Here is a 72,089-nt window from a genome sequence, read left to right as displayed (position 1 = left end):
TTTTCCAACTCAAGGTACATGTATGTCTATTGTTTTGAAGAAGATTTTAAGAATACTTACAGCTATGAAGGCTTTCATGAAGCATGAAGGGAAAAGGTTATCTCTGTCACTAGTTAACAGTTCAAATAACAGTGACCTGTGCACTAATGAAGGTGAAGGTTTTGGTTTCGGGATAGCAGCTTATGAATGCTCAAATATTACAATGATATGTAAGGCAGTGAGGGAAGGACAATTTTATGCAAAGAAATCCAAAAAAAAGGCTTAAAGATAAAGGCAAAGAATGTTCAAAATGTTGAAAAAACCCAGTCTAAAGATCAGAGGCCAGTATAATGGTAAACAGTCATGGTAGTATATAAAGAATGATGTATAGAATTTTGCCACTAGCAGAGATAGAGTCCAATAAACATAATAAAGGTAAGGATAGAGTGTACAGGCTTTAACTGTTATCACAGTTCCAGACCATCAAATGGTTTTGCTTTTGTTACCTTCAATTGTAAAAGAGATGCTAAAAATGCAATTCATATTACTAATGGAGCCAAAGACGGAAAGAGACCAATTGTTGTTGACTGAGCTATTTCAAAAGAGGAGCATGAAACTGTTCTTAGTTCAAGAGCTGCAATTTCGGAAGGTTATGTTTCTAGCAGTGAAACGTCTGACCTAGATGTTATGATTACTGATGATACAGCTAGTGAGGATGAACTGGGAAGGCATGTCCTGCCTCCATCATATAAATACACGATAATTATGCTGATGAACAGAGGCCTAGCACTAATATTGCATCTATCAAAGATAATTGGTAAGGCAGGTTCTAGGTCACAGAAATTAAGAAAAGGATACAATCACAACGCAGACCTATTAAAGGAAGACAATCACAGTCAGCTTGTGGATAAGAAGACAGTGGTCTCATGAAGATTGGACAGTCATCACCCCTTACAAGCATGGAATGTATGGCAACAGTAAGACCACTAAGAGTAAAACAAAATTTCAAGGCACAGGGGGTTGAGTGCACAATAACAAAAGATAGCATACATGGTCCTAAAAGCAAGAGCATAGTGTTTTATTTTCCATGAATATGGAAAATGACAGCCCAAGACACATTTTTTATGATGATAGTTTTGAGCAAAAGAATTGACAATCCATAAGAAGAATAACAGTGGTAGGGTTGGCAAGTATGAAGGGATTGTCGAAGAAATGTCAAGAAATAAAGAAGATAAATGATAGTCATAATTAATGGATAGAGCTGCAGAGGTAAAGTAGGACAGTTAAAAGGGGTTGTTGAAGATGAAGTGGGACTTAAGAAGGATTCTTTTCTATGCCCTCAAAGAGACAACTTGTTGACGTGTTTTTTATGACAGCGCCTAACACAGAATAAGGCTGCCTAACGGTCACTTCACTCTCTCTTGATCAAAGTACGATTGTATGCTCAGACTGCAGAAAGTTCAGACAGTCGACTCCAAGGTTCCTATATGCATTGGACGTGACTCAGTTGGCTGATGTGATTTGCTGGTAATCCAAGGGGACTTATGTTTGAATCATTCTTTCACTTCTTCATCATCGGATATAGCAATGTTGCGATGCTTATGCTTCAAACAAACTAAACTGGAATGAACTGAAATTAAAGGGGAAAGGGTTAGAAAGATCTAAATCTACTCCTAAGGGCAATAATATCAATAGATAATGCTTTAATGGACAAATTCCAAATAAACCAAGCTTTGCTTTGCCAAGATTAACTACAACTCTACAAGAACCGATGCAATCTTCTAAGGACGTTGAAGGATTTTCACATTGAGAAAGTGTATTTGAAAACTCAACACGGTGCAATCCAAACGACTATTCACAATTGAACTTAGCACAAATTTGGGGTTCAGACTAGCTTTACATTGCAACTTATAATCAACAATATGCAAAAAGTATGAACCATGGAAATTAATCAAACACCATCACATTCTCCATTGAAATCAAAGCACTACTCTAAGTGAGGAAGGTGAAACCATGCAAGTTTTGAAAAATAACTTAAGTGGACACCATCAGAGAACAATGTTTCACTGTTATTATTTCAATAACTTATTGCAACAATTTCATACAAATCTCCCCCTTTTACAAATGAAGGGGTTGCCCCCTTATATAGGCCTTCCAACCAAGATTTCGTGCAAAAACTTAATTAGGGTTTGTCCCAAAAGATTCCACACACATGATGCAACAAGGTGGGAATAAACATTATTAACCCATCATGCCAATTATCCATTAATTACATTCCTGCCAAAAATGGCATCTATTGTGCATTAAATGCAGCACTACATTCAAAAAGTGTCCATTATGCAATAAATGCATCCTCATGCAAAAGATCACCCAATGTGCAATAAATGCACCATCACCTCCGAATTCGGTTACATGCAAAAGATGCTCCACCACTGCATTAAGTATGACGGCTGCCATGCAATGAATTAGCCGCCACCTTGGTCAAATATTCTAGCAATGAATGTGCCACTAAGCCTTCATGCGTTTAATAGATTATCTTCATCCAAGTGGCCCCATCATCATTTATAATTCTCCTAGTTGTGCTTCATTAATACAAAATATTCTCTTTGTATGTCGCCAACTCATCCTTTACAAGAATCTTTCCATTCTAGGCCCACAAAAGACATTTTGGAAGATTTCCCTATCTTGGAAAAATTTTAACAAATTTGTCCGCTCCTGTAGGAATCCTACATATCTGGAATTCTTAAAGAGAGAAAATTCTTGAAGAGAGAATGTTGTCCTTAAGGAAAATTTATGTGCACACTTCATCCTAAAGAAAGATTTTTCTAACCACTGACTGTTTTCCATGCTTAAGGAATTTTGTCTTGTTCTGAGCTCTGGAGAGAGAAAATCTTCTTACTTAGCCAATTTTCCTTGTGCCTTGAAATTCTTCACCTTGAGCACATTTCTTCCCTGAGAAAGGAATTTCTTCAATCCTTCGCCAATTTCACATTTTCCAAGAATTTTTTCTTGAAGGAAGGAAATTCCAACACTTAGTCAATTTTTCACTTTCCTAGAATTTCGTCTTGAAGGAAGGAATTTCCAACACTCAGTCAATTTTTTCACTTTTTAGAATTTTGTCTCGAAAGAAGGAATTTCCAACACTTCGGCAATTTTTTCACTTTCCTGGAATTTCTTCTTCTTGGGTGCAATTCTTCCTTGAGAGAAATTGTTTTTGAATTTTGAACTTTTCTTCCTGAACCTTGATTTTTACGTCTTCCTTCCAACCTTGGGCACATTTTGGAACTAGAGAAGAAATTTTGGAAATTTGTTCCTTGAGGAAGGAATTTTTGTGCTCTTTGAATTCATTATGTTCACAGGGAGCTTTTTGACCAATTTTTCACATCTCCTATTTTTTAGGAATTATTTCCAAAATTGGGTTCTAGGGTCCAAGAGAGAGAAAATTCTCTCACTTAGCTGATTCTGAAGAATTTTTGAAATTCAGACAAATTTTTAACCTGAAAGAGGATTTTTCAAATTTTTCCTTGGGGGGGTTTTTCTTTTCAATTCATCTTTGACTCCAAATTTCCATGCCATGGAATTTGATTTCTAACATTGAGTGTGGAATTCATCATGAGGAGGAATTTTCCCATTCTTTGCTTTTCCTTGACCCCTTGGAATTGGCGCCCATTCTTGACCTTGGGCGTTGGATGCATACAGTGGAGGAATTTATGGTGTGGAGGAAATTCCTCCACACCCTTGTTTTGGCACCCTGATGCACACTTGGGTGGAATTTCAATTTTGTGGAGGATTTCAATGCCTTGGACAAAATTCCATCACCCCCCATGACTAGCGCTTTGAACTGGCTTTGGGTGCTGGATTGGCCTCATGCAAGAAAAAATGATTTTGTTGACTTTCCTTGACACCTATTGTTTGGCGTCCAACCTCAAGCTTGGGCGCTAATTTCATATAGTCAAGGAATTTGACCTATGGAGGAAAATTCCTCCACAAGGCCAGTTTGGCGCTCCTCTTAGACCTTGGGCGCTAAATTGATGTGGTCAAGGAAAATGGGGGTGGAGGAAAATTCACCATGGAGGAAAATTCCACCATGGCCTCATTTCGGCGCCCACTTGCATTTGGATGCATTTCTCTGCCTAAGGAATTTTTGCTTGGTTTTTCATCTAGACACAGTCATTTTGCCCACTTCCATGTTAAGATGCCATATTTGGATTTGAAGTGGATTTTTGTGCCTTACAGGATTTTTTAGTGCTTTCCACTTCTGGAATGAGTCCCACACTTAGCCATTTTTTCGATTAGTAGCCTACTTCTTCAAACTTTCTGGATTTAGAAATGTTTAGGAATGCTCAGTCTTCGGTGCCAGGAGCCCTGCCTGGAATAGACTTACTATAAATAGTAAGTACTTCAAAATGTTAAGATCATGGCAAAACAGGACGAGACAACACTTACTAAAAATAGAAACTACTAAAATAGTAAGTTTGATATTTGGCAAAATTAGACCAATCTGGGAGGCGGTAGTGAAATCCCTTAAAAATAGGAACTTTCTAAAAATAGAAAGTTGCTTAGAATTCGGTCAGATTTCACTGGTAGGTTCATTGAAGGGTCCTAATTCCAATGCAATCACTTTTCCCAAATCCCTAAGGAAAGGCCTCAAATCTAAGTCTGAAGGGCAAAACCCTAAAATGGACAAAACATGTTCCAAACAACCAAATTTATTCAAACAACTTGCAGACCTGATCAAATTTCATCCCAATCATTTGCAAACTAGGGAGACCGAAGAGACTATTGTGAAAAGACCCAGAGAAACACAACCAAAAGACCAAGAGGGCCTAAAAAGTAGGGGGTTCCCATTTGCAATGGGGTGATGTGTGAAAACATCACAACACAACTCACCTTAAGCTCATGACCTACAAATATGCAATCATGTTGGTGAATAAATAAAGGTTAATAAGGACTAGTTATGCAATAATTATCATGAAAAGGCAACTATGGGAGCTTTTCTTGGAATAGTTCCATGCTTTAAGGATGCATCTCAACCAATGCTATCATGATGCAACCTTTTGAAGTTTTTGTGTAATCAAATAAAAAGGAGACTTTTTGAGTACCAAGTGGAGGTCAACTACTTGGTCAACAAGGTGGAGGTTATTGATTGGTCTTTAAGGCTGTCTTTTTCTTTCTCATATCGGTTGGAGGGAGATATAGAGTACACCTAGGGGCAACTTTTACTCAGTTCTTTCAAATTTTGCTAAGTATTTTAACTTTTAAAAGTTTTTTCCAGTAGAATATTGTATTGTGACTCAAAAAAATCAATCTTAGAGGTTGAAACATGTGTAATCTTTCTTTTTCAAGAAAAGATCAGTCATTTTCAGACTTATATTACTACAAAGAAACCTTTCAGCAATAAATTTTCAGTGATTTTGTCTTCTCCAGTACTACATTGTGTCAAAATAATTATTGATAAATGATATTGTGTTTTCTTATATAAAACCTTCATGTGTCTTGTTTCAACACCTATAGGCAAAAAATGTATACTTGATGCAAGTTGTAAGTTGTGTAATGATTTGCAAACATTTATTCAGTTGTGAAAACATCTCTCCTCCTTCAATAACTGTTGAAAAATCAACCTCCTTGCAAAATATTGGTGTATTTGTGTATGAAAACACTTGAGTTGTGTGAGACTAAGTTGATTATTCATACATTGTGAGTCCAAAACAACAATACAGGTGACAAAAATTATTTGGTGCATCACCCATTAGATCTTAGTTCTTGTTTTAAGTCATTTTCTCTCCATTTTCTCGATGAAAGTAGTAATTTAGGTGAAGTACTATTAGAAATTAGGATCCTAGGATACTAATCATTATAAACAAGATCATAAAGTAAATGAAATGAGAAACATACATGCATAAATGTACACATTACACAAGATATACATGAGAAAAACCCTTTCGAGTAAAAAAACCCCATAAAGCATCATTTAATTAAAACACTTACAAATATAGTCTATCATAAAATAGAGATGAACCTGGGGACACTCCTCCAATACTTCCACATGGCCAATAATACCTCATATGCATAGTGATACAACTCACCATAAAGCTCCAAATTCTCACCACTCCCAAATGAGAGAGAACCTCCTTAAATATAGGAGGAAAGATGGCTTCACTAGTCACACCTTTTCAATAGCCCCCACTCATAAATAATTAATAATCTAATAATTATTAGATTATAATTATTTCAAATGGGATATGCTTATAAAGCATATAATATATAAGATTTTATAACCTTATATTTAAACATTATATATAAATATTATAAGGATGTGATCCCTAATAACATTATGTTCTAACACTCCCCCTTAATGTTAATAGGGGATCACATGTCAATTTCTATAAAAGAAAAAATGAAGTACCCCAGTAATGTAGGTCTTCTTTGACAGTGATAAATAGGGACACAAATATATGCCAACATGAAGATCATGCATTCCGGACTACATGAAAGTCATCTTGTCATAATTTATAAACCCGGTGTTTTAAAAATGATGCTATGAGGTCTTAAAAAATTATATTGGAGCCGCGGTCTCCTCAAATTAGCCTCTCCCCAGGTTCATTACATAGTGCCCGTAGGACTTAATACAATGCTTTCACAAGTGGAAGATTTACAAGGAGAATAATTTACAATATGGCCGTAGGACTTAAGCACAAATGTGCCTATAGGACTTACTAATGCCTACCTGTAGTATTTAAAATATAAAAAGGACTTACATATGCCTATCTGCAGGCTTAAAGGACTTACTAATTCCTATATAGGTCTTATTTCATACCTATTAGGACATATGCCTGCCCGTAGGATTTAAAAACTAGGATTTAGCCACTAGGTGGTGTCATTGACATGCACACTCCCCCTCAATGGCATCACCTAAGGCCAAGAATTATTTGAATTTGGAGCATATAATGTCTAAGGGTCTTATGCCTATTAGGTCTTACATCTAGGATTTAACCACTAGGTGGTGTCATGTACACTCCCCCTTAATGGCATCACCTAAAGCCAATCACTGCATAGAGGATTTCAACGTGATGGCTAAAATTTCAATATATAGCATGTGCCCATGATCTTCAAAGTGTCTTTATCATAGAATGATTTCACTTGAGTGAGGTGTCCATGATCTTCAAGGTGCCTTTATTATAGAATGCTTTCACTTGAGTGAGGTGCCCATGATCTTCAATGTTCATTTTGATCTTTAGAAATGATATTCTCTAGAAAGAGTAAAGTAACTTCAAGTAATATGGTACTTTCATATGTATCCAAATGGAACTCTTCCATAAATCTTCAAGGCCATATTGATTCTTCAAGAGCTACATTCATATTTTGTCCATTTGATTCAAAGACACATAAAAAATACTCTTCTTATTAAAGTATTGCACCATCCATGTAATAGCACTTGTACCATATGTTTTGAAGGCATAACCTCGCCATAGAAGAAACAATATAGTTAGTAACATAGTAATCAACTTCATTTTTGGTGCAAAGAAAGAACACAATATTATTTTTTTTGTCATTTGCCAAAGATCATTTAATAATCCTAATAAATTTAGAATATAATCCAATGCAAGGAAATCAACATATATTTTCATGAGAATAAGCATGAATAATTAGTTGTCCTGTTTAAAAAATAGACATACTACTACATATAGTAATGATCCATAAAAAAATTAGGCAACGGGTGAGCTATCCTTTCTAGGTTTTCTCCCCAGACAGTTTATAAGGGTGATAGTCACCCATTATAAATAGTATGATTGAAAAAAATGGATCAAATATAGAATAGAATAACAAATCACTTGGATCTCCAAAAAAGGATGCTAATGAGAAATTTTTAAATTTACTTATGCATATTTAATAGCTTTTATATTTCATAGGTAAATATTTTATCCTCTATCTATAGATGATCATTGTGATAATTTGATAGTAAATCATCCGTACATCAAACATAGTACAAGTAGGAATATCCTCAATGTTAATATAATGCATATCCTTCATCAAATACTAAAACAAAAATTAAGATGATTCATGATGTTCCTTCCCTTTATTCCTACTAGTTCGTATGTGATATTTTAAATGCAACATAAGTACTAATATAGTTAATAATAAGTAATTTGGAAGGGCCACTTAAAGGGCATGTAATACATTGAAGTAAAGTTAGTTGATTAAAAATTCAAAATTCATTCCATGGGTCTTAAATATATATGAAGACTTGATTTTTTTTTAAAGTATTGAAAGTAAATGGGAAATGTCATAAATAGACAAATTTCATGATAATGTCAATGGATACCAAAAATTACCCTATCAAAATGTAGTTTAAGATATTCTCATAATAATTTCATGCCAATCAAAATGACAAAGAGACCTCAAGTATATGGTTTGCTTCTAGATATTCTCATGCCCATGTATCAAACTTAAAAAAGGTTTAGATTTTAATATATCATTATTTTGATAGACCTAATTCAATATCTTTTATATATATAAAAAAAACTTAAGAAATTTTAGAAGAGACCAAGACATTATTGAAATGAGGTTGAAACTATCATATTTAGAGTTATTAACGAGTTAATCTCATATCAATAAGAATAATGTAGATTATACTCCATAATCTTAAAATCACTACAAAGATATCATCCTTTATGAAGTTAAAAGTGGTTATATAATGATCCGTCATAAAATCTTTAAAAAATCATTATTGATCATTCCTTTTGAAGACTAAAATCCTTTAATTAGATAGTCAGATGTGATGTAGAAAAAAAAAATTAAAAAAATTCTAAGAATTTCACTTAGCATTACACTCAGCTACATTATGATACTTATGATACTTACCTTTGACTCCCATGAAGGGATAAGTCACTTGGAATCAAATACTCCAATAAACTTAAAGACAATGTATATAGGGAAACGTCAAAAGAAAATATGTCTCGCTGCAATTGGGGCAATCAAATTCCAAAAAGTTTAGAACCTGATCTAATCGGGAATGTGATGGAAAGAGAGAAGATTCATGCACCATATAGACTTGATTTTTAAAAAATTCTTATAGATATATATTAAACTTGGTGCAACAATATGCTAATTAACTTTCGCTTTCACCTATATTGATGAAAGATAAAGATTGGATAACAAAATAATATTGTATCTAATACGATCTTAGGGATCATGCAAAGTTAGGATATTACAATCTTAATAATATACATATATATGTATATAGAGATGTGCGGTCTTCCTAAGTTATGATGATGTTAATTATGCAATGATCCTCCCTACGAAGATAGCTATAAATTTAGAATGTTGCTATGTCTGATCCACCAACATGAATATGCAAATTGTAGATATTAGTATCACTCTACAATGATACGTTGTTGTTCCAGATATAAAGTTATGTGCTTGCAACTAAGAGTGTCATCTTTGATATGATCTTTAAATGTATGCAACCAAAAAATGTCAGTAGGCAATCACTCAATAAGGAGAAGATCCACAATGGGATAAATAAAAGAGATATATTCCAAATCAATGATTGATGGAATGTGTTAGATCTTCCTCTTGTACCTTACAAACCGAAAAGATGGCATCCATTTGTGTTCGATAAGTCACATCTCTTCTTAATTGACCTTCTTCATAACAAACAGTTTACTAATCAAATCAGATCGTGTATTTTGGGTTATTTAGGGTTGGCGATTAGTTTGCTTATGTAATCGTTATCTTCCATCGATACTTAGCATTACAAATCGTTGCCTATTATTGATGATTAATATTAATCTTAATTTATCAATTATTATTGTTACTTGTCAAGATGCCTTAGTGGATTTGTGTGTAATCACATTCGATTTGCAAAAAAGACTATATGTCGGGCTCCTTCGATCTGATCAAGCAACCAGATCATTATACTCGTAACTTGTTTAATGTTTGATTACCGACCTTCTATAATTGTCTTGTAGAATTCTATGATCGGTTACTTGTATTCTTTGATTCTTGGATCCCAAACTTGGTAGTGCCGTCTATGCATAATGTTTTACTTCCACGCACTGTTGTGAATGGAACACAAATGACGTCTTCAACACAAAATTCATGTGTTAAGAGTAGTTGAAATATTTGAAACACAATGTGTTATATGTGAAGGGTTGTGACTCATTTTGCCCTCCTTAACCTTTCGTACAAGGACAAGTCTTTCATTTTAAATGAGGAGTATGGAGATAAAAGCAATATGACAATGAAAAGTAGAAGATCTTCTTATGAGACTTATAGGACTATTTTATACAAGTCTATGCATGATATTTAAAATAATGTATAATTTTAAATATTTATTTTATTAATTTCAAGATATTATAAAGAAAATTTTATAAGTTGATGATGTAATTTACTAAAAGGTTTATGAATTACCAATCAACTACTTAATATGAATTTGATTTGAAAAAATTAAAATTAATTTTGAGAATTATTGTTGATTAGTGTGTATTTATCAATACAAATAGAATATTTAAAGTTATTTGATCATAGTTTTTCACTAAAAGGGACATTTTTAGTTATCATTTATTTCAAAAAAAATATCTATCTCAAATTTGTCCTTATTTAATGTAAAATAATATAAATGCTTGTACATGTTTCCAAAATACTAATAGAAGAAAACACATGCTTTTCAAACTAGGCTCAAGGTAGGCTCACAAAGTATACCTACTTGAATGTGGAAGCTTGATTTTATGAGTATTTTGAAATTACTTAATGATATAACATACATGTTGATTGAGCATAAGGAATTTTCCCATCAAGTTCTATAGATCTTCTAGAATAATCTGTAAAAATGATTAGTATAGCCTAATAGGCTCTAATACCATGTTAGAAATTAGGATCTTAGGATACTAATCATTATAAACAAGATCATAAAGTAAATGAAATGAGAAACATAAATGCACAAATGTACACATTACACAAGATATATATGGAGAAAACCCTTTTGGGTAAAAAACCCCATAAAGCATCATATAATTAAAACACTTACAAATATAGTCTATCATAAACATGAACCTGGGGACACTCCTCCAATACTTCCACATGGCCAATAACACCCCATATGCATAGTGATACAACTCACCATAAAGCTCCAAATTCTAACCACTCCCAAATGAGAGAGAACCTCCTTAAATATAGGAGGAAGGGTGGCTTCACTAGTCACACCTTTTCAATAGCCCACACTCATAAATAATTAATAATCTAAGAGTTATTAGATTATAATTATTTCAAATGGGATATGCTTATAAAGCATATAATATATAAGATTTTTTAATCTTATATTAGAACATTATATATAAATATTATAAGGATGTGATCCCTAATAACATTATGTTCTAACAAGTACTAAGAGGAATCAGCCTACTCTGGAGATTCACTCCAACTTACAAGCAACCCGCGGGGCCAGAAATGTTTTCATGTTTCACTGGACGGCTTAATAGAGAATTTAGCTTGGGTGCAATCCAAGTGATAACAGTCTCAAATTGTGCCAAGCACTCCCAAGAGAACACTTTGAAGACAAGACCACTAGAAGGTTGACCGTCATAGTGTTAGCAATGGAAATTGAGATGGAGTTTACCAAATTAGGTTCTACCATTCTACTGACCCATGAGGTTCAAACTATTTTAAAAGATGGTAATGATGATGTAATTGGGCTTTACTGGCATTGCCCATTAGTTGTCACTTTTTTATGCTTGAAGATTGTTGGAATTTTATTAGTAACTGTTGTGTAGTTGACTAAATGGTCATTTAGTGCCTTTCCTGTTTTTAGTTTTTTCAGTTTGTTTTATAAGAGGGTGTTTCGCTGTTTTGGGGGTGATAGTCTGCAATTTTGGATGAGACTTAATACATTTAATATTTTCCTGTGTATCTACGTCAGTTCTGTATTCTAGTGGAACAAATAAATGGTTGATACAGGGAATAAAAATAGAGTATTTATCATCAATGGCTATGGTGGGCTTTTTTGTTGTCTGTTTTGAATCTCCATTGATTATCAGTTAGGATAGGGCTGGTATGGGCAGCTTCGGAGAAAAATCCGCATCACAAATCCCCCTCAAGTAAGCACTAGGAAACTTAGAGAGGACCGATCACATTTGGATAGGCAACGGTTTAGAAGAAGCACTCACCCAGATGTTTGCGAAAGCCACTGCCTATAGTTGTGGTATGATCACTATCGAGTCACTATCTACATTGCCCGAAAACTTAAAATCTATACATTAGCCTATACACTGCTATAGGTTAGTGGTAGATTTAGATGTTTTGCAGTATTTATGATTCTTGTAGATTGTAGAGTGGACTTGTTTGAACTTGAAAGATGAAATTTGTTAACAGTCTTCATAAAGTTGTCTGTGATCACTGATATTAATGTTTAAATTTTGATAATATAATTTGTTGAACTTTTTTAATACAATTCTTTTGACAAGAAATTCAGAAGAAAAATATAAACCGCCTTGAGATTTCCACTGTTACTCTTGGCTCAAAAGACTCAAGACTAGAATGAAATCCCAGAAATGAGAGAAATCTCTGAATTTTTTTGAATAGGGATGGCAGAGAAATTAATTCCAATCAAAGGCAGCAATAGCAAACTTTCTATTTTAAACAGCTGGTGCAATTTTATCTTGCAAAAATATTGGTACTACTGCATCTAATACCTTGCTGAACATGCAATATTGGAAACAATCATTTTTAGGGTGGGATTTTTGTTTCATTTTATTTAGAGAGGAATGCATCATATAAAGGAGTGGGCCTTCGGGACCGCTAGCTGCCAAATAATGGGGTGAATTACAGGATGCCAAGCAACATTTGACAATATGCAGAAATTTAACTTGTCTACTGACTACTGTATTTAGTTTACACAAAAATTAATGAAGAAATTTGTGATGTATTTGAACTTTGCACATCTCCACAAGACATTAATCAACTCAAATACCTTTGAGGATATACTGCATTCCTATGTTCAACTCTTGCGCTTGAGTTGACTATGTTGAACAGTTGAAGCAATTGCAAATTATGCAGAGAAAGTGTACATGACACATGCCTTCTATACCTAACCTATGCTCCAAACATGATTATTTTAATTGATCTTTCGATATGATTACAATTCCTTCGGCCTTGTTATTGATGTATCGGTATTTTTAACAAATGTTATCAATCTATGCAAGAACAGTCTATATGCCTCTTGTTAAGTCATTAGGGATTCTTACTGTAACAAGAATAGAGATTCATGTCTAGTTAGGACACTAATTAGTCTAAAACAGACTATTTAAACTGTTTCCATGGTGCAATTTATATGATTTAAAATGGGGGCTTTTAATTTCTTTTTAGAAGTAAAATTACCGATGAACTAGAATAATCTCAATTTTGAATAAGTCCCTCTTACAATAAAATAGATGTTACACAACTCTTGTATTGATAGGAAATAAGTAGCAGCTTCTAGAAGTGTAACCTGATAAAGGTCAGAGTAATCATTCTGGTATACAGAATAGAATAGTATACTTTTGCTCATTCCCCATACATGAAGAGTCAATGGGATAGAGAAACTATTTTACATGGGACTTTTCTGTAGTTTATGTATAATTTGCATAATTGTTGCAAACAGTTTTCTGTCAATTACATGAAATATATCTCTGCTGGACATAAATTCTCAGTACTTGTTTCCTGAGATATGCAAACTATTGAAATTATCATACTTTACTGTAAAGTGTGTTGTGACATCACTTACAGGTGATGTAGGATCCAGGTAGCTGGACCCTTTTTATAGCTCAAAACATAATAGACACTGGGCTATTTTTAGATGCTTCTGAAGAAGGTGACCATCCTATTAATGTTGAGACTCAATGATTAAAACAATACTCATTTAAAATTTTGTTAAACTTTGGTTTTACTCATCTTCAATGGTTAGATTTTCCTTGTAGCCTTCCATCAGCTTAGTCAACCCCCTTCCAAATCTCTCCAGAATTATATCTTCCCTTTTCCCATCTTTTCCTTCAGAGAAGAACTGCATTCCACCACTTCTTATTAACTTTCTTTCTTCATACGTATCTGTCTTGGCATGTACTACATCTCCACTCTGCATCATCATAGCCATGGGGTGTTTTTTTCGCAAAATGTGAATAAAAATCTGATCCCCCTCTGCATTTTTTGAGTGGTTCACAAGCCTGGTATTGAAAATCTCCTTGCCATCTCTTAAAGTTCTTAATTCTATGCTCACTGAAGTAATCCCTTGCTTGAACCTCACCATAAAGCATAATATAATTCCTGAACATAGTTCATCACTATCGAATGCAATATAGAATAGATTATGCCCATTCAATTCGATCTTGTGTTGTAAGAATTCTGGAAAAATATTTGCAGAAAAGCTGAATATCTCTAGACAATGGGTCTCCTGTAATTCCAACGACAGATTATGGTAATTAGTATACAAGATATTCTCAATATTTAAATTTTTTGATAATCTATCTTGGCAACATGTCAATCAAAATGGAAGTCACAAATTTGCACTTGTGTACATGGTTTAGCCAAAAGAAACAAAGCAAGCTCTTTGGCAACACACTCACCATCCACACTGGATGTCCCAAGATGGATTCTGGAATATCCCATGTTGGATATCATTAAATTTCTGGGTTGTATTTTTAGTGCATGCTCCAAGATGTTAGGGTAACTAGCTCAAATCAGAGAATGTCTTTATAATCAAAGTGTGCTGAGACAATTTTACCCCATGTTTCAGGTGGATATTGTAAAAGACAAGTTGACTAGGAATGCTACTATTAAACTCTAGTGACCTCAATCTTTCTTTTCCTATAATATATGAAAAGTAGTAGCTGAGATATGTAATTATACTATAGATGGTGCTACTATTATATAAGCAGTACAGAGGAAAATGAGAGATACCTTGATTAATTGTTGGTGATTCAACACTGAATTTTTTGATCTAGCCAATCTGCAACCAATAATATGCAACCTTCTTAAGGATTTCAGCCCTTCCACTCCTTGAATATGCTTAACACTCCTACATTCTGATAGAGAGAGCTCTTGCAGTGATTGCAAGGATCCAAAGTCAGGCAATTCAACAAGTTCCCTGCAGTTCTGTATACTCAGAATCTTTAGCCTCATCATACCTGACATGTTTGAGATTTTCCTTAGCCCTGAGCAGTCTTGAATATATACTTCAATGAGTTTTTTTGGAAGATGTGGAAGTTCCAAAATCTCTGTGCAGTGATGTAAGTAGAGTTTGCTTAGCCGCAGAAGTGTGCCAAAAGTTGGTGGCAAAGAGGACATTTTGTATGATTTAAGATGGAGAGTTTCTAATGATAGAAACTCTCCAATATGTTGGGGTAGAGGACAACCACCTTCTTTTAGATGCTTTAAGGATGTAAGTTCAGAAAAGCTAGCTGGAAGAACAGATAGGCTATAGTTTTCGTCCATTTCTAGAGTCCTTAAACAAGAAAGTTTCCCAATGCTCTGTGGAAGTTCACATAGGTTGTAGCATTCATTGAGCAGCAACTCTACTAAATGGACCAGATTTCCCAATTCTTCAGGAAGTCGAAACAAAGAAGTGCAGTGGTTGAGGTTTAGATGTTGCAAGCAATTAAGTTGGCCTATTGATATAGGCAAGCTCCTTATGGCATCACAATTACTTAGAATCAAGCTTTCCATGCAACCAAGGTCCCCCAGCTCTGCTCCCAGGATGATTCTCTTGCAACCAGCCATATCTAACTGGCACAAGCTTTTGAGTTTATAAATTGAATCAGGGAGAGTCTGTAAATTAGAGCAACCGTGTATATCCAGATACTGCAGGCATTTCAATTCACCTATCTGGTAAGGAAGGCTTCTTAAATCATGGCAACAAGGAAGAGACAACATCTCCAAGCAGGACAGCCATCTCAAGGATCTAGGCAAATTCTTCAAAGGTATTCCATCCAATTTGATTTTTTTGAGAACCCGTAGCTCTTCAAATGAGTCAGGTAACTTTCTTATGCTGTGACAATTAGATAGAAAGAGCACCTCCAGAGAACTGAGGTTAGCTACAGTGTCAGGAAGTTGGCTTATCTTGCAGCAGTTTGATAGATCCAGGTACTTAAGCTCTGTTAGGAGTCCAATGGACTCTGGTAAAGCCCTTAACTCTTTACAACCACAGAGTTCCAGTTGTATGAGTGATGTATGATTGGCTAAATCTGGAAGCACCCGAAGATTTATGCGGCCATTCAGCTTAAGTACTTTAAGATTTTTTGGCCCCTGCAAATAGAGTAACAATTATATTTAAGGATTCATTACAAAGGTATATGAATCCATTTCTTTTTTGGTATTGTAAAATCCTATCTCCACTTACTAATCATTCGAAAAATTACATGCACAAATAAAAGGATCTGTTCCTATCTTGAATCTCCAATCCCAATAAAAGGAAATTACCTCAATGTTTGATGGTTCTCGCCACACTACCTCAATTTCTTTACTAAAGCTTAAATCTAGTACAACTAGATGCTTCATATTCCATTCACACGGAAAGCATTTTAGGGAGCAGTTTCCCCATCTCAACCATTTCAAATCTGGAGGCATTTGTCCAAAGTCGCCTTCAATAAGAGCTCCATCCAGCCATAACAATTGCAAATTACACATTTTTTGCAAATTATGAGTTTGCAGTCGAACGTCTTGCTGAAGGTAGGTAAGACATCTAACACTTTCTGTTCCCTGATCAGATTCCATTCGATAAAAGTTTATTAGCACTAGCATTGACATTGAACTATGCTGTGGAAAATAGGGTACAATTACTTTACCAAATGCCAATTATACACATTAGAAAAACCTGGTGCAAAGATTAACAAGAAACAACATAAGAAAAATCATAGCCTTTTTCTTCCCAAACTAAGTTCAAGGAATGGAAAAATATCAGGAAAAAGAATAATAAAGTAGGTGGGATTCAAAGCATCACCTTTCCTTGCATTATAACCATTTCAGCCTCTTCTGGTTTCCATAATCTGCTACGCTTCCCTGGTTCCAATGATTCCTCTGCTACAATAGCTCTTCCCATGTCTCTAAATTCACTATGCATTACAAATCTATCGTCTTCATCTAGTCTAATAAGTGATTTCAGTTTCATTTTTGTTAGGCCTAAATTGGGGCGCAAATGACTGGCTTCCCAAAAGCTAATGACACTTTCCTTCTTTCTTCCTATGAATAAACAAGCCATGTCTAAAAACATCTCTTTCTGTTCAGACTTCAGGCCATCAAAAATAAGTCTAAGAATAGCATACTTGTCCTGATAACTTGAATAGTATAGTATGTCAATGGCCTGATTCCAATATCTTAGATTTCTACTATACAAATGAGCACCCAAAACTTCTAATGAAAATGGCAGCCTATTGCAAATACCCACAGCTTTGCATGATAAGTCTTTATAAGATTCTTTGGGTTTCTCTCTCATGAAAGCATGCCAGCTGAAAAACTGAAGAGCATGTTCCTTATCCAGTCCCTGCATTTGATAAGCAAAATCAACATGTTCATTCTTTATGACATTGGGATCAATCGTTGTTACAAGAACTCTGCTACCTGTTCCAAACCAATCACCTCGTAATGCCTCCAACTGCTTGCAATCATCAACATATTCCAGAATAACAAGGGCCTTGATGGACCTCAAACGGTCCTTCATCAAGATCTTTCCATGAGCCTCATCATTAACTTTATCCTTAAACTTGACAAGGTCTTTCAATATTTGACGCTGCATCTTAGCTACACCATTTGTATTTTGGGCCTTATGACGGACATCATATACAACACAGGTAGCATCAAATTTGAGATAAATGTGATTATGGATGGCCTTTGCTAGAGAGGTTTTTCCCACACCACCCTTTCCATAAATGCAAACAGTGAGAACATTCTCATCAGAATCTATGTTAAGCATGTTTATAATTTTGATCATGTGCTCTTTCATACTGATGAAGACATACTTCGAAATTCTAAGGGGTTCATTTCTGATCACATGGGGTATTGTTTCCGAGGGCTCTTCTTCTAAGGGATCGGGCAGAGCTTCCTCCACTGTGACTGAGGTCATCTTTTGTTCTAATGTCTTGAAAACATCTTGGACCACAAGCTTGACAAGTCCCCCTTCAAATCTGTAAGATAGACAAGTTTGTAAACTAAGAGATTCCTTGCTCTTTTGTAATAATTTATGCTTGCTATAACAGAAAACAGCTCTCTTAGACTAGTAATTATCAGAATAGTACTATTCAACTTGAGGATCTCTAGAAATTGTGATCTTCAGCAATATATAAAATATTAAAATCAAATTTCTTCTGGTATAAAATCATGAGAAACTGAGAAAATTACACAAAGCCTAATGCTCTTGTTAGTTAGATTCAATGCCATGATACTTAAGAACAGTAAAGAAAGAAATTTCAGTTAAATAACAATGAATAAAGAGGATTCACCGGAGAGCAAAAAGAGCGAAACTAAAAAGTTGTATATGAATAAGGGTTGGAATTTTATATATTACTGTACATGTAAAGACGTAGAAAATGAGATAATAGAATGTAAACTACAGAGCTATGGAAGGAAAAACATGAACTTTATGATGATGAAGAAGAAGTATTTTTGGAAATATTGATCGACAAATTTATTTAGCTGCTTCTGGATTTGATCGTGTGTATCTTTTTTGCATCAATGTTTTGGATCACACTCTGTGATCCATCATGTAAGAGAGTGTCAAGAGATGGCAATTTACTTTCCTACATCTCCTGACACTCTTTACATCCTGATGATGGATCACAGAGTGTGATCCAAAACATTGATGCAAAAAAGATACACACAATCAAATCCAGAAGCAGCTAAGTGATTAACTAATGGATTGTGGAAATTTGATAAAATTATACAAATTCATTCCCATCAATGCTGCTAGAAATACAATATTCACCATTAGATTCATTAGTCCCCTTCAAATGGTACTCCTCGATTTTCACCTTCACTTTTAGCTATTGAACCCAAACTCAGGTGCTCTAATAATTAACTGCCTGATTAGCTCAAAATTCATATTACCAAACTATCCTAGAATTCTACAGAGAGCATGAACAAAATCTCTCTACCAATTTCTTTTCAGAGTTCCATCTTACAAAAGTTTCCCAAAAAGAAGCAAATGTTATACATACCCTGCTGTGTCATCTGTACACCAACCAGAGAAGGAGGAAGCTTTAGACAGAGCGTTTTTCCACTCCGTAATCCTTTCCTGTGCGTATCTTCCTTTTTTCTTCTTAAAAGCCTTTGCAAAGACACCCCTCTCAGGATTTCTTACTTCTGTTGGCTTCACATAATAGAATAAGGGTATAATTATACCATTTGATTTACACATATGAGCTACCTCGTCCAAGCACCAGTGGGACTCTGCAAATTTCCTGGAGAAAATAGGAATGAGGATGGCACTGTTTCTAATTGCCTCTTGAAGAGATGAACTGATCTCCTCCCCCCTTTGCAGCTTTTGGCTATCCAGGAATACATTAACCCCTGCATTTTCCAGTGAAGCATTGAGGTGATCTACAAATTTTCTTCTTAGGGGATTCCCACGAAAACATAGGAAAACATCATACTTCTTGGATGCAGAGGACAGAATTGCGTGCGAGGGATTATATCTTTTCAGTGACATAATGTTTCTGCCAAAAGGCAGTGCAAATACTATTGCCTGATATGAAGAGGTGAGAGAACTGCGATTTTATTATTCACAAAGATGCCTGATTACAATCTGGGTGGCAACATTGGAAGTGTACTCTTCTCAAGGCTGGGATATTTCTTCTCAACATTAGGTGCAATCTAGATGTTCGAAATTATTGGCCTTTACTCTTGGCAAGGCAGGGGCAATTCCTTCGGCTATAAGTTGTGAGCTCGTAGTAAGAGAGCTCTTTTACTCTTAAAAGGTGTACCTACTGCTATTTCTCTGAGATAGAAACTTAGGCTTTAGCTTGATAAGTCTGGGGTGATTTCTCTGGCTATCAGCATCACTTGAGTTAAAGAGATTGGGGTTTTCCTCTTTGCAAAGGTGCTACCTAAAATCTGAGAGCTAGAGACTATTGGGCTTCTACTATTTTCAAGGCTGGGGTGATTTCTCCTGTCATTAATGAAATCTCTTAGTTTGAGACTATAAGGTTTTACAGTATGCAATTCTAGGGCAAATCCTCCTCCTGTTAACTGTTCTATGCAATTTCTGGTTTGAATACCATTGGGATTATAATCTTGGTAATCCTATCAGGCATATATTTGATAATTGGGCCTTTACTCTTCCCAAGACTGGTGTGATTCTTCAGCCTTATTATATGTAATTCTTATATGTAGATGAGTTATAGACTACCTGTTAGTCTTTCACTTGAGGCATCTCTATGAGAGTGTGGAGCTATATTCTTATGAATACTGGGATGACTCTTGACCTGCTTTTTAAAGGCTGAAATGATCCCTTCTGCAGTTATCACCTTTCTCAGTCCTGTTAAGCAACAGAAAGAAAGAAATGTATCAACACACAGAAAGCAAAAAAAATTGCTCACAAATGACCAGAGTACATCAAAGGGGCTGTAAATCTACAACTAGGTCAGATTGCTATTTAATCATTTTAACCAGCTAGAAGTAAAATGTTAAAAATAAAACTTTTGTTTATAACATTTGAAAGAAACTTGCTGAAAACAATCCACATTTAATAAATTTTATCCACATTAGATGTGCTAATTGGTCTGGCAATTTGAATGACGTTAGACAAGTGTAAGAAATGTATTCATATCATAAATTGTCTGTCAATAAAGAATTCCTACACACCCCATACCGAACTGGAGCTTTTTGAAGCTCCGAGCTTCTTAAATTCAGAATTAAGACCCAAAACCAAAGGAAAGTAAACAAACCATATCAATTTTTGTATTGAAGAAGCTGAAGATGACCAGCATAGAGAAAACAGCAAGAAAAGGATCACATATCAGTTCATCAGAGCAAAGTTGTTGCCATTCCACCCAAACAGCATTATAATTTATAGTCAAGACCCAAGTGTATTGAAAGTAGTTATGAAATAATTATGATACCAAAATGAAAAATTGGGAAGTTTCATGGAAACCCAATGCAATATCAACAAGCAACTTCTGCAGGCTGTAGCTCGACCTAATCGGCCACATAGAACACTTTCACGGAATCTTCTCACTTCAAAAGAATACCTCAGGAAGGCATAATGTAAATTTTTTATCACAAATCTTCAGGGAATCTACAGGCAATGTGATCATCTATCATATTGTCATTGAACTTGACACCAACGCCGATGGAAATAATATTGAATAATCCTGTTCAAAACTCTAATATAATGACCAAAGATATTGTATATAATTTTGAATATTCCAGGTAGGAACAGGCATTTTTCTTCCTGAAACTCCTGAGAAGTCTCCATCATTTGTTTCTTCTTTCTCAAAATTATATAGTTTTTCCTAAGAAATCTCCTGTCATGTACAACGAAGGCCAAGGGTTTCGTCCTTATTTACTTCGAAATTTTTTGCGGGCTCGCCTGCATTTCAAAATAGAATCTACAGCTCAAAAATAACACGCTAAAGAAACGGTCAAATTAAGTATTTTATTATGTTAATGTGTCACAGGGGTTTGTCAGCTTGTTGGAGCTTGATACAAATTTAATATGTATTTACAGTTAAAATTCCTTGCAAAGACAAAATCGTTATTATATGTCCAGATCCATAAACATTGGGAAAGATGTGGCATGTCCTCATCGATTGTGTACGATTGTTATCAAATCATGTACGATCGTCAGGAATAGAATTGAGGAAGGTTCGACAAAATTTAGTTTTCTTGGGCATTGAGTAAAGTAGAAAGTGATTATTTGAGAGTATTATTATTATTATTAAATTCATTTGCCTCATTTTTTAGCTGATCAAACAGAATTTTAAACAAAGTCTATAGTTCATATGTATTTTATATTTTATATGTATTTTATATTTTATGTAATTATAAAAATATCATTTTTCTTTACTCTCATTGGACCATATTGAAAATAGTAGGTAAAAAAATTCAATTTTTGAAACAAAAAATACTCATTTTTGTACATTGAATAAATGATATCATTTCTCTTACTTGTGTTTGTACATTTAATAAATAATATAGAATTAAAAATTTTGAGTAACAATTGTATAGTCTAAAATTATTATTTTTATTTAATAATTTTAAAAATATTATTTATCTTTGAATAACAATTGTATAGTTTACAATTATTATTTTTATTTAATAATTTTAAAAATATTATTTATCTTTCTGTCTATTGATTGATATTGTAAATAGTAAGTATGAAATTCATTTTTTGCTTTCTTTAAATTACAAATTTTAAAAATATTAAATTCTTGAAATGAGAGCTGTCATTTCAATTTAATGCCTTTGAATTAAAAATTAATAAATTTTGTACGGACATGTGCCCCTTCCGTAGACCCATTACGTGGCAGAAATATACAATTAAATCCATGCTTGTTTAGGTGCTCAGTTCACCCTTTAATACAAATAAATTAATGCACCCCTTTCATCTAGCAAACATGACACCCCCTAATGTTTTAATATTTATTTTCTTAAATGTCTTTAGTCACATTTTAATTACACCAATCTTATGAACATTTGTGCAATGTCCCCCCTCTAACAAAGGGGAAGAAAATATAGATCATGTCGACCGATGACAAATGGAAGATTGGAAGAAATTATGACATTATTTAGACTTAATGTTTTAATTTTTTTATGAGTTTAATACTATTCAAAATAATTATTTTTTAAAATTTTATATTCAAAAAGATAAATTATTTATAATTAATATTTAGTACAAATAAATTTATTTTTATTCTTGATATCTAAAAAAAATATTAATTTTTTAAAATATTTAAATACAATAGTTATTAAAAATGAAAGATAAATTAAACAAATTATTTTTTTAAAGTTTTAGAAATTTATTTTAAAAAAATTCAATTTTAATTTTAAAAATAAATTTATCAATAATAAATCATTGATAATAAATAATTTGTTTCTATTCATAATTGACATTTAGTAGAAAATAATTTGTTTTTAAGATCTTTACACAATAATAATAAAAATAATGCAATAAGCTCAATGATTATTAAAAATAAAAAAATTAATCATCAATAATAAGAATAAATTAATAAATTATTGATTAAAATTTAATTTTAAATAATAATTTGAATTAAAAATATTTAATAACAATCAATATCATATAATTTATTATTAATTGATTAGCAAATAAAATTGTTGATTAAATTACAAATAATTTACAACAATATCTATGATTTTATTAGAAATTTGATTATTTTGGATGTTACTTGACAGTTTGATAATAAAATTAATGTATCACAATCAAGTTTTAAATTGGGAACACAACACAATAGCTCACAACTTTTGAGACATTGTGTCAAATAGTTTGCATGCTTTATCTATCCTCCCATGTTTTTCATGAGAATTTGCAATCACAACATTGGAGAAAATTCTTCATTTTATGCTTTGATGAATGTCCATGCCTTGTTCTAAAATTGACATTAATTTTTTACCATTACAAAATTTAATATTTGAGTAGATCATGCTTGCTTAAATAATTTTATTTTTTTATAAATGATTATAGTTTGAATATAATACAAAATATGTTAGATTTAAATATCTCTTAGTATAATATCACCTCATTTATCTCTCACTCTTGCCCCCTCTATCTCTATCCTCCAATCTTTCATGAGATCCCCCTCTATCTATATATCCCTCTCGCTATCTCTCTATGTGTCACTTTCTATATCTTTATCTATGTCTCCAACTCCCCCCTCTCTCTATATATCAACCCCTCTATCTCTATATATATCCACAATCTATATCACTCCCTCTCTCCCTCTCTATCTATTGAGTTATCTCTCCCTCTCCTCATCTATATCTTCTTATATCTCGATCTTTCCATCTCTTTATCTCTATCTCTCCCTCTCCCTCCTCATTTATATCTCCCAATATTTATCTTTATGTCTACCTCTAAATCTCTCTATATATCCCCCTCTCTATTCCTCTCTACCTCCATCTTCCTCTATCTCCTTTATCTCTAGACACGACTCCCTCTATCTATCAAACCATCACTCACCTCTCTCTCTCTCCCTCTCCCTATTCCTAGAGTTTTATATCTATATCTCGTTGCCCCTCTATTTTCATCCCTCCACGGTTCTTACTTAATCTCTTCCCTTATCTCTATCTTATTATCTGTATATCTCTCTCTACCCTTATGTATATCTCTTCATTGATCTCCATATATCAATTCCCCTCTCTTTCTATCCTCTCTAAACTAACTACACTATTGGCAGGAACTTGACGGTTTGCATCTCTTGTTTATTATAGTTAAATTGTATTGAAAAATCAATATAAAGATTTTAAAGATTTTGATTGATGTCTACTTTCTTTTGTTATATTTAATTTCTATATGGAACTTTTCAAAATCTTTGTTTTTCAATTTTAATTAAAATAAAATAGTATAATTAAATTAATTGAAGAAATAAAGGTATTTAAAAAATTATTATAAAAATGATTAATAATGTGATATTGTAAGAGTAAAGAGTATATCTTCTTTTTTTTTTGTTTCATATTATTTATATAAGTATTGCTTATTTGATGCTATCATGTGATTTTGATTGATTTGGTATTTCTAATGTTCTTAATTCTCAATTTATCTCAAAAAACAAAACATATCTCATGGTTAGAAAATATCCTACTCATAGATTATTAGTTTTAGTCTTGGATCAAATCTAGAATCATAAAAATGACCTATGTCAATTTTGTAGTTAAGTTATTTTTATAGTGTAAAGTTGACTATCATATTTAAATTTAAATTTCACCCTAGGCCCAAGCCAACTCAATTTTAACTAGTTATTATGTGAGGACTCGTAAACTAAAACTTTCAAATTGGATATATATGTCAAGTTTAAAATAAGCACTTGTAGTTCATTTCATAAGGAGAAGCATTTAGGATTTCCATATCTAAGACAACTCCACTACATCTACTGATCATAAAGGTCATTAGTTATTATTTAGTGTTCCACATCAACATGGCGAAACCCTACTATTGCATAAGATCATTCTAATGTTTGTTGCATCGAATTCTACTTTTGAAAAGTCTTAAGAATCAATTACCTAGCAAAATTCTGAATGGCTATCCAACTGGCAAAATGACCCACTTGCTAGTTGTTAAAAGTGCTTGACTATCAAATGAAAGAGCCATTTTGTTGGTTGGATAGACATCGCCTCAAAATTGTGGTTACATCAACATCATTTGCATTGTTTCTTGGTGTCTTCCAACTTATCAATTAAGAGGCTCAACTAAAGAAAAGATGCTCATTAGCAAGCTCCTAAAAGTATACTACCATTAGCTTTTATATAGCAAGTGAATCTTTGTTAATAGGAACAAAAGTTCTAAAGGCGACATTATCATTCTTTAGAAAGAGTTTGAATTTTTGGTTAGAGACCATTTCTATGGAAAAAGGTTAGTGAACCCCTAATAACGAGTCTCATTTTTTTGGCAAAAGTAGGACATTGAAATCAACATTTCTCAATAAGAATTTCACTTTCTAACTGTAGTGTCATAAAATTGTGACCCTTGCAATTTACGACAACATTAGGGCCTTCAAGTTGGCAATTTGAATCCCCAAGCCTGATCAGAAACCCGAGACTCACTCATCCCCAAAAATTGCACTCTTTCTGTCCTCCGCACTGCCTGAACCTACTTCCTCTCTTGAGATAAGGGCAGAACAGGGGTGTGGCGCCACTGTCCCCCCTAGGAGAGGGGTGTGGCTCCCTTGTCCTTGCCCTATTTTAGGGCCTCGTCTGTCCTATCTTTGCACTGGACTTTGCATAAAGCGGGAAAACTTTCCTTGTGTTGGCCTGTGATGAAAAATCAGTCAATTAGCCCTAATTGACGAGTATATAAGTTGCATTTTCTCTCTCATTTGCATAAGTTCAACAAGAAAAAAAGTTGGATAAACGATAAGGCAGGCATAAGTTTAAGCATTCAAGCATTCCTTTCCAACATTGAGCATTCTCAAGTCTCCCTTCAAGGCTAGGTGTTGCATTCAAGTCAAGGATTCAACCATTGAAGAGGAGATCCCTTTCAACATTCAATTCAATACAAACAAATCTACCTACATTCTATCTACAACCTCTCTTGAGGTGACTTACATTTCAGTCTTTCATTTACATTTCAGTCTTTCATTTACATTTACTTGCAAGTACTTTCTTTCATCATTTGGTTAATTCCAAAGCTGGGATTTGACCTAAAGGCAAACCTCCAATCCCAACCCCTTTTCCTCTCTTTTTTGTGTGTAAGTTGCAGGTGTGTAGCTATGTTTGCAGATTCAAACTCCATTTGCAGAGGCGAAAAAACCCTTTTCGTTTCGCGGATTTTTCGAAGGATCGTTGACACTTTCAACACGGTCTAGACAACTTTTCCTCAAATTCGCAGGACAGCTTCATCTCGACATATTATAGCCAGATCTAGGTACACAACTTCATCTCATGCTTCTATCTCAAGTTATAATCAGTTCTTTGCTACTTTTACACTTAGTCTTATAACACATGATTCAATCATTTTCCATTCTAAAAGAGGGGTTAGCTTGTCATTTCTATCCCATTATCAATTCATTCAGTATTCAATCGCTTCCCTAAGGGATTGGATCTAGTGAATTTCCCCCTCTTTTAAATGTAATGTGGATAAAGTGTTTGAAGGGAAATCCACAATGAAACTTTCATCTCTCCTCAGAGGGAAGAAAAGCTTTCCTCTTGATCTCTCCATCATTCACCTTTTTTCACCATTACACTAACACCTTTAGCAACTAAACTATTAATAACTTGAGAAACTATTAATAATTTGAAGGTGACATGAACTAGTGATTTTTTAGATTTTGTTTGTAGATTATAAATATATATATTTTTTAAAATTAAGAAATAGTTGTTAGTTGTTTTATGTAAGTTTTAATAATTTATTTTTTATAGTTTTTGAATATGGGAAAACATGTTTTGATGGGCCCCTGAAACCCATTACAACCAAAAGATCAAAATATTTACATCAAAGCGCAGCAAAACACAAAAGACAACACACAAAGAAAAGACAACTGACGACCAAAATGCCAACAAACAAGAGACAGCAAATCAAAAACCAAAAAGGATCGTCAGAAGCCCAGATTTAGGTTAAGTTCTGAAGCATTTTCGCAGCTTCCAGCTCTAGCTATTCCATATTATCAGTTGCCCGCTTGATATCCTTAGTTTCCTTGCTATGGCTTTGCATCTTTTTAGTGCTCACCTGCGTTCTTCTCCCAAGCCTTGTTTCCTTATCATCTGGGGTGTCGTCCTTAACATCAATAATGCTGGCCACAATTTATTTTTTATAGTTAATATTTTTAAAAAGTGATGTTCATTTGATATAGCATAACTTTATTTGTAAGAAGGATAAATTATATATTTTTTAATATGACTCAAAACACAAATTTTAGTGAACATTTTTTTTTTCCTAACTTTTTGTTACATAATTTAATTTTTATATATTTTTGATGTGAGATTAGCTATACTTTAAAAATAAGTTCATTCGGTATCACATAACTTTTTTGTATTCATTCAATTGTTGTTTTTGGTGAAATAAGAACATCAATACTTAATTGATAGTTATTATCTAATAATTTTTATTTTTCTATTTTTCCGTGTGCATTGAATAGAGACCTTCATAATTGTTGAAAACCCTATTTCACTAGAATATAAAAAATAAATATAATAATCAAATTAAATATATTCAATATTATTCGTTTGAAATCTTACTTGAGCATTATAAACCTATAGAATTTGTTTTTGGTTTATTGAATTTGAAGATTCAACACGAGTTACGAAAATGAAAATCAAAGCAAAATCCCAAAAATGGAATGGAAGAGGCCATCTTAGCACCTTTGTTCAAAGGTACTTTGAACAAAGGTATGCCCCTTCATTCGAAAGTACCTTTGAATGGAGGTGCTTATTCCAATGCAAGAATGAAAATTATATACCATAAACATGACCTGTCAAAGGTCCATGGATAAAAAAATATTATATGTGAACTTCGAACGAAGATATCTTATAGGCTAACCTTAGAATAATTAAAATCTATAAATATTATATATTAATATAAATTAAAATGTACCATTAAAAATGAAATAAATAAGTGCAACCTGAGTTGGCCTAGTGGTGGAGAACTTGTGCTTTTGAAAGAAAGGTCACAAGTTCAAATCCCACAAAGGGGTAGGGTATGTACACCTTATCGGCTTCGGCCCATTACCTATATATATATTTGGGGATGACCCTTTGGTGAAATGGTGGGGCTTCTTGCCTATAGTGCCTACAACCTAGGTTTCAAACCCCCACGGGTTCGTCTCTACCATGTTAAAAATGGAGTACCCTTACCTTGGGGAGAACCTTGGAGAAATAGTGGGGCTTCTTGCCTGTAGTGCTTACATCCTTGGTTCAAACCATTTTTTTTTAAAGTTCAAATATATGTATAATTCTTCTGCAAATTTTTGGTCATGCAAATTTCCACGTTCCCCAATGTTAGAAGTGCTCTAACGCAAAGCGATGAGGAAGGAGAGTGACGGGTGATCCTGGGAAAGAAATCCAAGAGGAGATCGCAATCCCAGAGTGATCATGTTGTTGGTTCTAAAAATCTGGGCGACCCTCTTCTTCATGGCACCAAATATGTGTGTTTCCTGTCATCTCTACCCAACTCATCTGGCATTGCCAATAGCTCTATGAGGAATGCTCCAAATTATAGAAAGATCCTGAATGATAGGTGGTTAAGGGCAGAAAATATCAAATCTTTCAAGCCTCAGTCAAGCCCTCTTTGGCAAGCTAATAAAAATTTGCAGGGAAATCGTAATAGCCCTAGGGTTTTTCCTAACCCTAGTAGAAAACCCCGTCCTTCTCATCCCACTATAGAAAAAAATTCAGTGCCTTCGAAGGCTAGGGTTTCTGATCAGCAGTTCATAAAGATAAGTTGTCGACTAAAAAGAGTATTAGGATGCCCTCGGATCCATTGCTTGAATATTGTGATTATTTCCATAACAAGGGCATCATTGTCTCATGGAATGGGCAACCTCAAATTTTTAAAGAAATGAAAGGATGGTGGAATGAAGAACTTTCAAATCAAGTATGGATAACAAACCTAGGTTCGAATTTCTTCCTTATCACTTGTGCTAATAATGAAATTGAAAAAGAAATTTTGAAACACGAAGTAAATCTGATTGAAGGATATGTATTTCAGTATTTTGAATGGATGCCAAATTTTAACCCTAAAACTTTTCAACCTAAGAAAATTGCTAGATGGGTTAACATAGGTCCTCTGCTGGTTGAATTCCATTGCTCTGCAATTATGGAATTTATAGGCTCACATTTAGGTGAATTTATAGCGGTCGAAGGTTTGTATAAAGATCTGGCAAATGATATTAAGCTTCTCATTCAATTTGACACTCAAAACCCACTTCTGCGTCCAACTGAGATAGTTTCAGAAGCAGGTAAGTGGACTATTAATCCCTCCTTTTACGAAGGAGAAATCATAGCCTCCAACATTTTCCTTTGCAAATCCCTTGTGGATGAACATGATTTTGACAATGGGGACTCAGTATCAATTACAGATGGTCCAAATAAGAAAGAAATGTCAGTTCAAAACCTTGTAGATGTTAACTCACCCTCTAGGACTCCACCAAACTTTGATAAGGTAGTAGAAAATCAAAGCAAGTCTCTTTCAATAGCCAGGAACTTAAGGAGCTCACGGGTCAATAAATTTTCATCTGATAACCCTAATAATGAACCCTCTCCTCTGATAGCTGAAGCAACCCCTATTTTAGATAAAGTCACGGCTCAAAGAATCTCAAGTGATGGAGCCTACAGTATTAGTAGAAGTCTAGAATCTAATAAGAATAGGGATAATAGGTTATATCACCTTAATAGTAAAACAAAGTTACAAAATCTGTTAATTGGTGCAGAGGAATTTAGAGCGGATGTGCAAGAACAGTTGAATTTATTGGAACAACAGATAGAGATCAATAAGATTGTTGCTATTGACCAAGTAACGAATGGTCTCGATCCTGTCTTAGGGATGGATTGTCCCTTTGACCAATTCACTACGATAGATGAAGATGATGTAGTTCTATTGGGGAGTCAAACCCTCGTGTATGAGGGTGAAGCCTCAGGTGAGAACAAGTTGGGGTTAGGGTTTTATTTAGGGAGGAAGATGAAACCAGATTGTGGCTCGATTCCAAAAAAGAAAGGCAGGAAATCCATAGTTGAGCTTAGAAATAAGGATGGGGAAGTTGTTGGGCAGGCGAAAATAACATCGATCATGAATGTAGGGAAGGGGAAGTTCCTTCCCAATCAGCCATGAAGGTCCTAACATGGAATGTTAGGGGCCTAAATGCTCCTAACAAGCAACGCATACTAAAGTGTTGCATCCTCACCTCAAAAGCAAAATTTACCTTAATTCAATAAACAAAACTCAATCAATCTGAGATTGGAGTCTTGAAAAAGAAACTAGGTCATTTAGAATGGGAAGCAATACCTGTGGTAGGTGCCTCAGGGGGCTTGGGAATTATATGGGATCCTAGGCGAGTTGTAATTAATATGATATCCAGTAACAAGTATTGGATGGTTGCTTTTGTTAAGCATCTGAGTTGTAACTTACACTTTGTTCTTTTTTATATTTATGGTCCCATATTGACACATGAGAAGGCAACAGTGTGGCAAGAAGTAGGATCGGTGTTAACTTCTCATCCATAGTGGAACTGTTTTTTAGGAGGGGACTTCAATGCTATCTCTGATCTCTCTAAGAAAGTGGGTGGTCTGAGAAGAGAACCCCAAGCTCTGATAGATTTCAGAGACTGGATTAATACTCACAACATGACTGATATAAAAACTGATAATGGCACCTTCACTTGGAATAACAGAAGGCCGAGATTTAGCAATATTGCAGAAAGGCTAGATAGGTTTCTATTTAGAGGAGACATCCTAGCCTTCAACTATCTTTTCAAGGCTTCCATTCTTCCCATTTCAGGTTCTGACCACTTTCCAATCCAATTAATCATTGAGGAGAAGGTTAGACCTAAGAAGTTCCCTTTCAAGTTTGAGAAAATGTGGATAAAGAACGAATCTTTCTTAGAAAATATCAAAAAATGGTGGAAAGAAGTAGAATTTTTGGGATCAAAATTATATCGTTTTGTCACAAAATATAAACATATTAAGAGTAAACTTATCTAGTGGAACAAGGATCGGTTTGGAGATATCTTTGTTTCTAAGAGGGATATAGAAGATGCCTTAGCTCAACTTAATGAAAAAGTTATCAGGGAAGGTATGGATCAAAATAGCTTCCTATTAGAAAAAGAGCTTCTTTGTAAACATGAAGAAATTCTATCAAAGGAGGAATATTTTTGGAGGCAGAAATCTAGGGCAACTTGGATATCATAAGGAGACCATAGTACTAAATTTTTCCATGCTACAATAAAAACTAGAAATAGAATCAATAAATTAACCCATATTAGAAGCGAGGCAGGGGTAATGCTAGACGATCCTGAAAGTATAACATCAGAAGTGGTGTCTTTCTTCCACAACTTACTAAGTAAAGAACTTATCTTTGATTTGGCGGCTCAATCCAGTTTGATTAACAACATTCCTAGAATTATTGATGATAGTCAAAATTCACTCCTTAATCGAAACTTTACCAAAAAGGAGATAGAAGAGGCTCTTTTCTAGCTTCATTCGGATAAGGCCCCAGGACCAGATGGATTTCCGACATGTTTCTTCCAGAAATGTTGGCATATTTTAGGTGATGATTTGGTAGATGTCTTGGAAGGAGCAAGATGATTGGGTAGATTTCTTAAGGAAATAAATCACACTTTCTTAGCCCTCATTCCTAAAAAAGAGAATGTGGATAGTATGAACGATCTTAGACCTATTTCACTCTGTAATACTATCTACAAGATTTTCTCAAAAGCCCTAGATGATCGACTTAAACCGTTGCTTTCAAGTATCATCTCAGAAGAACAATCAGGATTTGTTCCTGGTAGGTCCATCTTTGATGGAGTCATTATAGCACAAGAGGCAATACACTCTGTTCAACACAATCATCAAGCTAGTATGTTCATGAAACTAGATATAAGGAAGGCATATGGTATGGTTAATTGGAGATTTCTTTGCAAATGTTTAGAAGCTTTCAATTTTAGCAGAGCTTGGATTAACTTAATCTTTGAATGCATTTCAAGTCCCAAAATCTTAGTCCTATTCAATGGAATGCCAGAGGGCTTCTTTGAAATGTCATGAAGTTTGAGACAAGGTGACCCATTATCACCCTCCTTTTCATCATAATGGCAGAAGCCTTAGGTAGGACCATTAAAAAATCTCAGGATTTGAGTAATATTGCGGGAATTAAAATCTCTAGTAGTATTCCCCCTATCACACATCAACAATTTGCCAACGACACCTTACTTTTTGGGGAAAGCAATCTGGTAGAAGCTAGAAATTTTAAACTTATCCTAGACTGGTTCTCCAAAGCTTCAGGGCAAATGGTCAATAAGGAAAAATCAATCTTGTTCTTTTTCAACATGGAAGAGAAGCTAAGTAAAGCTATTGCTATCTTTTTAGGCTTTCAGTTAGGAACGCTCCCCTATAAATACCTAGGCCTTCCACTAGTTAAAGGGAAAAGGTCATCCAATCTTTGGAGGCATATTCTAACCGAGCTTGACCAAAAACTCCAAACATGGAAGGGCAAATGGCTATTAATAGCTGGTAGAGTAATTATGCTTCATTTTGTACTATCTGCCCTTCCCCAATACCAGATGACCTGTCTTCTAATGTCGAAAGGAGGAAAAGGAAATTGGACCAAAAGATCAGAACTTTCTTCTAACAAGGATTGGTAGACAAGAAGAAATTTGCACTAATAGCCTAGGAAAAGATCTGCAGACTGAAAGACAAAGGTGGACTAGGACTTAGAGACCAAAAGATAGAAAATAAGGCTCTAAGGGCCAAGTTAGTATGGAAAATATATCAAGAACCACATAAAAGATGGGTGAAAGTCCTGGCTAGTAATATTTAAACCCTCAAGACCCCACTAGTGTCTTTAGAATTCTTAACCCTCCACATGGCTCGAGAATCAGGAATTTCTTAATCAATTGTAGGGAGGTACTCATTCATGAACTCTCTTGGAATATAGGAGTTGGGGATAAAGCATTATTCTGGGAAGACTTGTGGGGTGGGTATCCACCAGTCCATGCAATCCTCAATGATCAAAACTTAAAAAATAGCTTGGAAGAGAGAATCAGCAAAACTATGGCTGATTATATCATCAGTCACCCAGTAGACCCAGCTCTAGGGTGGAGATGGAAATCATCTGTTGATTTGGGTTTATCTATTGAGGGTGGTAAAAATCTTGCAGAAGTCCTTGCACAAAGGAAAATTACGATTACTAATAAAGAGATTGTCTTATGTGGTCTACTTCTACTAGAGACTACAAGGTCAAGGATGGATATAACTCCCTTTGCAATAAACTCTTCCCTTCCAAAACAGAGCTACCTATATCGTTATGCTGGGACAGTCTATGTTTCCTAAAGGCAGACCTTTTCTTATGGATAGAAATGCAGAAAAGGATTCTGACCTCAGATTGGTTTAAGAAGCTGAGCTATGCCAGTCCTAGTAGATGCCCCCTTTGCCTCAGTAATGAAGAAACTATAGATCATCTACTTCTTAGATGCAATTATGCTACTAGATGTTGGATGCATTTAATTTATAGATTAAATTGGGTTAAATCCTTCCCAATCATTTGTTAGGACTCCTTTTAAGCTAGCCAATCCATTTGAAGTTTGGTCTCTATGGACTGTTATGGATTATTTCTTCTTTGATCCTCTTATGGGAAATATGAAAGGAAAGGAATAGAAGGATTTTAAAAGATAAGGCTAGTTCCCCTGATCAACTCTAGAACAAAATTGAGGCCACTATCACAGAAGTAACTAATGGCAGATTAAATAATGGTCATAATAGTAACCTATCTTTTACTATTAGGGATGAACAAGTTAGGAAAAATTGGTATGGACTCATTATTCCCCCCTTCTATGGCCTCGAGGGTATCAGATCAGCATCTCTAAGGAAAGAATGCAAATGGTCCCCTCCAAGCAAAGGTTGGTTCAAACTCAATTTTGATGGCGCTTCTAGAGGCAACTTTGGTGTTGCAGGAATTGCGGGGGTGGTTCATTTATGGGACAACTCAACTGTAGCAACGTTTTTAAAACCTATAGGTTTGGCCACAAATAATGAGGCAAAGCTAGAATCACTCATCACAGGTCTCCTCTTTTGTAAAGACTTAGGATAGGTAAGACTCCAAACTATAACCACTAATGCAATCAGGACAGGTAAGACTCCAAACTAGAAATTAAACAACCAGGTGTCTAGAGCCACAAAATTGTTAAATTTTTGTAAGCACATTACGATCAACCACATCTACAGGGAAGGTAATATGGTAGCAGACTCCTTAGCTAACCAAGGAGCTGATGGTATTTGGGAAGGAAAAGTAGGTGTAGGTTAAAATTGTATATATATATATATATATATATATATATATATATATATATATATATATATATATATATATATATATATATATATATATATATATATATATATGTTTATATGTTTATATTTGTAAATATATACTTCTACAAACACCTATATAAATATATCTATATATATAAAGATAAATATATATAAATACTTCATACATTTATATTTATGAACTTATATATTGCTATTAATATATGTGTATTCAGGTATAGATTCTTTACATATTTATATTGATATATATTATAGAGTCATGTATATATTCATATATGTATACATGTGTAGATTTTTAGCCTTTTTCATATATATATACGTATATACATATTGTTAGTTCACCCGTAATTTTCCCTTTTTAAATATTCAAATTCGTGGGTTGCCTTTTGTGCCTTTACTTCCATCAGGTCATTTGTTCTCCTCGTACTTGAACTGTTGAACTCTTTTTGTTAAAGGTTCAAATGGTTCAAGTTTCAAAGTGCGTTTTAAAAAAAGAGTCATTTTTGGTCTTTGTCGCCATGTGAACAAGTGTGCTTTTATTTATGGTCATTGAAGTTTTGAACCCGTTGAACCAAATTTTAAGTGGTTCAAGGTTCAAGGTTCAAAATGCCTTTTAGTGAGTCGCGACAATGTATTGTTATATGACGAGCGCAAGTCTTTTTGTGTTGAGTTGATATGCGGTCTTGAACCTTGAACCAAATCTTAAGTGGTTCAAAAGGTTCAAGGTTCACTTTTAATAGTCCTTTTTCTTTTTGTCGCTCGTTCCCGATGTTGTTTTATGTGCCACCCGTTCACTGTTTTATTTCTTAAGTGAACTTGAACCGTTGAACCTTTTTGTCAAATGGTTCAAGGTTCATGGGTTCATTTCAGAATTAACCCGAAAGCTTTTTGGTAAAAATAAAAGCGGCGCGATAAGAAGGAATATTCCCTTATTTGACAATTTAAAATTCTAAATGTGGAAAGTAATCATGAGAACATCAAATTACTTGTGCGGAAGTGATGGATAATTAAGAAGGTGTCAGGTTTGTCATTTCACCATTACTTCGCACGCTTGGGTAAATCATGATGAAGCGTGTGTGGCTCTATAGATATTTACCCGTCTGAATGAAGGAAATGTGTATGAGTTTATTTCCATATTTAGGAAGGTCGCAACTGCCATACTTCAGTAAATTGGAGGCGCCGAAGGTAAAACCAGCTCTGTTCTCCAGAAGAATTTCCAGTTTTCATGGTGTTCTGATTAATTAGAAAAGCAGGTTTTCAGGACCTGAAACCTTTAACATAGGATATTAAGAAATGTCATCATAGAGTTCCAAAACATAAAAACTGGATACAAAACGATTGGAAAAAAGCCAGTAAACAGAAAATAGCAAATGAAAGGAATAGCAAAACAACAGAAACCAGGAAAACACTGCACAATTAAAGAGTCTTCAGAAGGTCCTCCACCTTAATCACCAGCTAGTCATAGGAGGTTGCAACAGCTTTAAGTTCATCCAGGTCCTTATTAGGCTTCTTCTCTTTCTTTTTTCCTCTGGTTCTGGTTCTGGGTCCTTGAACATCTCCTGTGCCTTTAGTGTCAGGGTCAATGTCTAGGGTATCCTTCTCCTCATCCAATTTGCTGATGAGAGTTTTAGTATTGCCAGCAGAGATCTTCAGAATGTTCAAGCTTTGCTTTGCGATACTTTTGAGACATTCCTCAATTTTGCTGACTTTACTGACAGTTCCCGACATAGTTTGATCCATAGCATTAGCTTTTGCTTTCCTCTCCAACAGGTCTTTCTCGATTTGCTCAAATCTGGGGTTGAAGGAGTCTCTTATATTTTTAGCTTTAGCAACAGTATTTGTTAAATCCTCCATATAATTAGCCATAGTCTTCCCTTTCCCAGTGTTAATAGTTTCCAGAATCTAGATTCTATGGCTGAGCTTTTTGTTGTCATCCACAACTTTCTTGTAACTAGTGATTAACCATTCCATGGTGTCCATAAAACCTTTCATACCCTGAGGAGGTTGGTTTAAGGAGAGATCAATCTTGCCAGAGTTGTCATGTTCCTTAATTAGGGTGTCACCAACAGTTGCTTTGTCATCAGCCCTAAGAATTTCTCCAGTGGTCACCTCCTCCAAGTTCTGGTTAGCTTTCAGAATCTTTTTCTGCTTATGATCCTCTAGCTCCTTCACATTCTCACCCTTTCTCTTTTGTTTGTTTCTGGTTTGTGTATGGACTTTAGTTTTCTTTTTCTGGGAACCCTAGGGTTTCTCCTTCTCTGAATCTTCCGAGACCTCCTCCTCCTCCGAGGAGCTAATTTGGAGAATTTTGCCTTTGGGTTTTTTTCCCTTTGAGGAGGAAGGCCTGGTTTTCAGATATTTCCTCTTCTTACCTACTTCAACTTCCAAGACATCCAAACTCTCCTCAAACTCTCTCGTTGGATCACTATCAGAACCCTTGTCCAAGGAAAAAACAGAGTCTGACCCATCCTCATCAGACTCTAAAATAGAGGGTTGCGGGCGGGCAATTTGGTTAGCCTTGAGATGGTCATAAATAAGAACCATTAAACCTTGATGCATGGCAGTGTCCGTCGTAGGGTTCTCTTTATAGGCTTTTATGGTGGCATTCATAGAACATAATAGAAAATATGGAATGTTAACCTTCTCATCATGCCTAAAATGATTCAGCAAAATAAAATGGTAGTCGTATACTTTAGTGAATCTACCATCTAAAGTAATAGAGCGCATTATAACAAAAAGGACCTCCCTCCATGGTTTGACAAAAGCCCTAGGAGGATAGTAAGTTTTACTTAGCTTCACCAGGCATTTTTTCTCCTTTTCAGTTCTCGGATATCTTTCAATGGCCTCCTTGCTCACTTTTCTATCTCTGTAGTAGTTGCTTCCTTCCCTTCAGAGCCGCATGGCCTGGGCAATAAGGTCTTCGTCTATGACAACAGACTAGTCTCCCATCTTCAAAATGCCATTTCTCTAGTTTTTACAAAAGAAATTGGTGACTGTGGCATCCCTTCCATGAAGCCTCTCCATAAATTTAGGAAAACCACCCTTTTGCAGTATGTTCCAGACCGCCTCCTTTTGCTTCCATTCCTTGCAGCTGCTAGGCTCGTATCGGCATCTGTTTCCGCCCATGTTTTCGCTATTCAGAATAGAATGTCGAAACTTGCAAATAACTTTAGACTGAAAGTTTCTCGGAGCTACCAAATTTACCCAAAAAGCATGGGAAGTGATTGTTGAGTGTTATAATAAATGGTGCTGACAATATTATAATTGGTCGAGGCACTCCTTTTAATCCGTTTCATTATTAGTTTGTCCATCAAAAATCTTTGGGATGCTATGATATTGGTCCTTGCAAATGATTAATCTTACTTGCTCAAGGAGGCCTTGTTCACCCTGCCAAGTAATCATTTCATCTTGATTGACCGTCGCGTTGGCTGCCCAGTCAGCAGACCCATTAGCTTCACGGTAGATATGAGATATGTAGCTTTTCTCAAAAGTGTTAATGAGGTCTTTAGCTGCTTTTATAATGTTATTAATAGACCATGAAGGCTTAGAGGTCCCCTTGAGGCATTTGATGATGTTGTTTGAGTCCCCTTCAATCCATATGTAGGGGCAATTCCATCTTTTTGTGAGAAGAATACCTTGGAGTGCTGCCATTGCTTCTGCTTTGTGGTTTGTTTGACTTCCTATTGGAACAACAATCAATTCCTTGCATATACCTTTGTCATCTCTAAGAATAGCTCCACATCCTACAGGGCCCGGATTACCTTTTGCAGAACCATCAAAATTGACTTTGAACCAACCATGAGGGGGGAGTTTGCCACATTGCTTCAAGTCTTTTGTTTTGCTTAGGATCAGAACTGCCAACATTCTTCAAATTCCAAGAGCTTAAAATGTGAGATTCCAAAGGGTTGGTCGAAAAACAGGGGACCCCAATGATCCCAATGTTCTCCACAATCGCCCATTGAATTTTCTGGAACACAATATCTTGAGTAAGAGTGGTGTCCCTAAAGATATGATTGTTTCTTTCTTTCCATAGTCCCCACAGAATGTGAGGGAGTGATAGCTGCCACAGAGATCTCAAAAAGGAGTTAGACCAATGGTAATTCCAGGAGTAGAACAATTCACTGATAGTATCAGGAAACACCCAATCAATGCTAAAACTCTTAAGAAATCTTTCCTAGATCGAAGCAGAGTAGGAACAGTGGATAGCTAGATGGTCCACTGACTCTTCCTCCTTAAGACAAAGAGCACATCTGTTAGGAAGGAAAATCCTCTACCCTTGAGGTTATCTAAGGTTAAGATTTTCTTTTGAATAATAGTCCAATAGAAAAAGTTGATTTTAGGGGTCAGACCCTTTATCCAAGCTTTAGACCAAAAAGGATTTTTAGGAGGGGCGGGGAAAAGAACACCATACATTGAAGAGACAATAATGATACCTTTGGGTTCATACTTCCAAATGAGGGAGTCTTCCTCTTTATTCAACCAGACCGAAGATAGATGGTTCTTAAACTTAATGAGGCTTGGGTGGATGCTTTCAATGTTCTGCCAATTATTGTTTGTCCAATACCCTTCAACTAGAGGACCAAAAGTTCTAATACAGGAGGAGGCATAAGGGGCACATTCTGGGATATCAACCAAAGGTTTATAAAAAATCCAAGGGTCTTCCCAGAATTTAACTTTCCTACCATTGCCTACTTTCCAAGTAACCCCTTTAGCAATGCTATCTCTGTACTTAGAGGCATGATTCCAGATGTGGGACCCATTAATGCTGATTTCAGAATTGATAAAAGAGGAAAGAAAGGAGGACAGAAGAGAGTACTTACTTCGCCATATTTTACACCATTCATTATTTGAGTGGAACATTCTCCAAACGTGTTTGGACAGGAGAGCTTCATTTAAGGTCCGGATTCTTCATGGTGTTAACGGGTAAGTTCAGTTGATTTCTCCTAAGCTGTGTTTCTTTGAGTTCTGAGGTTTTATTAGTGTAGAAAAGGGAAATCTCTAAATTGTTGGGGTAGGATACTGTATTGTTGTTAAAATTTCTTGGTTAAGGGGGTAGATAGTTAATATGAGGCCAATGCTATCGAACCTTGGCCGGACCTCATGTTTAGTGAGTATTTTGTCGGAAATGGAAGATACCTCCTTAGTTCATGTAGATTTAGGGGATTTCCTGGAGAGAACTAAGAACCCCCAGGCTGGTTCATTAATGGAGAAGATATTTAAGAGTGGTCTTGTGAAAGTTGTTGCATTCCCCCTTGTCGCACCGTGTCCAGATTTAGTGTTGGCCTGCATGAACAGATATGACTTTGAAAATAGATGTATCAGAAGCAGTGATGGTGAGGAGCTGGTCACTATAAATAGGGAAACGGTGATGGCAGCAACAGGTATTCCGCATAAGGACGAGTATGAGGACTAGACTATTGGTAATTCATACGCTTATTTCTCCGAAAAGAAGAGCAAGTGCAGGAGTGTAATTGCTAGAAATTGGCTCTTGAAGATTCAGAAAGAAGGATCATGGTTACCTAAGCCCCTGACCAGAGAGCACTTCATCATAGAGGTGCGGGACATTGTCATACTCTTAAACAGAGTAAAGGGGAATTCACATTCCTTCTACTGGGAGGACTGGATGTACTTTTTCATCCAAGTGGTTCTATTCGTTGACAAATTTTTGGATTGGTCTCAAGTAATTGCGAGAGACTTCACGAAGGATTGAGCAATTTTGTGGGGATGACAGGGTTTTACATGTCTTCCTACCTTTTCTATATTTTAGCTTGCACAAGAGATTGTCCTGGACTACCTAATGAACCCTAGATTGATGGAATGAGGGTTTACAATTATTACCCTCTATTGCAACAATAGAGACATGTTGAACAGATTGACAGGTGGAATGGAGTCTTTGCGGGAAGACTGGCCTTTGAGCTTTAGGGAGATGCAAATAGGAGGATGTCCGTTGAGGCTATGGAATTTGTGAGTATATATGGGAGTTTCTTTATCCAATTTCCATGGTTTACTTACATACGGGTAGGTGGCTTTAAAGGCCAACCATTCAAATTACCTAGGTACGCCTTTGATAGATATGCGCTTATAGAAGTGAGCAGGCAGTTGGCCTATATAGATAAAAGATTAGGAGCAAAGGGTGAATCCAGGGTGGTATTTTCCGTTGAACTCAGATATTACAGTGGCAAGTCTATATCGGATGCCTTGAACCTGGAATTGGAGTTCAAAAGGATGATCCTGTAGCCATATGTGGCTAGGCAAAGATTTGATAGCAAGGGTTATGCAAGGGAGAACCTTAATGTAGATAGTCATTTCTACCATGAACCTCAGATAGAGGATTATTGGGAGAACTGCAAGGATGAGTATGAAGTGAGAAAGAGACTGTGGTCAAGATTCACTCTATCGCAAATAACTATCGTGAGGATCCCAATTAATACATCCGGTGTATCAGAAGACACAAAGAGAGATGTCTTGGATCTTGAGTTTGGTACTGAGATTGAAGGAAAACCGATTCCAAATATTGACTGGAGCAAAAAAGAAGATGATAGCATCCAAACAAGGACCTTCAATGTTGTCAAGAGAATAGAGAGATGGTTGAGGAACCAGAAATTCAAGGAGGGTCCTCACATGAATCAAGAAGTGATTCACACATCGTGGTTCAATATCCTATTTCTGCCACTAATGAAATCACTGATGTTGCAGGTGTCTCAAAGCCCGTTGTAGAGAAAATTCAACCAAGAAGGTCAAAGAGGTCGCCATCCGGTCTTATAGTTGCTCGGGTAACTCGGTCTAGAAGCAGAAGGAAGAGTAGGGAGCCTATCCTAGAATAGGTCGTGGTGGACTTAGACCCCAGTGAAGAGCCTAAACAAAGAATGGGCTCATAGGATCAAGGCGAGCCCGAGATGCAAGAAATGGACACAAATGAAGAAGTGGAAATTCAACAGGATCCCATGAATGCCCTGGTAATCGTTACTCCCTAGATGTACAAACCACCCCACCACCTAAAGAACTTGCAAATGCACCAAGATGGCTAGAAGCCGCCATTGGAAAGAAGAGGAGTGTGGTGCCGGTCACCATTCCAATGCAGGACATGTTTAGTAGATGCTTGGGAAAAGCATCAAAGCCCAAAAAGCTCAAAACACAAGCAATGCTTGATGTGGATGACACAACAGGTCACTGGACAGCTGAAGTGGCCAGGCCCTTTCTTGAGAGAGACGCACACAAGGCCACAAAGGAGGATTTTACTGTGGAGAAAATAGATTTGGGAGTTGCTTCAAGGGTTGTAGATGTAAAGCATCTGGAATCCTCTATGAAGAGGATAATTTCAAGGACTTGGAAAGATTAAAAGGATAAAAGAGAATTGAAGCAGGCTATCACACAAATGGCTGAATATATCAATGCTATTCACAACCCATACCCTAAACCATTATCGCAGATACCAGTGTCATTTGACCCTAAATCACCAGCAAATCAGAAAATGCTAGATCAGGTTCAAAGGAACAGGGTGGTGACAGAGATGTTCAATAAATGGCTGGATCTGATTATGCAACAAGGGTCTGATTATATTGTTAACCTGGTTAAAGTTTATAAGGATGCTGAAACTGTGAGTAAAGAGCTTGAACTAGAGACGGTCACCTGGGAAAAAGAAAGGATTATGTGGGTAGCAGTCCTCGCACAGATGAATGATGTTCAAAAGTATGGGGTGATGAAATTCCTAGCTGAGAAACCAGTGGAGAACCTAGATGACAACGTGTTGTACGTGTCAAAGAAAAACGTGGAATGGCGCAATTCGATCATCAGGCAAGGCCATGAAGAATCCACCAAGTTGCTCAAAGGACTGACTAACTTGATTGATACTATGCAGAAAGACCTTAAATATATTGATATTCAACTCATGAAGGAGGGCGCCAAGGTGATCGAAGAAGCCGCAGACATGACTAAAGTTTTTCAAGAAAGGGTCCAGTTCATTTAGACCACAAAATCCTTTACCACCGATGACTTTTCAAAAGTAGCAAGGATTGAATAAATGCTCATTGTCTGTTCGGATCACTTAGAGGTTCACAGAGCGAAAGTCACACGGGTGAATATGGACAAAGAAGTGTGGAAGCAGAGGATCATGCACATCGGCCTGCCTTATTTCCAAGTCATCTTGAACTTTTCGACAGTGCACCTAGAATGGCATGGTTCCGCAACAAAACAAGACAAGCCCGTAACCTCCTCAGCTACGGTGGAAGTTTAGTTGTTCTAAAAATGAAATGTCAGCCTTTTAGTGGCTATTAGTTTAGTTCTCGTTTATGTTATTTTAAACGGTTTCTTTCACCGTGGTGAAAGTAAATGTTATTTGTTGATCATGTAAAAACTATGGTTTGGTGGCTATTTAAGTTGAAAAGCTTATCTTTGAAAGGGTTCTGAAACTGTGGTTTTGGGAGCAATAGATAAAATTTGGGTTTCCAATATGAATTGTGGGAATGATACAATAGTTGATTATTAATGAAATGTTGTGTTATCTTTGAATCTGTGCGTTCTGAGATTCGTAATCTTTCTTAAGTTGTTATGTGGGCATGATATAATTTGGTAATCAGTCATCTTTGTATTTCTTCTCAGTTCATATTTATTATTGGTTGTTGGACGACTCGCATGGTATTGATTTGCTTGATCCCCCTTGCCCTGTGAGGCATGAGAGAGTATCGATTGAGCCATTAGTTTTTGTTGAGTCCCTATTTTGTTTTGGAATGTATGCAACAAGTATGTTATAAATCAGAGTCTGTGAAGTCTCCTTTGAATATTCTTTCAGAAAATTTCCTATGTTGCTTTACCGAATATATTGAACCTGATTCCACTCAATATCATACTTCTAATGGCAGCAAACAATCCTTGGGGGGTTGTTGTAGGCCCATTGAACTTAGGTCTAAATCTCAACCCCTTACCAAAAGGTGCTCAGGATCATTTGCCAAAATTTAGTGGGGATGGAGAGATCACCGTTGATGAACACCCTAATGCCTTCAATATAGCTTGTGGGATAATAGCGGTTCAACATGAGGATGTTGTTGTGAGGTTGTTCGTCCAGACACTAACTGGGGTAACAACAAATTGGTTTTATCACTTACCAAATAGTGTGATAACAATTTGGCAAGATCTGAAAAACAAGATTTGAGGCAAGATTCAAAGTGGCTGAGGATGAACATTCCCTCTTGGCTCAATTGGCCCAGTTGAAGAAAGAAATTCTTGAATCTATGAGGGACTTTGTAGCAAAATTTGATAAGATTTTACACAAGATTCCAGCTAATCAAAAGCCCTCATATGACAACCTTAAGTGTTTCTTTATTAATTCCATGCCTTCAGAAATAGGTTTCCTGATCTGCAGGCAAAGAGTTGTAGATTTAAATGCTGCTAAAACCCTTGTAGTTGAGCTAGAAGATGATTTATTCACAGCAGGCAAATGGAAAAGGGAAGTACAGACACCTAGTGCTCAACCTTCAACTTCTTCTGATCCTGTCATCCAGCGATTAATGAATGATGTGATTACCCTTAAAAGATAGTTGCCCAAAGCTAGTACCTCATACCCATCTCCCTACCAAGATATACCTAGAAGGAATATGAACCAGTCTTTGGGCTATGGGAACAAGACCATGCAATTACCCCCTGCTCAGCAAAGATTAGCAATTGAAGCACCTCCTGTTAAAGGGAATATGTGTGTATTTCACCTCACTGATGAACATGATGGCAGTTCTTGTCCTGAGATGGTGCATTATGCATAATTAGTGAATTTTGAAGATACCTCAAATGAGTGGGGAGAAGAAGAATCTTCAAAGCAACCTGGCGACTCTGAAATCCATTTTCTTGAGTACGAGTTAGATTCAGAAAGAGGAGGTGATATTTTGGTTACTTTAGAGGATCCTTCATGTGCAATGCTCACAAGAAATCAACAAAATGTGAAACCTCAGGTGGCTTCTTCCTCATCTGCAGTTGCTTTCAAAGGTAAAGGGATTGACTCAAAATTTCATAATAATGATAAAAAATTGCAAGAACCCTTATTTTTAAAGCCTATTGAAAAAGAAAATTCATTTGATATTATAGAGTTTTGCAAGTCTTCTCAAATTCAAATTACACCTACTGAGTACCTTAAGTTAAATCCTAAAGAACTAGACAGACTTGTACAATTTGTAAAAGGAAATAATGTACAACGGGCTAATGGAATGCAGCAGTCGATAAATGCCATATTGCCCTCACATAGCAATGAGTTGGTTCATCCCTTGGTTTGTGAAAAGATACCTGAAATAACTACTCTTCAAACAGATGATTCTGCACCCCTCCTTGAGTCGAAACCAGAGCCCTTTTATATATCATTATTCATAAATGGTCATAGGTTGAATAATTGTATTATAGATTCAGGTGCATCTGACAATATAATGCCCTCTACTGTAGCCAAAGCATTAGGATTATCCTTGACTAAAACTTTTGGCAGATGCTATTGTATGGATTCAAAACAAATTCCTCTGCTAGGCCAAATTAAAGATGCTCAAGTAGTTCTCGCCTCCCACCCAGATAAAAGGATCAAGTTGATGATTCTGATAGCTGATATCCCAGCTAGTTATGGCATGCTGTTAAGTCGTACTTTCTGTAGGGATTTAGGTGGTGAAATCAAAATGGATTGGTCCCAAGCCACAATTCCTATTGGGAAGCAGCGAGTCATCCTACAGCCTGAACCAAAGTCCAAATTTATTGTTTTCCCATCTGATGATCCTACAGCCCAGATTATGTATCATGATTGTCAATTTGGAAATTACATGATTTTGTCTGACAATGAGGTGGAGGAAGATTCATCTCAAATGGAGGGAAAAGAAAGCCTGTGGCTAATGGAGTTTGATGGTAGTTGTGCAGCGTCAGGTTCTGGTGCAGGGGTAGTGTTAATACCACCTTTTGGCAATCCTATTCCTTTTTCTTTCAAGCTAGAATTCAAAAATACCAACAATACAATTGAGTATGAGGCTTTGTTGTTAGGATTAGCCGAAGCTAAGAGATTGGGAGTGAAGCTCCTACGGGTTAAAGGAGATGTTGAACTTATTGTAAAATAGGTCAGAGGGTTGTTTAGTGTTAAAAATGAAAGGTTGAAACACTATCAAAATAGAGTTTGGGATGAAATCGAGGATTTTGATGCATTCTTCATTGAGGCAATACCCAAGGAATTGAACTCAAAAGCAGATTCATTAGTAGTCTCAGCTTCATTGCTTGTCCCACATCCTGAATTTGTTGAAGATATTTATAGGGTAGAGTTGGTATATCGACCTAGTGTCCCAGACAACTCTAACTCTTGGCAGGTATTTGAGAGTGATAAACAAACAAATAATTTTATGTAGAGTGCAGACATGTTTTCTGCCATGTATTTTGAAGGCTCAAATAGAGAGTGCAAAGAATTTTCGCCTGAGCGAGCCAAGGAGTTGCTTGATGGAATCGTGCAATTGAAAGGGAACAAGATCCCTAAAGGGCTAGTTTCTTTGGAGCGTTTGTTTGACTACAATGATACCTACAAGAATAATAAAGGTGACAAGCCCCGAGAGGTTTAGGATAGTGGAGGCTATGAAAAGGTCAACATTGGTACTGAGAATGAACCTAAATATATCAATCTGGGAAAGTGTTGTACGCCGACAGAAAAGGAGAGGTTCATTAGCCTCCTAGTGGAGTTCAAGGACGTGTTTGCCTGGTGTTATGACAATCTAAAAAATTTCAGAGAAGGAAAATTCCAGCACCAAATTCCCCTAAAGCCTGGAGCAAGTCCTTTCTGGCAAAAGCTTAGAAGCTTCAATCCAAAAGTAGAACAGGCTATATTCCAAGAGGTAGATAAGATGTTAAAAGCCAGGATTATATATCTCATCCATCACTCTACATGGATAGCAAATATTGTACCTGTCCGAAAGAAAAATGGGGAAATAAGTAAGGATTTGCGTAGACTTGAGAAATCTTAACCAAGCCAGCTTAAAAGACAATTATCCCTTGCCGGCCATGGACCACATTCTGCAAACAGTCTCAGGGTCAGAGATGATGTCCATGCTTGATGGATTTTCAGGATATGATCAGATCAGCGTTCAGGAAAATGATCAACACAAAACTGCCTTTATTACTCCCTGGGGTACATTTGCATATAACTGGATGCCCTTCGGTTTGATCAATGCAGGAGCGACATTTCAGCGAGATATGGACTTGTCCTTTGGACATATAAAGGATAAGATCATTGTTGTATATCTGGATGACTTGACAGTGTTCTCAAAAAGAAGAAAACACCATCTTCAGGACCTAAGACAAGTGTTGCAGAGGTGTCACGAGCATGGGGTATCCTTAAACCCAAAGAAATTAGTATTTGGAGTCACAGAGGGTAAGTTGCTCGGTCATATTGTTTCTAAGGAAGGGGTAAAAATAGATCCTAAAAGGGTAAGAGCAATTCAATAGTTAACCCTACCATCAAGCAGGAATGTCGTTAGGTCCTTCTTCGAACAGGTAAATTTTCTAAGGAGATCCATCCTAGACTTTGCTGAGACTACCATATATATTGTGAATTTGATGAGTGAGAAACAACCTTTCAAATGGAGCGAGGAAGGGAAGAAAGCATTCGCCTCAATAAAAGATGCTATTGGTCAGGCACCTAGCTTGGTTAATCTTGATTTCAGTAAAGATTTTGTTATCTACTGCTATGCCTCAAAGCACACTATGTCAGGGATTTTATTACAAAAGAATGAAGATAATGATGAGGTCCCTATATCATTCATGAGCGTACCCTTGAAAAAGCATGAAATGAAATATTCAATAATGGAAAAGCAAGCATATGCGGTCGTAAAGACGATGAAACAGTTTGGGTATTATATTCTCCATTCCCATGTTGTTGTGTATGTACCTCATTCAGCAGTCAAGAGCATATTGACACAACAAGACATAGGGATGAATGAAAGAGCTTCTTGGGTGTCAAAAATTCAGGAGTTCAATTTAGACATTAGGCCCACAAAGTTGGTAAGGGGGCAAGGTTTGTGCAAGCAGATTGTTGAAAGCAATGAAGAAGTGATAGAGGAATTGCCTTTAGTTCTGTTTGTTGCCCTTCAAGATTCCTAGTTTGCAGACATAGCATATTACTTGACATATGGAGATTGCCCAGAACATCTTTCTGTGAAGGAGAAGAGGAACTTGAGGCTAAAAGCTGCTAAGTACGTCATTTTTAATGATATATTATATAAAAGGGGGTTGGATGGAACCTTCTTGCGGTGCATTGATAAATAGCTCCAAGAGTCTCTTTTGAAAACATTCCATGACGAAGCCTGTGGGGGTCATTTCTCTTCAACGGTAACTGCCTACAAGATCTTGAGGAACTGCTATTATTGGCCAGGAATGTTTAGGGATGCATATGCATGGGTGGCCAGGTGTGAAAAATGTAAGTTGTTTATGGGTAAACCTCATCTCGCAGCATTACCACTCCGACCCGTGGTTGTGGATGAACCTTTCAAGCAGTGGGGTCTGGATTTTATTGGTCCCTTGACACCTACCTCTAGTGCAGGACACACTCATATATTGACAACCACATAATATTTCACTAAATGGGTTGAGGCCATTCCGGTACAAAAGACAACCTTAGAGATTATTTGTAACTTTCTGAAAAAGAACATCCTAGTTTGGTTTGGAATTCCATTAAAATTGTAGCTGACAACGCTACCAATTTCTCCTCTGCTGAAATTTCTTTGTTTTACTATGATCATGGAATCTCTCTTGCTCACTCATCTGATTACTACCCTCAGGGAAACAACCAGGCTGAATCCAGTAATAAAAACCTCATTAATATCATGAAAAAATTAGTGAGTGAGAATTTTAAGGACTGACATAAGAAACTGTATGAAGCCCTTTGGGCCGACCTACATAGCCAAAGAGGGCAATTGGCATGTCTCTGTTTGAACTGGTTTATGGTGTCGACGCTCAGGTAGCACTTCCTTTGGAATTGGCAGCTACTAAACTACAAACGGTTATTGAAGATGCTTACTTCTAGAGTTCTTTAGAAAAGCGGATCATGCACCTAACAAGGATTGATGAAGAAAGAGATAAACTAGTGGACCAGATAACAGATTACTAGATGAGGGTGAAAAGGATATTCAACAAGCGAGCAAGGCCTCGAAAGTTCATGCTGGGTGATAATGTACTACTCTCGGATAGAAGAAGAGTTCCCAAAGGAGCACATGCCAAGTTCGAATCACTCTGGAAGGGACCATTCTTGATTCATGAGGTACAAGGACCAAATTTTTTCAAACTTGCATATTTGGATGGTACTGTTCTCCCTTTGACCTATAATGGTCAAGATTTGAAGTTATATCAACTGTAAACGACAGTCCCTCGTGGTTTTTGTATATTGTGTTTAGTTATTTTTGTGTTTGTGTGTCTTTTCTGTTTAGTTTGTTTGTGTCTTTGAATAAAGTTTGCATGTGAAACCAAAGATTCTGGAGTTCATTTCTAGTTCCTTCACAGTTCTAGTCCCCAGTCAGAGCCGATGTTAGCTCACCCGTAATTTTCCCTTTTTAAATATTCAAATTCGTGGGTTGCCTTTTGTGCCTTTACTTTTGTCATGTCATTTGTTCTCCTCGTACTTGAACTGTTGAACTCTTTTTGTTAAAGGTTCAAATGGTTCAAGGTTCAAAGCGCGTTTTAAAAAAAGAGTCATTTTTGGTCTTTGTCACCGTGTGAACAAGTGCGCTTTTATTTATGGTCATTGAAGTTTTAAACCCATTGAACCAAATTTTAAGTGGTTCAAGGTTCAAGGTTCAAAATGCCTTTTAGTGAGTCGCGACAATATATTGTTATATGACGATCACGAGTCTTTTTGTGTTGAGTTGATATGCAGTCTTGAACCTTGAACCAAATCTTAAGTGGTTCAAAAGGTTCAAGGTTCACTTTTAATAGTCCTTTTTCTTTTTGTCGCTCATTCCCGATGTTGTTTTATGTGCCGCCTGTTCACTGTTTTATTTCTTAAGTGAACTTGAACCGTTGAACCTTTTTGTCAAATGGTTCAAGGTTCATGGGTTCATTTCAGAATTAACCCGAAAGCTTTTTGGTGGGAATAAAAGTGGCGCAACAAGAAGGAATATTCCCTTATTCGGCAATTTAAAATTCTAAAAGTAATCATGAGAACATCAAATTAATTGTGCGGAAGTGATGGATAATTAAGAAGGTGTCAGTTTTGTCATTTCACTATTACTTCGCACGCTTGGGTAAATCATGATGAAGCGTGTGTGGCTCTATAGATATTTACCCATCTGATTGAAGGAAATGTGCATGAGTTTATTTCCATATTTAGGAAGGTCGCAGTTGCCATACTTTAGTAAATTGGAGGCGCCGAAGGTAAAACCAGCTCTGTTCTTCGGAAGAATTTCCAGTTTTCATGGTGTTAACGGGTAAGCTCAATTGATTTCTCCTAAGCTGTGTTTCTTTGAGTTCTGAGGTTTTATCACTGTAGAAAAGGGAAATCTCTAAATTGTTGGCGTAGGATATTGTATTGTTGTTAAAATTTCTTGGTTAAGGGGGTAGATAGTTAACACAAGGACAATGCTGCCAAAGCTTGGCCAGACCTCATGTTTAGTGAGTATTTTGCCGAAAATGGAAGATACCTCCTTAGTTCATGTAGATTTAGGGGATTTCCTAGAGAGAACTAAGAACCCCTAGGCTGGTTCATTAATGGAGAAGATAGTTAAGAGTGGTCTTGTGGAAGCTGATGCGTTCCCCCTCGTCGCACCGTGTCCAGATTTAGTGTTGCCCTGCATGAACAGATATGACTCTGAGAATAGATGTATCTGAAGAAGCGATGGTGAGGAGCTGGTCACTATAAATAGGGAAACAATGATAGCGGTGATGGGTATTCCGCATAAGGAGGAGTATGAGGACTGGACTATTGGGAATTCATACGCCTATTTCTCTGAAAAGAAGAGCAAGTACAGGAGTGTAATTGCTAGAAATTGGCTCTTCAAGATTTAGAAAGGAGGATCACGATTACCTAAGCCCCTGACCAGAGAGCACTTCATCACAGAGGTGCGGGACATTGTCATACTATTAAACAGAGTAAAGGGGAATTCACATTCCTTCTATTGGGAGGACTGGATGTACTTTTTCATCCAAGTGGTTCTATCCGGTGACAGATTTATGGATTGGTCTCAAGTAATTGCGAAGAGACTTCACGAAGGACTGAGAAATTTTGTGGGGATGATAGGGTTTTACATGTCTTCCTACCTTTTCTATATTTTAGCTTGCACAAGAGATTGGCCTGGACTACCTAATGAACCCTGGATTGATGGAATGAGGGTTTGCAATTATTACCCTCTGTTGCAACAATAGAGACATGTTGAACAGATTGATAGGTGGAATGGAGTCTTTGCGGGAAGACTGGCCTTTGAGCTTCAAGGAGATGCAAACAGGAGGATGTCCGTTGAGGCTATAGAATTTGTGAGTATATATGGGAGTTTCTTTATCCAATTTCCACAGTTTACTTACATACGGGTAGGTGGCTTTGAAGGCCAACTATTCAAATTACCTAGGTACGTCTTTGATAGCTACGTGCTTATAGAAGTGAGCAGATAGTTGGCCTATATAGATAAAACATTAGGAGCAAAGGGCGAATCCGGGGTTGTATTTCCCGTTGAACTCGGATATTACAGTTGCAAGTCTGTATCGGATGCCTTGAACTTGGAACTAGAGTTCGAAAGGATGAACCTGCAGCCATATGTGGCTAGGCGAAGATTTGACAACAAGGGTTATGCAAGAGAGAACCTTAATGTAGACAACCATTTCTGCCATGAACCTTAGATAGAGGATTATTGGGAGAACTGCAAGGATGAGTATGAAGTGAGAAAGAGACTATGGTCAAGATTCACTCTACGACAGATAACTATCCTGAGGCTCCCAATTAATACATCCGGTGTATCGGAAGACACAGAGGGAGATGTCTTGGACCTTGAGTTTGGTACTGAGATTGAAGGAAAACCGATTCCAGAAATTGACAGGAACAAAAAAGAAGATGATAGCATCCAAACAAGGACCTTCAATGTTGTCATGAGAACAGAGAGATGGTTGAGGAATCAAAAACTCAAGGAGGGTCCTCACATGTCCTCACATGAATCAAGTCCTCACATGTCCTCACATGAATCAAGAAGTGATTCACACATCGTGGCTCAATATCCTGTTTCTGCCACTAATGAAATTGCTGATCTTGCAGGTGTTTCAAAGCCCGTTGTAGAGAAAATTCAACCAAGAAAGTCAAAGAGGTCAACATCCGGTCTTACAGCTGCCCGGGTAACTTAGTTTAGAAGCAGAAGGAAGAGTAGGGAGCCTATTCTGGAACAGGTCATGGTGGACTTAGACCCCAGTGAAGAGCCTAAACAAACAATGGACTCACAGGATCAAGGCAAGCCCGAGATGCAAGAAATGGACACAAATGAAGAAGTGGAAATTCAACAGGATCCCATGAATACCCTGGTAATCGTTACTCCCCCAGATGCATAGACCACCCTGCCACCTAAAGAACCTGCAAATGCACCAAGATGGTTGAAATCCGCCATTGGAAAGAAGAGGAGTGTGGTGTCGGTCACCATTCCAATTGAGGACATGGTTAATAGATGCTTGGGAAAAGCATCAAAGCCCAAAAAGCTCAAAACACAAGCAATGCTTGATGTGGATGACACAACAGGTAACTGGACAACTGAAGTGGCCAAGCCCATTCCTGGGAGAGACGCAAACAAGGCCACAAAGGAGGGTTTTACTGTGGAGAAAGTAGATTTGGGAGTTGCTTCAAGGGCTATAGATGTAAAGCATCTGGAATCCTCTACGAAGAGGATAATTTCAAGGACTTGGAAAGATGAAAATGATAAAAGAGAATTGAAGCAAGCTGTCACACAAATGGCTGAATATATCAATGCTATTCATAACCCAGACCCTAAACCATTATCGCAAATACCAGTGTCATTTGACCCTAAATCACCAACAAATTAGAAAATGCTAGATCAGGTTCAAAGGAACAGGGTGGTGACTGAGATGTTCAATAAATGGCTGGATCTGATTATACAACAAGGGTCTGATTATATTGTTAACCTGGTTAAAGTTTATAAGGATGCTGAAACCATGAGTAAAGAGCTTGAACTAGAGACGGTCACCTGGGAAAAAGAAAGGATTATGTGGGTAGCAGTCCTCACACAGATGAATGATGTTCAAAAGTATGGGGTGATGAAATTCCTAGCTGAGAAACCAGTGGAGAACCTAGATGACAACGTGTTGTACGTGTCAAAGAAAAATGTGGAATGGCGCAATTCGATCATCAGGCAGGGCCATGAAGAATCCACCAAGTTGCTCAAAGGACTGACTAACTTGATTGATACTATGCAGAAAGACCTTAAATATATTGATATTCAACTCATGAAGGAGGGCGCCAAGGTGATCGAAGAAGCCGCAAACATGACTAAAGTTTTTCAAGAAAGGGTCCAGTTCATTCAGACCACAAAATCCTTTACCACCGATGACTTTTCAAAAGTAACAAGGATTGAATAAATGCTCATTGTCTGTTCGGATCACTTAGAGGTTCACAGAGCGAAAGTCACACGGGTGAATATGGACAAAGAAGTGTGGAATCAGAGGATCATGCACATCGGCCTGACTTATTTCCAAGTCATCTTGAACTTTTTGACAGTGCACCTAGAATGGCATGGTTCCGCAGCAAAACAGGACAAGCCCGTAACCTCCTCAGCTGCGGTGGAAGTTTAGTTGTTCTAAAAATGAAATGTCAGCCTTTCAGTGGCTATTAGTTTAGTTCTCATTTATGTTATTTTAAACGGGTTCTTTCACCGTGGTGAAAGTAAATGTTATTTGTTGATCATGTAAAAACTATGGTTTGGTGGCTATTTAAGCTGAAAAGCTTATCTTTGAAAGGGTTCCGAAACTATGATTTTGGGAGCAATAGATAAAATTTGGGTTTCCAATATGAATTGTGGTAATGATACAATAGTTGATTATTAATGAAATGTTGTGTTATCTTTGAATCTATGCGTTCTGAGATTCGTAATCTTTCTTAAGTTGTTATGTGGGCATGATATAATTTGGTAATCAGACATCTTTGCATTTCTTCTCAGTTCATATTTATTATTGGTTGCTGGACGACTCGCATAGTATTGATTTGCTTGATCCCCCTTGCTCTGTGAGGCATGAGAGAGTATCGATTGAGCCATTAGTTTTTGCTGAGTCCCTATTTTGTTTTGGAATGTATGCAGCAAGTACGTTATAAATCAGAGTCTGTGAACTCTCCTTTTAATATTCTTTCAGAAAATTTCCTATGTTGCAGTTTTGAAGGCGTTTATTTGTGTTGATGGATAAATGCTGAAGCCTTTCAATACTTTCTGGTTAAAAGTGTTGGCATATCAATTGTACAATAAATTCATTGCAAATCATACGAGGAGCTGCCTTCTAATGCAAAGGTTGAATTTTCATTAATTCTTCCAACTGTTGGTAAATTTGTTTCTTTCAAAAGAGTAAAACGGAGTCACATTTTCCTTTAAGGGGATCATAGTTAGAAGTTTAAGAAGGAGACAAATCTGTTAACCAACACATATACATATATACATATATGTACACATATATACATATATATATACACATATATACATATATATATACACATATATACATACATATACATATACATATACATATACATATACATATACATATACACATACACATACACATACACATACACATACACATATACATATATACTCATAAATAGAATCAGACATATATATTTATATTTAGCTCCATATACTCATACAATTTAAATATAAAGAAGCATTAGTTATTGTTATAAGGCTAGCCTAGGAGCCTTCAGGACTTTCAAAGAGGATTAAACAATTTTTTAAATCGACAAGGCTTCGATTGCCTTAATGCATTTAGAATTTCCTAATCTCAAGGCCGAAGGCTCTACCCTAGCTGGGTTTATTTGCTCGCAGCTAGTGTAGTTAATCCATGATCTTAATTTCTAGTGATTACACATAATCCTTGATATGTGTGCATACTATTAGTAGAATAATAATGATTACATAGAGCTGAGCTGGAAGCAATTGTAGCCGTCGGTATTAAATAACTCGATCTCGGAGATTGATCTTCATCATAAACCAAGCATCCTCGCCTTACATTCTTATTTTCTGACACTTTGGGACGATTTCCTCGAAAGTTTTAAGTAAAGAGGTATTGTTAATTATGGCGATTTTAAATCGGCTAGCTAACGCAACAATTTCCTTTCATATAGAATTTATTTATTTAGAAGATGACGGTTTAATCCGTGGTAAGATAAAATTGAATTGAAGTTTTGAGTTTGAGTAAGTTATTAGCATGGACACACCGCTGAGATTGTTGGGTCTAAGGAGGCATTCTAGCCTTTCCTCATGACTTAGTTATTAGAGCGGTCAGGAAAACGTTAGGGGATGAGTATATCAATAATGAAAATAGAACTAGGGAAAACACGGACATAGTTGCCATGTTCTTAGTTGTGGCCATGCTCTTCGAGAAATACAAAGATGTGGTTAAAAAATTATGTCGAAGTGTTTTTAAGAAGGATCTATTGGGTGAGCTGGATAGGGTGGTCATCAATGTGTCTGATGACCTAACTGTTTCAAAGCCGAAGCACTATGACAGATTTATGTGGAAGAACAAAGCGGTGCCAAGATTTCCAAATCTAGAAATTGATGATGAGGACGCTTTTGCTACTTATAGACCAATAAGGCTACGTAATTTCTATTTTCGGATGTGGATCCTACATGTTAAACGCCCGACGTGCAAGAGATGGTTCACCAATTACTTGGAGGAGGAAGGTATTGAAGCAATGCCAAATGATGAGGAGTTACCTAACGTTGTTGTGCTTAGCCTAGGGGAGTCCTCTGTTAAGTCAGGACCTGAGGTAGGCAAGCCTCGGAAGAAAGGGATTTTAGTCTCCTCTGACTCCTAGGGCTTGTTTGTTGTCCCTTTTGGTTTGCTTGTAGACTTTTAACCTTGCAAATACTGGACTTAACTGTTTCTTTTGGCATAGTTAGGACAATTTTGTTACTTTCAGAATGCTATAGTCAGCTTTCGATATAAGGCTCTTTGAGGAATAGGTTTATGTGATGTTTATAGTTTGGTAAGATGCTTGCAGACTTTTAAATAAGTTAACCTGGTTATAATCTTAACAGAAAATGGAAAGTAAATCTGTAGTTCCTTTGAATTTTTTGTTTTCTATAAAGTTTGCTACCCACTATGTTTTCCGTTTACTAAATAGCAGCGAGCATACTCCGGTTATATTTTATGCATATATATGTATATGTATATGTGTTCATAAACGAACCAACGTCTTATTTGGCTTTTTATGTGACCCCTATTCTTCATGCCATTGACGGGCAGAGTTATGAATATATATATATATATAGACACACACACACACACATAGATGTATATATATATAGATTCAGGTGTATATATGTATATATATACATATATATAGATTCAGGTGTGTGTGTGTGTGTGTGTGTATACACCTGAATCCATATATATATATATATATATATATATATATATATATATATATATATATATATATATATATATATATATATATATATATATATATATATATATATATATATATATATATATATATATATATACACATCTATGTATACACACACACACATATATACACTTTGGTGTGCTTATGCTGATTTAATCTTAATCATGTGGTAAATCTTAATTTCATAAGCATTTATAATTTCAAGTTATTTTTTCAATGCTCTTTGAGAAGTTACTCTCTGTGGCAGTAATCTTATTTATCTTAGATGCTTCACTTTCAATAAGCATGCATAATTTTAGTGGTGCAATTATCTTAGTTCTTTTCTTTCCACTGCATCGATTTTTTTTATTCACTATTTAGGTTCAGATAGGGCGGCTTGATTTTGTTTGTTTATTCTTTATAGGGTAGATTTGTGGCTCTCCTTTGCCTTGACCAGCTATGGATAGTGCTTTAGACGTAGAAATATTTTTATAGATAAGAGTGTGAAAGTTACCAATAGTTTTCTTTATCAATGTATGGCTAACAGTTTACAGGAGGAAGGTTGTGGTTTGTTGTGGTAAATTGGTTTTGCAAAATTTTGGGCTCTCGTTGGAAGTAATTGACTACGGTTTTACTTAGAGCTCTTTCCTCCGTTCTATTTTCCTTATCAATACAAGGCTAACAGTCTGCAGGAGGAAGGTTGTGGTTTGTTTTGGTAAATTGGTTTTGTAGGATTTTGGGCTCTCATTGGAAGTAATTGACTCTGGTTTTACTCAGAGCTCTTTTTTCCGTTCTACTAGCTCCCCCGCATATCAAGATAGGGGAGAACATGATTTCTTAGGAATTGCAAAATTTGCATGGTTATTTTCATACATGGTTAAATCCACAATATGAGTAGATCGATTGTAACATTGATGTAAATTACCAGCTTAAGGTTGTATTTCTAGAATAGTATCCTTGGGCAAAATCAAAGGTTTTCTTATTTCGGTTCTTTCCTACCGGTGCCCACACTGAACCAAACATATAATATAATCTCTTTTATTAATAAATATATTATATGGCTACAACCCATTATCTATTTTGAGATTGTTCAAGTGATTTTTTTGAAGCAAATTTGCAAAAAACCTTTTATGTGATTTGTAGGTTTTGGAAGGAGAAAATATTTGAAAAATTAATTGTAGGGAAATATTTTGTGAAAGAGGGAATGTGAAATAAGAAGAAAAGGAAAAACTAGAGTATGCAGAAATATTCAACAGAAAATGAAAAAGAATGATATGAAGAAAGGACTCAAAGATATTTCTTAGTTACAAAAACAAGTATGTATAATTTTTTAATATAAAAATGTTAAGAAAATTAAATATTTTTATTTACCCCTTTTTTCTTACGATATCTCTACATCAAATTCACTAGTCCTCTTTAGGGTTTATAGATCTCTTTCCCCTACTTCTTGACTCTAGAGTTTTAACATATGTAACTTGTAGATCTCTTTCACCTACATCAAATTTGTTAAGTTTCCACTAACATAGAGTTTGTAGATCTACCTAAATCACAAGTTCCAAAAGATCTAGATTGAACTTGTAAGAATTTGTCAAATACAACCAAGATCTAGAGTACAATGAATAGCAAAAAAGAGAAACAATAGATTTGATTAGAATAAATTGTATTCTAATTAAGATGCAAATACTATCAACTAGATCATTACATACAATGTAGATGAGCCTGCTTATAAATGCAAGGTCATACGGATATGTGAGCACACAATCATGACATGTGGCTCAATGAGAAACAAGGGTAGGTAGGGATAGGTAGGAGAAATAGTAAAATATTTCACAAGAGGTGGATCATCCACCGAAGGTGGAATGAACAACAAGAGAAGACCACAAAAGGTGGAATTTCTCCTACATGCATCATCACTATGTGCACACTTCCCTAAGTGTCTCATATCCACACTACTATGAAATGCATTACCCTAAGTCAACTTAATTAAAGTGTGATTATGAGACATAATTTACACCAACACCCCCCTTAAGTGCAACTTAGGGGAATGTAGACTCAAGCTAACAATGCAAGATGGGTCCCGGCTACGAGGCCATGTTAGGTACCCATGTACAAATGCGAATGCATGCAAACCAATGCAATTTGTCACAAACAAAGAAAGAGAAAAACCCAATGGGAAAAAACTCTCCCCAAAAAGATAGATGAAAATACAAAAGAACTCTCAAAAAAGTATGAGAAGGAGAAACCCCATGTGAAGCAAAAGGCTCCCCCATAAGAGAGAAGAAGAGAGACCAAGTAGCACCCCCTCAATCTAGAATCTGCACCAATGGTAGAAGCTCGAAACTGAATGAAGAAACTGCTCCATGATCATCGAACAACGTTCCTCCCCTTAGGAAGAAACAAAACCAAAGGTGAATCCATGAAGTCTCCCCAAACATGAAGGGAAGATGTAGGGAAAAAACTCAAGATGTATTTAGTCTTGGAAAACTGCTCAATGTCCCCATGTCGATGAGCTGAAAGTTGCCCCCTCCAAATTAGGTGTACTAGTCCACACTGTTGAAAAAAGGCACTCCAAGATCTAGTGGAGATGAATGTAGAACATGATCCGTAGACTCACATGTCTCGTATAAGGATAAAGAGACCTCCTCCAAGTGTTGTACATAAAAACTCACAATCATGTCAACCTCAAAAGAATGATCATGTAGAGAATGAACAAGAGGGTTAGAGTGTTCCCTCGCAACAATCAAAAAAGGATCATCTTCATCAAAGAGAAGATGAATATCATCAATGATGTCTCCCAAATCTGCAATGTAGGACTCCACAAACAAACCTACAATGTCTATCAAATAGTCATCCCAAGAAATTGAAGCTCATGTTTAAATGGGAAAGAAGTAGTAGATACTAGAAGTTTATCCTTATAAAGCTGCAACTAATCACTCCAGTATATATTCTAGAATAGAGTTATTCCCAATACATGTAGGATTGATGGGGTAGAGAAAAGTTTTTGCAGGGGACTTTTCTGTAGTTTATATATAATTTACATAATTGTTGCAAGCAGATTTGCTGTCATTTACATGAAATATATCTGCAGTACATACATATACTCTCTATTCTCTATACTTGTTTACTGAGCTATATAAACTATTGAAATTATCTTACATTACTGTAAAATGTGTTGACACTTACATATGATGTAGGATCTAGGTAACCTGACCCTTTTTATAGTTCAAAAAATAACAGATGCCGTGCAATTTTTGGATGCTTCTGAAGAAGGGGACTATCCTATTAAAGTTGAGCCTTAATAATTAAAGCAACACTCATTTAGAATTTTGTCTAACTTCAGTTTTATTCTTCATCTTCAATGGCTAGATTTTCCTTGTAGCCTTCCATTAATCTAGTCAACCCCCTTCCTAATCTCTCCAAAATTATATCTTCCCTTTTCCCATCCTTTCCTTCAGAGAAGAACTGCATCGCACCACTTCTTATTAACTTTCTTTCTTCATATATATCTGTCTTGGCATGTACCACATCTCCACTCTGCATCATCATAGCCATGGGGTGTTTTTTTCGCAAAATATGAATAAAAATCTGGTCCCCCTCTACATTTTTGGAGTGGTTCACAAGCCTGGTATTGAAAATCTCCTTGCCATCTCTTAAAGTTCTTAATTCTATGCTCACTGAAGTAATCCCATGCTTGAACCTCACCATAAAGCATAGTATAATCCCTGAACATTGTTCGTTACTATCCAATGCAACATAGAATAGATCATGCCCATTTACTTCTATCTTGTGTTGTAAGCATTCTGGAACATTATTTGCAGAAAAGCTGAATAACTCTAGACAAGGGGTCTCCTGTAATTCCAACAGCAGATTATGATAATTAGTATACAAGATATTCTCAAAATTTAATTTTTTTGATAAACTATCTGGGCCACATACCAATCAAAATGTAACTCATAGCTTTACACTTGTAGACATGGGTTCTCATCCTAAAAAATCAAAGCAGACTCTTTGGCAACACGCCCACCATCTACACTGGATGTGCCAAAATGGATGTTGGGATATCCCATGTTGGATATCATTGAAGTCCTACACTGTATTCCTAGTGCTCACTCCAAGATGTTGGGGTCACTAGCTCAAATCAGACAACTTATATTCATAATCAAATTGTGCTGAGACATTCTTATCCCATATTTCAGGTCGATATTGTAAAAGACAAGTTGACTAGGAATATTGATATAAAAATTTAGTGTCCCCGGTCTACTTTTCTTGTAATATTCTAAAACTAGTAGCTGACTTAATGTAATTATAGTATAGATGGTGCTACTATTATATAAACAGTACATAGAAAAATGAGAGATACCTTGATTAGTTGTTGGTGATTCAACCCTGAACTTTTTGATCTAGCCAATCTGCAACCAATAAGATGCAACCTTCTTAAGGATTTCAGCCCTTCCACTCCTTGAATATGCTTAACACTCCTACATTCTGATAGAGAGAGCTCTTGCAATGATTGCAAGGATCCAAAGTCAGGCAATTCAACAAGTTCCCTGCAGTTCTGTATCCTCAGAATCTTTAGCCTCATCATACCTGACATGTTTGAGATTTTCCTCAGTCCTGAGCAGTCTTGAATATATACTTCAATGAGCTTCTTTGGAAGATGTGGAAGTTCCAAAATCTCTGTGCAGTGATATAGGTAGAGTTTGCTTAGCCGCAAAAGTGTGCCAAAAGTTGGAGGCAAAGTGGACATTTTGTATGATTTAAGATGCAGAATTTCTAATGATAAAAGCTCTCCCATTTGTTGTGGTAGAGGACAACCACCTTCTTTTAGATGCTTTAAAGATGTAAGTCTAGAAAAGCTAGCTGGAAGACCAGATAGGCTGTAGTTTTCTTCCATTTCTAGAGTCCTTAAACAAGAAAGTTTCCCAATGCTCTTTGGAAGTTCACATAGGTTGTAGCATTCGTTGAGCAGCAACTCTTCTAAATGGACCAGATTTCCCAATTCTTCAGGAAGTCGAAACAAAGAAGTGCAGTGGTTGAGGTTTAGATGTTGCAAGCAATTAAGTTGGCCTATTGATATAGGCAAGCTCCTTATGGCTTCACAATTACTTAGAATCAATCTTTCCATACAACCAAGGTTCCGTAGCTCTGCTCCTAGGATGACTCTCTTGCAACCAGCCATATCTAACTGGCATAAGCTTTTGAGTTTATATATTGAATCAGGGAGATTTTGCAAACTAGAGCAATCGTGTATATCCAGATACTGCAGGCAATTTAATTCACCTATCCGGTGAGGAAGGCTTCTTAAATCATGGCAACAATGAAGAGACAGCAACTCCAAGTGGGACAACCATCTCAAGGATTCAGGCAAATTCTTCAAGGGCGTTCCATCCAATTTGAGTTTTTTGAGAACCCTTAGCTCTTCAAATGAGTCAGGTAACTTTCTTATGCTGCGACAATCAGATAGAAGGAGCACCTCCAGAGAACTGAGGTTAGATACAGTGTCAGGAAGTTGGCTTATGTTGCAGCAGTTTGACAGATCCAGATACTTAAGCTCTGTTAGAAGTCCAATGGACTCAGGTAGAGCTGTTAACTCTTTACAACCACAGAGCTCCAGTTGTATGAGAGATGTATGATTAGCCAAATCTGGGAGCATCCGAAGACTTGTGCAGCCATTCAGCTTAAGTACTTTAAGATTTTTTTGGCCCTGCAAATAGAGTAACAATAATATTTAGGAATTCATTAAGAAGGTATACACATCTATTTCTTTTTCAGTATCGTAAAAGTCTCTCCACAATTACTATCATTCGAAAAATTACATGCACAAATAAAAAGAATCTGCTCCTATCTTGAATGTCTTTCTTCTTCACCCCACCATCCCAATAAAAGGAAATTACCTCTATGTTTGATGGTTCTGGCCACACTGCCTCAATGTCTCTACTGAAGCTTAAATCTAGTACAACCAGATGCTTCAAATTCCATTCACACGGAAAGAATTTTAGAGGGCAGTTTTCCCATCTCAGCCATTTCAAATCTGGAGGCATTTGTCCAAAGTCCCCTTCAATAAGAGCTCCATCCAGCCATAACAATTGCAAATTACACATTTTTAGCAAATTATGAGTTTGCAGTCGAACATCTTGCTGAAGGTAGGTAAGACATCTAACACTTTCTGTTCCCTGATGAGATTCCAATTGATAAAAGTTTATTAGCACTAAAATCAACATCGAATTATGCTGTAGAAAATAGGGTACAACTACTTTGCTAAATGGCATGCCAATTAAACACATTAGAAAAACCTGATGCAAAGATAAAGAAGAGATGCATCTCATATATCTTGTCTACAACATGAGGAAACTCACAGACTTTTTCTTCCTAAACTAAGCTTGAAGAATAGAAGAGATCAGGAGAAAGAATACTAAAGTAGATGGGATTTAAAGTATCACCTTTCCTTGCATTAGAACCATTTCAGCCTCTTCTGATTTCCACAATCGGCTACGCCTCCCTGGTTCCATTGATTCCTCTGCTACAATAGCTCTTCCCATGTCCCTAAATTCACTATGCATTACAAATCTATCATCTTCATCTAGTCTAATGAGTGATTTCAGTTTCATTTTTGTTAGCCCTACATTGGGACGCAAATGACTAGCTTCCCAAAAGCTTATGACACTTTCCTTCTTTCTTCCTATGAATAAACAAGCCATGTCTAAAAACATCTCTTTCTGTTCAGACTTGAGGCCATCACAAATAAGTCTAAGAATAGCATACTTATCATGATAACTTGAATAGTTTAGTATGTCAATGGCTTGATTCCAATATCTTAGATTTTTACTATACAAATGAGCACCCAGAACTTCCAGTGAAAATGGCAGCCTATTGCAAATATCCACAGCTTTGCATGATAAGTCTTTATAAGATTCTTTGGGTTTATCTCTCATGAAAGCATGCCAGCTAAAAAACTGAAGAGCGTGTTCCTTATCCAGTCCCTGCATTTCATAAGTAAAATCAACATGTTCATTCTTTATTATGTTGGGGTCGATCATTGTTACGAGAACTCTGCTACCTGGTCCAAACCAATCACCTCGTAATGCCTCCAACTGTTTGCTATCATCAACATATTCCAGAATAACAAGGGCCTTGATGGACCTCAAACGGTCCTTCATCAAGATCTTTCCATGAGCCTCATCATTAACTTTATCCTTGAACTTGACAAGGTCTTTCAATACTTGACGCTGCATCTTAGCTACACCATTTGTATGCTGAGCTTTATGACGGACATCATATACAACACAAGTAGCATCAAATTTGAGATAAATGTGATTATGGATGGCCTTTGCTAGGGAGGTTTTTCCCACTCCACCCTTTCCATGAATGCAAACAGTGAGAACATCATTCTCATCAGAATCTATATTAAGCATCTTTATAATTTTGCTCATGTGCTCTTTCATACTGATGAAGACATACTTTGAAATTCTAAGGGGTTCATTTCTGATCACATAGGGTATTGCCTCTGAGGGCTCTTCTTCTAAGGGATCAGGCAGAACTTCCTCCACTGTGACTGAGGTCGTCTTTTGTTCTAAGGTCTTGAAAACATCTTGGACTACAAGCTTGACAAGTCCCCCTTCAAATCTGTAGGATAGATGAGTTAGTAAACTAAAAGATTGCTTGGTTTTTCAATTTGTAATAATTTTATGCTTTCTATAACAGAAAACAGCTACCTTAGACTAGTAATTGTCAGCAAATACTATTCAATTTGAGGATCTCAGAAATTCTGATCTTTAGCAATGTATAAAAGACAATAAATTCATGAGAAACGGGGAAAATTACCAAAAGCCCAATGTTATTGTTTGTTAGATTCAATGCCCATAATACTTAAGAACGGTAAAGAAAGAAGTTTCAGCTATATAACAATAAATAAGGAGGATTCATCTGAGAGCCAAAAAGAAAAAACCTCGAAAAATGTATATCAATAAGGGTTGGAATTTGTTTATTACTGTACATGTAAAGACATACAAAATGAGATTATAGAATAAAAACTACAGAGCTATGGAAGGAGAAGATAAATTTTATGATGATGAAGAAAGCATTTTTTGATATATTGAAAGACAAATTTATTCCCACTTATGATGGAAACATGATATTCATTAGTCTCCTTCAGATGGTAGTCCTCGATTTTCATCTTCACTTTTAGCTATTGAACTCAAACTCAGTGTTCTAATAATAAATTGCCTGACTAGCTCAAAATTTATAATTCCAAACTAGCCTAAAATTCTACTTAGAGCATAAACAAAATCTCTCTATAAATTTCTTTTCAAAGTTGATCTTACAAAAAAAATTCTAAAAAAGAAGCAAATGCCATACATGTAACATACCCTGCTGTGTCATCTGTACACCAGCCAGAGAAGGAGGAAGCTTTAGACAGAGCGTTTTTCCACTCCGTAATCCTTTCCTGTGTGTATCTTCCTTCTTTTCTCTTAAAAGCCTTTGCAAAGATACCCCTCTCAGGATTTCTTACTTCTGTTGGCTTCACATAATAGAATAAGGGTATAATTATACCATTTGATTTACACATATAGGCTACCTCGTCCAAGCACCAGTGGGACTCTGCAAATTTCCTGGAGAAAATAGGAATGAGGATAGCACTGTTTCTAATTGCCTCTTGAAGAGTTGAACTGATCTCTTCGCCCCTTTGCAGCTTTTGGCTATCCAGGAATACATTAACCCCTGCATTTTCTAGTGAAGCATTGAGGTGATCTACAAATTTTCTTCTTAGGGGATTCCCACGGAAGCATAGGAAAACATCATACTTCTTGGATGCAGAGGGCAGAATTGCATGCGAGGGATTATATCTTTTCAGTGACATAGTGTTTCTGCCAAAAGGCAGTGCAAATACTATTGCCTGATATGTAGAGATATAAGTACTGATATTTTATTATTTACAAAGATGCCTGATTACAATCTGGGTGGCAACATTGGAAGTGTACTCTTCTCAAGGCTGGGATACTTCTTCTCAACATCAGGTGCAATCTAGATGTTGGAAATTGTTGGCTTTTACTCTTAGCAAGGCAGGGGAAATTCCTTCAGCTGTAAGTTGTGAGCTCCTAGTAAGAGAGCTCTTTTACTCTTAAAAGGTGTACCTGCTGGTATTTCTCTGAGATAGAAACTTAGGCTTTAGCTTGATAAGCCTGGGGTGATTTCTCTGGCTATCAGCTATCACTTGACTTAGAGAGATTGGGGTTTTCCTCTTTGCAAAGGTGCTACTTAAAATCTCAGGGTTAGAGATTATTGGGCTTCAAACCTTTTCAAGGCTGGGGTGATTTCTCCTGTCATTAATGAAATCTCTGAGTTTGAGACTATAAGGTTTTACAATATGCAATCCTAGGGCGAATCATCCTCCTGTTAGCCGTTCTATGAAATTTCTGGTTTGAATACCATTGGGATTATAATCTGGGCAATCCTATCAGGAATATATTTGACAATTGGGCCTTTACTCTTCGCGAGACTGGTGTGATTCTTCAGCCTTATTAAATGTAATTCTAATATGTAGATGAGTTATAGACTACCTGTTAGCCTTTCGCTTGAGGCAGCTCTGTGAGAGTATGGAGCTACATTTTTATGAATACTGGGATGACGCTTAACCTGCTCTTTTTAAGGCTGAATTGATCCCTTCTGCCGTTATCACCTTTTCCTGTCCTGTTAAGCAACAGAAAGAAAGAAATGTGTCAACACACAGAACGCCAAAAAAAAAAATGCCAACAAATGACCAGAGTACATCAAAGGGGTTAGAAATCTACAACTAGCTCAGAATAGACTGCTATTTAATCATCTCTAACCAGCTAGAAGTAAAATGTTAAAAATAAAACTTTTGTCTATAACATTTGAAGAAAACCAGCTGAAAACAATCCACATTTGATAGATTTTATCCACATTAGATATGCCAATTGGTCTGGCAATTTGAATGACGTTAGTCAAGTGTAATAAATATATTCACATCATAAATTGCCTGTCAATAAAGAATTCCTACACACACTATATCAAACTGGAGCTTCTTGGAGCTCCGAGCCTCTTAAATTCTGAATTAAGACCTAAGACCGAAAACCAAAGGAAAGTAGACAAACCAGGTCTTTTTTGTATTGTAGAAGCATAAGAAGATCAGCATAGAGAAAACAGGAAGAAAAGGATCACAAATCAGTTCGTCAGAGCAAAGCTATTGTTATGCCACCCAAACAGCGTTATGCTTTATAGCCATGACCAAAGAGTACTGAGAGTAGCTATGAAATAAATATGATACCAAAATGGAAAATTGGGAAGATTCGTGGAAACTCAATGTAATACCAACAAACAACTTCTGCACGCTCTAGCTCCCCCAAATACGCTATACAGAACACTTACTCGGAATTTTCCCACTTAAAAAAGAATATCTCAGGAAGGCATAATGTAAAATTTTTTATCACAAATCTTCAGGGAATCTATAGGCAATGTGATCATCTTACATATGGTCATTCAACTTGATGCCAACGCCGATGGAAATGATATCGAATAATCCTGTTCAAAACTCTAATATAATGACCAAAAATATTGTATATAATTGTGAATTTTCCGTGTAGGAACAGGCATTTTTCTTCCTGAAACTCCTGAGAGGTCTCCATCATTGGTTTCTTCTTTCTCAAAATTTCCTAAGAAATCGCCTGTCATGTACAACGAAGGCCAGGGTTTCGTCACAATTTACTTCGAAATTTTTGCGGGCTCGCCTGCATTTCAAATTAGAATCTACAGATCAAATATAACACGCAAAAGAAACGGTCAAAGTAAGTATTTTATTATGTTAATGTGTACAAGGGTTTGTCAGCTTGTTCGATCTTGATACAAATTTAATTTGTATTTACAGTTAAAATTCCTGCACACGGAAGCCCCAGCACAGCAAACGCCATAAACACCAACAGAGCAAAGACAAAATCGTTATTAAATGTGCAGATCCACAAACATTGATAAAGATGTAGCATGTCCTCATCGATCATGTACGACTTTTGATAATGATCTTTGCCTTCCCACGAGATTATCAGTCAGGAATAAATCCAGGAAGATTCATGCGAAAGACTTACAGCTCACCCAGTATTCATAAGAATATTGGATATTGGATCAGATCTACAGGCATAAAATAATGGGTAAGTGCACCAAGAGGGTGTACAATTTAGTGGCCACTAAAAAAAAATCTAAAATAAATAAAAGATGCATGTGTTTTTAATAAATTCAAAAATCACGTATATGCTAAGGCTATGTGGTTTTTGAATTAAAAGTATGTATGTGGTTTTTGGATTACAAATACGTGGGTTTTGAATTAAAAACACATGCGGTTTTGAATTCTAAACACATATATGTTATTTGAATAAAAAATACATATATGCTTTTATGAGAGAAAAATGCATATGTGTTTTGGTCAATAAGCATAACATGCACGTGTTATGGTGATACTAAGAAGTACCCCCCCCCCAAAAAAAAATGCTCATGCTCAAGTTTAGTTTTAGAAAGAACGTATAGGTTTTGAATGCTACTTACTTTGTCCCCCCTTCAATGTTTTTTCATTGGGATATATACATAAAATATAATATTTAAGTATAATAAAGGTAAAAGATGAAAGTAAAATATAACTTATACCAGAGTTTGGGGGTGATAGAGAATGAGATAGAGAGATAGAAAGAGAATGGTGATAGAAGCTCGTTGATGACTGTAAGTCTAAAAAATTATAAGATCTTCTAAAATCTAGAATCTGCATTATGACTCTTAGAGATTTGAAATCATTCTCAAACATCCTATAAATATATACATAAAATATAACTTAAAGTATAAGTTACATATTATTTGTGTCTTACCTTTGTTTTTATAAGAAGCTAAAATACAAAGGTAAGGCAAAGGTAAAATATAACTTATATCTAAGTTATATTTTATGTATATATTGCTAGAATGTTTGAGAATGGTTTCAAATCTCTAGGAGTTATAATGCAAATTCTACATTTTAAGAGATCTTATAGTTTTTCAAACTTAGTCAAATTCCATTAATTAACAAGCTCCTACCATCATTCTCTTTCTATTTCTTTATCTCATGCCTTTTGTCCCCTTAAGCTCTACACCTATCTATTTCCCTATCATTCTTCTCCTCTCTCTCTACCTCTCTCTATCTTACTCTCTCCTCTCTCCCTAAGCTCTAAACCCTATAATTTCTCTCACTTAGTCAAATTTCAATAAACATTAAACTTCTATCATCATTCTCTCTATCTCTAATTCACTCTTTGTCTCCCTCGATCTCTATACTTATCTCTCTCTCTCTCTCTCTCTCTCTCTCTCTCTCTCTCTCTCTCTCTCTCTCTCTCTCCCTCTCTTCCCATCTCCATCTCACTCTCTCCTTTATCTACAAGCTCTAAACCTATCTCTCCCACCCTTCACACTACTCTGTATCTCCCATCTCTTCTCTACCTACCTCACACACATTCTATCCTCTCTATCTCACCTCTCTCTCCCCTTACCCAATGTTGAACACTATTGGATTATGAGAGGGGGGGTGAATTAGCATATATAAAAACTTAATTAGAATTATAATTTTTACTTATCATCCATTCCATATACCTTATGCATGAAAGTAAACACCTGGAACCACAAAAATAACCACACAAGAACACTAAGATTTTTTACGGGGAAAATCCAAACTGGGAAAAACCATAGTGAGAACTATCTCACTATATGATAAACTGGTCACAATGTTTAGGCTAGAGGTTAAGGAGCTCATTTCCCTTGAGATGATTTGCAAAGCTAAAGCACACAACCTTAGGGAAAGATACAAAAGAAACTTGCAAACACTAAAGATTACTTCTTGAAGGCAAGATACAATACTCCAGATTAAAAAAAGACATCAATAGGGTTGAATTGTAAAAAACCACCTATGAGAACCAAGAGTTTCTATGGAGACCGGTATTTTATGTTGTTTGCAGATGACTTCTCAAGAATGATGTGGGTTATATTATTGAAGGAAAAATCTGAAGCCTTTCACATGTTTAAAGTATTTAAGGCTCGAGTAGAGAGAGGAACTGGTAAGAATCTGAAATGTCAAAGATTAGATAGAGGAGGAGAGTTCACCTCTCAAGAGTTCATGAATTACTGTGAAGAATAGGAGATTATGAGACAGATGTCTGCACCCAGAACACCTCAGGAGAATGGGGTTCCTGAAAGAAGAAACAAAACTCTTATTGATTGTGCGAGGACTCTAATGATACATAAGGATAGTCCACACATTTTCTGGAGGGAAGCAGTGAGCACTGTTGTGTACACCTTGAATCGAATACAAATAAAGAAAGGGACAAATAAAACTCCCTATGAATTATGGTATGGATACTCACCTAATGTCTATTATTTCAAAGTATTTAGAAGCAGGTGCTATATCAAGAGGGATGAGTACTTTGGAAAATTTGATCCCAAGAGAGATGAAGGAACCTTCTTAGGTTACTCCACAAAGAGTAAGGCATACCGGTGTTTGAACAAAAGGACCGGTAAGATTGTGGAGAGTGCAAATGTCAGAGTAGATGAGTACTCTAAGAAAAATGAACATGATAGCAAGAGTGAACCAGAGGACTATAAAGGGTTCGAGTACACTGTACCAGTGGAACCTACTGAGGAGGATCTTGTTGAAGTGGCAAAGCCATGAAGAAGCTTGTGAAGTAGAACCTGCACAACTGGTAGAAGAAACTCCAAGAAATGAACTAGTATTAGAAAAGTATGTCAGAAACAATTACTTAGCTAAAAATATCATTGGTGACAAAGATGCAGGAGTACTAACCAGAAGAAGAGCAAGAGAATGCATGTCTGCTCTCCATAATTGAGCTCAAAACAACAAAGGAGGCTCTAAACGATGATGACTGGATCAAGGCCATGGAAGAAGAACTGGAGTAGATTAAGAAAAATGAAATGTGGACTCTAGTGCCCAAACTGGAAAACAAAAATGTGATAGGCACTAAATGGGTGTTTAGAAGCTGTTGGTTAATAGATTTGTCGTTCTTAAATACCTTTCAAAAATGACTCATAAATGCCCAAATTGGAAGACAATAAAAGAACCAACAATTGAGTCACTTGCAATCGTAAGTGCAAGTGCTATTTGAATTTTGATATGAAGGTACAGCTCCCTTTGTTGGATAAAAATAAATATTTTTCGAATATGCTTTTAACTAAAAAGAAATAAAGGAAAACTAACATCTACCCATAACCATGAAAAGTAGATGCGAAAAACAGATCTATAATGAAGTGAATGAAGATAAGTAAAACATAGTTTAATTACCCACACCCACGAAAATACCATTTCCAATAGATCAAAATGCTCTGGACTCTGAACGAGTCTCTCTTATGCCTCAAAGGACAAGGGGGGTCAGAATACCTAGACAAAGAGCTAACAACAAATTTCTTTCCAACATACAAATTATTTTTGAAATCAAAGTTTCAGAATTAAATGCATACACAGTTTAGTGTAACAGAAAAGACAATGAAAGGTAATCACAAGAGAAATAGAGCTCATTATAATCAAAAGAAAATATTGACAAATACATAGATCAACAAAATCTTCTTCATTCCATCAATGCCAAAATGTGGGCTCACAGAACACTTCTGAAAAATAAAACCGTGCAGTCCAAAAAACAACGTGGCCCCTTCTTTTTTAACAACAGACCAAGAAGGAAAAAAATAAGAACCCCTACTCTTTTCTTTTATTACATATATATAGCCTCTTTTTTTAAAAGAGACTTTCAGTTATCAATAACTAATTCTGGAAAAGATTATTAATTAATCTTTTCTTTTATCTTTTATCTTCTTCCCGACAACTCTTCTTTTTTAGCTTCGTATCTTTTATCCTCCATTCCTTTCTAAGAAATATTTGTAGTAAAATTAAATTAAACACATCTAATTCTGTGTAGATAAATTATTATCTGGATCTCCATTTCAAAAGATTTCCCACCATGAGCTTCTCATAATAATATTTTTCTCAGAATTGTTTATAGGCCTATACTTAGAGATCAATAACTTTTGAACGCGATAATATTTTTCCAATCACTTCAGCGTGGATTTAGAAAACTAGGTGTAGTCACATAAATCTGTCCACTTAATTAAATGAATACTTATTATTTATTTGATTATTTAACCATTAATTAATAATTAATTAAATTAATATTTAATTAATTCATCTTAACCCTCTTCTCCTATTAATTAAATAAATTATTCAATTTATTTGATTTAATTCACTTAACCAAATTCAGACCATTAATTAAATAAATAAATCATATTTATTTAATTAAATATTCTCTCACATTTAAATAAATTAATATTTATTTAAATCCCCCAAAATCCCTCTATTCCTCTTTTAAATAAATTAAATAAAAATATTTATTTAAATCATTATCCCCACCCCACTTGCATTTTCCTACAAATGCAACTTGCACACATTTATTGAAATAAATGAATTTTTATTTTAATAAAATCCTATTTTCCCTCACCCACCAAATCCACTTGCAAAATCTAATCCCCTTCTAGATTCTTCTAACCCCTTCCTAATTAGCCTAATCCATCCCCTAATTATTGTCACATTCCTAAGCAAAATAGAGTCACTTTTCAAAGACTCCAAAGTCTTTGAAAAGCATTTAATGCTTTGTGTGTTCAACAAATTAACCCCCAAAGTCTTCCAAGACCACTAATGGCTCTTACATGACCATTTATGGCTCTTACATAACCATTTATGGTTATTTCAAACTTGTCCCCCCAAACATTTATTGTTTTGACTATATCCATCCATTTCACATTTGCACAAGAGTTTATCCATTTGATAAACTCTTTATTCTTTGAATAAAGAGTTTATTCATTC

At 36.0% G+C, this 72,089-nt stretch overlaps 1 protein-coding gene across 1 annotated transcript; it reads right to left on the bottom strand.

The window, feature by feature from the left end:
* Positions 1-13,407: 13,407 nt before the first annotated feature.
* On the bottom strand, positions 13,408-67,363 carry LOC131028103 (uncharacterized). Its single transcript, XM_057958329.2, has 13 exons — positions 66,694-67,363; positions 64,573-65,893; positions 62,647-63,829; positions 62,101-62,379; positions 60,567-61,910; positions 59,551-60,055; positions 20,800-20,907; positions 20,345-20,473; positions 19,155-19,710; positions 16,946-18,125; positions 16,426-16,704; positions 14,908-16,251; positions 13,408-14,401 (listed from the first exon to the last, which is right to left on the bottom strand). The coding sequence occupies exons 2-13, from the start codon at positions 65,061-65,063 to the stop codon at positions 13,898-13,900; spliced, it is 7,902 nt and encodes a 2,633-aa protein (XP_057814312.2). The 5' UTR covers positions 65,064-65,893; positions 66,694-67,363; the 3' UTR covers positions 13,408-13,897.
* Positions 67,364-72,089: the final 4,726 nt, after the last annotated feature.

The sequence above is a fragment of the Cryptomeria japonica genome, chromosome 4, assembly GCF_030272615.1.
Source record: "Cryptomeria japonica chromosome 4, Sugi_1.0, whole genome shotgun sequence".
In the NCBI taxonomy this organism is placed as follows: Eukaryota; Viridiplantae; Streptophyta; class Pinopsida; order Cupressales; family Cupressaceae; genus Cryptomeria; species Cryptomeria japonica.
The sequence above is the reverse complement of the archived record's forward strand: the minus strand, read 5'-3'. Positions and strand labels throughout refer to the sequence as shown.

Excerpts from the sequence above, each read along its gene's own strand:
- LOC131028103 (XM_057958329.2), bottom strand. The coding sequence starts at position 65,063 with ATGTCACTGAAAAGATATAATCCCTCGCATGCAATTCTGCCCTCTGCA. Across the intron at positions 16,705-16,945 it reads TGGTTATAATGCAAGGAAAG|GGAACAGAAAGTGTTAGATG; the intron begins GTGATGCTTTGA and ends GAATCTGATCAG. Across the intron at positions 16,252-16,425 it reads GAGAACCATCAAACATTGAG|GGGCCAAAAAATCTTAAAGT; the intron begins GTAATTTCCTTT and ends CTCTATTTGCAG.